Source organism: Heptranchias perlo, unplaced genomic scaffold, assembly GCF_035084215.1.
Source record: "Heptranchias perlo isolate sHepPer1 unplaced genomic scaffold, sHepPer1.hap1 HAP1_SCAFFOLD_298, whole genome shotgun sequence".
Classification (NCBI taxonomy): Eukaryota; Metazoa; Chordata; class Chondrichthyes; order Hexanchiformes; family Hexanchidae; genus Heptranchias; species Heptranchias perlo.
The window spans coordinates 178,132-250,220 of NW_027139310.1; the positions used below are offsets into that span (position 1 = coordinate 178,132).

General features: G+C 46.1%; 1 protein-coding gene across 1 annotated transcript; it reads left to right on the top strand.

The window, feature by feature from the left end:
• Positions 1-6,331: 6,331 nt before the first annotated feature.
• si:dkey-3k24.8 (lysophosphatidic acid receptor 6) lies at positions 6,332-57,531 on the top strand. The gene is made up of 2 exons (XM_067978487.1): positions 6,332-6,454; positions 56,477-57,531. The coding sequence occupies exon 2, from the start codon at positions 56,529-56,531 to the stop codon at positions 57,495-57,497; it is 969 nt and encodes a 322-aa protein (XP_067834588.1). The 5' UTR covers positions 6,332-6,454; positions 56,477-56,528; the 3' UTR covers positions 57,498-57,531.
• The last annotated feature ends 14,558 nt before the right edge of the window (positions 57,532-72,089 follow it).

Consider the following 72,089-nt stretch of genomic DNA (forward strand, 5'->3'; position numbering starts at 1 on the left):
GGACTCTCTATCTCTCAGGTACTGGGACTCTCTCTCTCAGGTACTGGGACTCTCACTCTCTGGGACTGGGACTCTCTCTTTCTGGTACTGGGACTCTCTCCCACTCTGGGACTGGGACTCACTCCCTCTCTGGGACTGGGACTCTCTCTCTGGGACTGGGACTCTCTCTCTTGATCTGGGACTCTCTCTCTGGGACTGTGTCTCTCTCTCTGGGACTGGGACTCTCTCTCTGCGACTGTGTCTCTCTCTCTGGGACTGTGTCTCTCTCTCTGGGACTGTGTCTGTCTCTCTGGGACTTTGTCTCTCTCTCTGGGAATCTGTCTCTCTCTCTGGGACTCTGACTCTCTCTCTGGGACTCTGACTCTCTCTCTGGCACTGGGACTCTCTCTCTTGATCTGGGACTTTCTCTCTGGGACTGCGTCTCTCTCTGGGACTGTGTCTCTCTCTCTGGGACTGGGACTCTCTCTCTGGGACTGTGTCTCTCTCTCTGGGACTTTGTCTCTCTCTCTGGGACTGTGTCTCTCTCTCTGGGACTGTGTCTCTCTCTCTGGGACTGTGTCTCTTTCTCTGGGACTCTCTCTCAGCGACTGGGACTCTCTCTCTCTGGGACTGGGACTCTCTCTCTGGGACTCTGTCTCTCTCTCTGGGACTGGGTCTCTCTCTCAGGGACTGGGACTCTCTCTCAGCCACTGGGACTCTCTCTCTCTCCGGGACTGGGACTCTCTCTCTCAGGGACTGGGACTCTCTCTCTCAGGGACTGGGACTCTCTCTCAGGGACTGGGACTCTCTCTCAGGGACCGGGACTCTCTCTCAGTGACTGGGACTCTGTCTCTCTGGGACTGGGACTCTCTCTCTGGGACTGGGACTCTCTCTCTCTCAGGGACCGGGACTCTCTCTCAGTGACTGGGACTCTCTCTCTCAGGTACTGGGACTCTCTCTCTCAGGTACTGGGAATCTCTCTGTGGGACTGGGACTCTCTCTCTCTCAGGTACTGGGACTCTCTCTCTCTGGGACTGGGACTCTCTCTCTCTCAGGGACCGGGACTCTCTCTCAGTGACTGGGACTCTCTCTCTCTGGGACTGGGACTCTCTCTCTCTCTGGGACTGGGACTCTCTCTCTCTCAGGTACTGGGACTCTCTCTCTCAGGGACTGGGACTCTCTCTCTCAGGGACTGGGACTCTCTCTCTCTGGGACTGTGTCTCTCTCTCAGGTACTGGGACTCTCTCTCTGGGACTGTGTCTCTCTCTGTGGGACTGTGACTCTCTCTCTGGGACTGTGTCACTCTCTCTCTGGGTCTGTGTGTGTCTCTCTCAGGGACTGTCTCTCGCTCTCTGGGACTGTGTCTCTCTCTCTCTGGGACTGTGTCTCTCTCTCTTGGACTGTGTCACTCTCTCTGGGACTGTCTCTCTCTCTCTGGGACTGTCTCTCTCTCTCTCTGGGATTGTGTCTCTCTCTCTGGGATTGTGTCTCTCTCTCTGGGACTGGGACTCTCTCTCTGGGACTGGGTCTCTCTCTCTAGGACTGGGTCTCTCTCTCTAGGACTGGGTCTCTCTCTCTGGGACTGGGTCTCTCTCTCTGGGACTCTCTCTCTGGAACTGGGTCTCTCTCTCAGGGACTGGGACTCTCTCTCAGCGACTGGGACTCTCTCTCTCTCACGGACTGGGACTCTCTCTCTCACGGACTGGGACTCTCTCTCTCACGGACTGGGACTCTCTCTCTCAGGTACTGGGACTCTCACTCTCTGGGACTGGGACTCTCTCTTTCTGGTACTGGGACTCTCTCCCACTCTGGGACTGGGACTCACTCCCTCTCTGGGACTGGGACTCTCTCTCTGGGACTGGGACTCTCTCTCTTGATCTGGGACTCTCTCTCTTGATCTGGGACTCTCTCTCTGGGACTGTGTCTCTCTCTCTGGGACTGGGACTCTCTCTCTGGGACTGTGTCTCTCTCTCTGGGACTGTGTCTCTCTCTCTGGGACTTTGTCTCTCTCTCTGGGACTCTGTCTCTCTCTCTGGGACTCTGACTCACTCTCTGGGACTTTGTCTCTCTCTCTGGGACTGGGACTCTCTCTCTTGATCTGGGACTCTCTCTCTGGGACTGCGTCTCTCTCTGGGACTGTGTCTCTCTCTCTGGGACTGGGACTCTCTCTCTGGGACTGTGTCTCTCTCTCTGGGACTGTGTCTCTCTCTCTGGGACTGTGTCTCTCTCTCTGGGACTTTGTCTCTCTCTCTGTGACTGTGTCTCTCTCTCTGGGACTTTGTCTCTCTCTCTGGGACTTTGTCTCTCTCTCTGGGACTGGGACTCTCTCTCTCTGGGACTGGGACTCTCTCTCTCTGGGATTGTGTCTCTCTCTCTCTGGGACTGGGTCTCTCTCTCCGGGACTGGGACTCTCTCTCTCTGGGACTGGGACGCTCTCTCTGGGACTGTGTCTCTCTCTCTGTGACTCTGACTCTCTCTCAGGGACTTTGTCTCTCTCTCTGGGACATTGTCTCTCTTTCTGTGACTCTGACTCTCTCTCTGGGACTGTGTCTCTTTCTCTGGGACTCTCTCTCAGGGACTGGGACTCTCTCTCAGGGACTGGGACTCTCTCTCTGGGACTGGGACTCTCTCTCTGGGACTCTGTCTCTCTCTCTGGGACTGGGTCTCTCTCTCAGGGACTGGGACTCTCTCTCAGCCACTGGGACTCTCTCTCTCTCCGGGACTGGGACTCTCTCTCTCAGGGACTGGGACTCTCTCTCTCAGGGACTGGGACTCTCTCTCAGGGACTGGGACTCTCTCTCAGGGACCGGGACTCTCTCTCAGTGACTGGGACTCTGTCTCTCTGGGACTGGGACTCTCTCTCTCTCTGGGACTGGGACTCTCTCTCTCTCAGGTACTGGGACTCTCTCCCTCAGGTCCTGGGAATCTCTCTCTGGGACTGGGACTCTCTCTCTCTCAGGTACTGGGACTCTCTCTCTCTGGGACTGGGACTCTCTCTCTCTCAGGGACCGGGACTCTCTCTCAGTGACTGGGACTCTCTCTCTCTGGGACTGGGAATCTCTCTCTCTCTGGGACTGGGACTCTCTCTCTCTCAGGTACTGGGACTCTCTCTCTCAGGGACTGGGACTCTCTCTCTCAGGGACTGGGACTCTCTCTCTCTGGGACTGTGTCTCTCTCTCAGGTACTGGGACTCTCTCTCTGGGACTGTGTCTCTCTCTCTTTTGACTGGGACTCTCAATCAGGGACTGTGTGTCTCTCTCTGGGACTGTGTCTCTCTCTCACGGACTGTCTCTCGCTCTCTGGGACTGTGTCTCTCTCTCTCTGGGACTGTGTCTCTCTCTCTTGGACTGTGTCACTCTCTCTGGGACTGTCTCTCTCTCTCTGGGACTGTCTCTCTCTCTCTCTCTGGGATTGTGTCTCTCTCTCTGGGATTGTGTCTCTCTCTCTGGGACTGTGTCTCTCTCTCACGGACTGTCTCTCGCTCTCTGGGACTGTGTCTCTCTCTCTCTGGGACTGTGTCTCTCTCTCTTGGACTGTGTCACTCTCTCTGGGACTGTCTCTCTCTCTCTGGGACTGTCTCTCTCTCTCTCTGGGATTGTGTCTCTCTCTCTGGGATTGTGTCTCTCTCTCTGGGACTGGGACTCTCTCTCTGGGACTGGGTCTCTCTCTCTAGGACTGGGTCTCTCTCTCTGGGACTGGGTCTCTCTCTCTGGGACTGGGTCTCTCTCTCTGGGACTCTCTCTCTGGAACTGGGTCTCTCTCTCAGTGACTGGGACTCTCTCTCAGCGACTGGGACTCTCTCTCTCTCTGGGACTGGGACTCTCTCTCTCACGGGCTGGCTCTCTCTCTCTCTGGGATTGGGACTCTCTGTCTCTGGGACTGGGACTCTCTATCTCTGGGACTGGGACTCTCTCCCACTCTGGGACTGGGACTCACTCCCTCTCTGGGACTGGGACTCTCTCTCTTGATCTGGGACTCTCTCTCTTGATCTGGGACTCTCTCTCTTGATCTGGGACTCTCTCTCTGGGACTGTGTCTCTCTCTCTGGGACTGGGACTCTCTCTCTGGGACTGTGTCTCTCTCTCTGGGACTGTGTCTCTCTCTCTGGGACTGTGTCTCTCTCTCTGGGACTTTGTCTCTCTCTCTGGGACTCTGTCTCTCTCTCTGGGACTCTGACTCTCTCTCTGGGACTTTGTCTCTCTCTCTGGGACTGGGACTCTCTCTCTTGATCTGGGACTCTCTCTCTGGGACTGCGTCTCTCTCTGGGACTGTGTCTCTCTCTCTGGGACTGGGACTCTCTCTCTGGGACTGTGTCTCTCTCTCTGGGACTGTGTCTCTCTCTCTGGGACTGTGTCTCTCTCTCTGGGACTTTGTCTCTCTCTCTGGGACCGTGTCTCTCTCTCTGGGACTTTGTCTCTCTCTCTGGGACTCTGACTCTCTCTCTGGGACTTTGTCTCTCTCTCTGGGACTGGGACTCTCTCTCTCTGGGACTGTGTCTCTCTTGCTGGGACTGTGTTTCTCTCTCTGGGACTGGGACTCTCTCTGGGACTGTCTCTCTCTCTCTGGGATTGTGTCTCTCTCTCTGGGACTGTCGCTCTCTCTCTCTCTGGGATTGTGTGTCTCTCTCAGGGACTGGGACTCTCTCTCTCTGGGACTGTGTCTCTCTCTCTGGGACTGGGTCTCTCTCTCCGGGAATGGGACTCTCCCTCTCAGGGACTGGGTCTCTCTCTCTCTGGGAATTGGAATCTTTCCCAGGAACTGGGACTCTCTCTCTGGGACTGTGTCTCTCTCTCTGGGACTGGGACTCTCTCCCAGGGACTGGGCCTCTCTCTCTTGGTCTGGGACTCTCTCTCTGGGACTGTGTCTCTCTCTCTGGGACTGTGTCTCTCTCTCTTGGTCCGTGTCTCTCTCTCTCTGGGTCCGTGTCTCTCTCTCTGGGACTGTGTCTCTTTCTCTGGGACTCTCTCTCAGGGACTGGGACTCTCTCTCTCTGGGACTGGGACTTTGTCTCTCTCTCTCAGGGACTGGGACTCTCTCTCTCTGGGACTGGGACTCTCTCACTCTCTGGGACTGGGACTCTCTCTCTCTGGGACTGGGACTTTGTCTCTCTCTCAGGTACTGGGAATCTCTCTCTGGGACTGGGACTCTCTCTCTCTCAGGCACTGGGACTCTCTCTCTCTGGGACTGGGACTCTCTCTCTCTCAGGTACTGGGAATCTCTCTCTGGGACTGGGACTCTCTCTCTCTCAGGTACTGGGACTCTCTCTCTCAGGGACTGGGACTCTCTCTCTCAGGTACTGGGACTCTCTCTCTGGGACTGGGACTCTCTCTCTCTGGGACTGGGACTCTCTCTCTCTCAGGGACCGGGACTCTCTCTCTCTGGGACTGGGACTCTCTCTCAGGGACTGGGACTCTCTCTCAGGGACTGTATCTCTCTCTCTTTTGACTGGGACTCTCTCTCAGGGACTGGGAGTCTCTCTCTCTGGGACTGTCTCTCTCTCTCTGGGACTGTGTCACTCTCTCTGGACTGTCTCTCTCTCTCTGGGATTGTGTCTCTCTCTCTGGGACTGTCTCTCTCTCTCTGGGATTGTGTCTCTCTCTCTGGGACTGGGTCTCTCTCTCCGGGACTGGGACTCTCTCTCTCTGGGAATTGAACTCTTTCCCAGGAACTGGCATTCTCTCTCTGGGACTGTGTCTCTCTCTCTGGGACTGTCTCTCTCTCTCTGGGATTGTGTCTCTCTCTCTGGGACTGTCTCTCTCCCTCTGGGATTGTGTCTCTCTCTCTGGGACTGGGTCTCTCTCTCAGGGACTGGGACTCTCTCTCTCTGGGAATTGGACTCTTTCCCAGGAACTGGGACTCTCTCTCTGGGACTGTGTCTCTCTCTCTGGGACTGGGACTCTCTCTCTGGGACTGGGACTCTCTCTCTTGGTCTGGGACTCTCTCTCTGGGACTGTGTCTCTCTCTCTGGGACTGTGTCTCTCTCTCTGGGACTGTGTCTCTCTCTCTGGGTCCGTGTCTCCCTCTCTGGGACTGTGTCTCTCTCTCTGGGACTTTGTCTCTCTCTCTGGGACTGTGTCTCTTTCTCTGGGACTCTCTCTCAGGGACTGGGACTCTCTCTCAGGGACTGGGACTCTCTCTCTCTGGGACTGGCTCTCTCTCTCTCTGGGACTGGGACTCTCTCTCCAGGACTGGCTCTCTCTCACTTTGGGCTCTGACTCTGTCCTTCACCGGTGGTGCCCGTCTTTTAACAGTGACTCGAGAGTCTGAACTCGCGAGTGAAGTAGTGATTTCCTGTCACCGTTACACTGCTCTGTGTTGTGATTCCGTGTTTCCTGTTGATAGACACATCAGCTCTGAGCTGCAGCTCCGAGCCCAGCTCCCGTCCACCGTCTGTCCAAAGCATCTTTCATCGATCGGATCGGTAGGACGCAGTGACCCAGTGGGGGGTGTCTGTGGAGAGGGGCCGGCTGAGACAGGTAAGAGAGGACCATTAAAGTAACAGTCTGGGACTCTGAGAGGGCTGTGTGTCAGTATTTGGTCCCAGGGAAGGGATTAATTGCTTACTTTGTGTCACAAATCCATGATTTTCAAAATTCCTTCGTGACATTTCAGGAATCTTTGACCATTTTCCAAAAGAAAGGATTTGGGGGAAAAATTGTTCCTTTTCGATGTTGTTTTTCTAAAGTTAATTGTACTCACACAAGTCACAAATAGTCCCCAGGACTGTCGACTTCTAAATATGTTCTCTCGGTCATCACTCATAAACGAAGGAGAAAGGCAAGCAAATCGCTGCCAAATCACAGCAAAATTTCCTGCCCGTAGGTACTTAAGATGCTAACGGACTAAAATTTGATGTTGTCTCCCCATAGACTGTAAATAATAAGCAATTTAATAGCCTGTCTTTGCAATCGATGAACTCCTCCCGTCCATTGTGTTGGGAAGTCTGTTCTGGCTGTCTGCAGAAGGAGATAAAAGATGGAGACAGAGACACAAGACAGGTGTCCAAAGGGATAACAGCCAGCACTAACTGATGAAGTTCTTTGAGGAGGCACTCGATACCGTTAATCGGGAAATGCAGTGGATGCGGTGTACATGGACTTTCAGAATATACCACACAGGAGACGACTGGCAAAGGTTAAGTTGTATGGAATTAGGACAAGGGCTGTAAAGTGGATTAGAAATTGGTTAGACGGGGCTGGTTGGAGAGGGAGTTAAGGGCAGATTCTCGGAGTAGTTAGAAGTGGGCGGTGTCCCAGAGAGTTCAGTTCCAGGAAGCCTTCTGTTCACTCTGCACATCAATGATTTGGATACAGGGCCAGAGCGAGTGGGGTCCAAATTTACAGAAAATACCAAAATCGGAGGCAGAGTAAATAATTCTGAGGAGCAAAGGAAACCGTGAGGGGAGCTCGAGAGGAGGGGGAACAGGTAAAAGAAATGGGCCAATGGAATTCACGGTCAGTGAGTGTGAGGTGGTACATTTCGGTCAATAATTATATTTAAACGGGGGAAAGCGGGGGTGATGTGGGAGAGCAGAGGGAATTGGGGGCTCAGATTCCCATTAAAAGCAGAACCTCAAGTGCAACAGGCCACAAAAGAGCGAATGGAATCCTGGCAAGAGGTGCAGAATATAAAAGTGGAGAGATAATGGTGAATCTTTATGAAACCTCAGTCGGACCACGGTTGGAGGAGTTTGCACTGTTTGGGGATCCACACTAGCGGAAGGTGCCTGAGGCAATAGTGGGGGGTCAGTCCAGGTTCACCAGCACACCGCCTGGTGTGAGGAACTCTAAATGTGAAGAAAGACTTGAACAATTGGAGCTGTTTCTGTTTGAACAGAGAAGTTGACGGAGTGATTAGCTAATCAAGTCCTGGAGACGCTGCTTTCTATTGGGAGAGGCTGGGGGTGAGGGTGTGCGTCTCGTTCCATGTCTCTTCCCACTGACGAGCTGGCACTGACCAGAGAGTCCCAGTGACGGGTGTGATTGGAGGGGTGGGAGGGGTTGTGTCCAGCTGACTCCCCGTGTGACTTATGAACTCAGTGACTGAGGGTCACAGAATCAGCTCATACAAAGAGGGACCAAGAGAACTGGGTCAGAAACCAGGCCAGGGGCAATCACAAATACACAAATAAACGCTGCGTTCACAGAGTGCCCACCTCCCTCATTACCCCTCCCTCATTAAACCCTCCCTCGTTACCCCTCCCTCATAACCCCTCCCTCGTTACCCCTCCCTCGTTACCCCTCCCTCGTTACCCCTCCCTCGTTACCCCTCCCTCGTTACCCCTCCCTCATTAACCCTCCCTCGTTACCCCTCCCTCATAACCCCTCCCTCGTTACCCCTCCCTTGTTACCCCTCCCTCGTTACCCCTCCCTCATTAACCCTCCCTCGTTACCCCTCCCTCATAACCCCTCCCTCATTAACCCTCCCTCATTACCCCTCCCTCATTACCCCTCCCTCATTACCCCTCTCTCATTACCCCTCCCTCGTTACCCCTCCCTCATAACCCCTCCCTCGTTACCCCTCCCTCATTAACCCTCCCTCATTACCCCTCCCTCATTAACCCTCCCTCATTATCCCTCCCTCATTACACCTCCCCATCTCCCTCATTAACCCTCTCTTGTTGCCCCTCCCCAACTCCCTCATTAACCCTCCCTCATTACCCCTCCCCATCTCCCTCATTAACCCTCCCTCATTACCCCTCCCCATCCCCCCTCATTGACCCTCCCTCATTAACCCTCCCCATCTCCCTCATTGACCCGCCCTCATTAACCCTCCCCATTTCCCTCATTAACCCTCCCTCATTAACCCTCCCCATCTCCCTCATTGACCCTCTCTCATTAACCCTCCCCCACCTCCCCCATTACCCCTCCACCAACTCCCCCATTACCCCTCCCCCAACTCCCCCATTATCCCTCACCCACAACCACCTTCCCCATTACCCCTCACCCAACAGCTGCATCCCCATTAGACCCACCAAATGCCCACCACCCAGTACCCAAACAGTCCAGGTCTCAGTCACCAACTCCGCCCACCACTGAATAACCAACACTGCCCATCAGTAAATACTCCAAATAGTAGGGTTGCCAACGCTCCAGGAATGCCCCCCTCCCCCAGCAGCTCCCCCCTCTCCTGATCCCCTCCCCCTCTCCCCTCCTGACCCCTTCCCCCTCCCGATCCCCTTCCCCTCTCCCTATCCCCTCTCCCTCCCCTCTCCTCTCCTCTCCCAGGACCTACCTGGGGGTCGCTTCCGGTGACACAATGGCCCAAAAATGGAAGCCCTCTTGCCAGTGAGGTGCCTGTGGAGGCCTAGCGGGCGCCTGCAGCTCGCCGTTCTGAGGTAAATAAGGCCTGAGGCCCAATATCGGGTGAGTCTTGGGGCCAACCTCAGCAAGCCTGCAGCAACCAATTTCTAGGCCCACAGTTTCGGCTACGGAAAATGACCCAACTATTCCGGGCCTGAACAGAAATATTTGGGGAATTCCCCCATCAATCACGCCCGGAGACCAGTCCGCCCTAAGTGACTGGGATTAATTTAACACGGATAATTTGCATTATGTAAATATCCCCATTATCTAAATTAGGCCACAGCTTGAATACTGTGTACAGTTCTGGTCACCACATTACAGGAAAGATGTGATTGCACTCGAGAGGGTACAGAGGAGATTTACAAGGATGTTGCCAGGACTGGAGAATTTTAGCGATGAGGAAAGATTGGATAGGCTGGGGTTGTTTTCTTTGGAACAGAGGAGGCTGAGGGGAGATTTAATTGAGGTGTATTATGAGGGGCCTCGATAGAGTGGACAGGAAGGACCTATTTCCCCTCAGCAGAGAGGACAATAACCAGGGGGCACAGATTTAAAGTAATTGGTAGAAGGATTAGAGGGGAGCTGAGGAGAAATGTTTTCACCCAGAGGGTGGTGGGAGTCTGGAACTCACTGCCTGAAAGGGTGGAAGAGGCAGAAACCCTCAACTCATTTAAAAGGTACTTGACGTGCCGTAAACTACAAGGCTACGGACCAAGAGCTGGAAAGTGGGATTAGGTTGGGTGACTCTTTATATCGATGGGCTGAATGGCCTCCTTCTGCCCCATACATTTCTATGATTCCATCAGCCCGACGCCCTGTAGTTTACTGGTGAAATAATCAATTTGGATTGTGTCATCTCTGTAGTTTCGGCCATGAGTGTTCCATTTCCTGTAGTTGACGGGGTCTCTTTTTAAATAGACTCTGCAGATAGACTCTGTTTGCTTCGCTGTTCGCTGAGTAAATAAGTTCAGATTGCTCGAAAATTGAGTGTTTGCTGTGAGCCCACCCCTGCCTCCAACTCATCACCTGCGCAGATTCTGAGCTGGGGTGATGCATAGGTCTGTGTCCCCTGGGGGGCAGTGTTGGGACCATTGCCCTCAATACATCAATGGTCAGACCTCAGGGAGAGAAGGCGATTTGGAGACAATAACATGTGGGCATGTGCGAAAGAGACTGCAAGAGTCTTCAGGAGGTCACGGAGACTTAGGGCATTGGACAGGGAGCTGTTTGTGGGATCTTGCTGTGCGCAAATCGGCTGCCGTGTTTCCTACATTACAACAGTGACGACATTTCAAAAATACTTCATTGGCTGTATAAATGTAAGCCTTTCTTCAGGACTGTTTCAGTAAGTTACCGGCCCCAGCTCTCCAATCATAACAGGAGGAGGCCATTCAGCCCCTCCAGCCTGTTCCGCCATTCAGTGAGACCATGACTGATCTGTATCCTAACTCCATCCATCCGCCTTGGTTCCATAATCCCTTAATACTCTTGGCTAGCAAAAATCTATCGACCTCAGATTTAAAATGATTCATTGAACGAGCATCTACTGCGTTTAGAGAGAGAGTGTTCCTCACTTCTCCACCCTTTCTGTGAAGAAGTGTTTCTAACTTCTCTCCTGAATGGCCGTGCTCTGATTTTAAGGTTATGTCCCCTTGTCCTCGACTCTCCCACCAGCGGATAAAGTTTCTCTCTATCTGCCCTATCCTTTCAAATCCTAAAACCCTCAATCACATCACCCCTTAACCTTCTATATTCCAGGGAATACAAGCCTAGTGTCTGTAATCTCTCCTCATAATGTAATCCTTGGAGCCCTGGTAACATTCTGGTGAATCTACGCTGCACCCCTTCCAAGGCCAATATATTCTTTCTGAGATGTGGTGCCCAGAACTGTGCACAGTGCTCCAGATGTGGTCTAACCAGGGCTTTTATAGCTGTAGCAAAACTTCCTCCCTTTTATATTCTAGCCATCCAGTTATAAAGGCTGACATTCCATTATCATTTATGATTTTTTTTTACCTGACCGCTACATTTTAGTGATCTGTGCACATGGACACCTAAATCTCTTTGAACCTCCACTGTTCCCAGCTTTTCACCTTTTTAAAAATACTCGGATCGATCCTTTCTTGGTCCAAAGTGGATGACCTCACATTTTACTGCATTGAAATCCATCTGCCACAGTTTTGCCCACTCACTTAATCAATCAATGTCTTTGTAATTTTAAGCTTCCCTCTACACTAATTACTATGCCACCAATCTTTGTGTCATCGGCAAACTTGGATGTATGGCTCTCTATTGTGTTATCCAAGTCATTAATAAAATAGTGAATATTTGAGGCCCTAGCACAGATCCTTGTGGGACACCACGAGTTACTTTCTTCCAATTCTAGTACATACCCATTATCCCTACACTCTGTCTTCGACTGCCGAACCAATCCCCTAACCAGGTCAATTATTTGCCTTCAATTCCATGAATTTTAATTTTAGCTAACAGTCTCTTATGTGGAACCTTATCAAATGCCTTCTGGAAGTCCATATAACCCACATCCATAGACATTCCCCTGTTTACTACTTCAGTTACTGCCTCAAAAAATTCAATTCGGTTCATTAGATATGAGCTACCCTTTACAAAGCCATGTTGTCTCTCTCTAATCAGCTCAAATTTCTCTCAGTGCTCAGTCACGCTGTCCTTATTATAGATTCCAATAACTTCCCCACAGCAGATATTAGACTAACAGGCCTATCATTTCCTGGTTTCTCGCTCACCTTTCTTAAATAATGGATCATGGCGGGGGGGGGGAGGGGGGAAGGGGGATCCTTGAGGTGGGGGACAATGGGGGGGGGAGGGGGTAATGGGAGGGGGATCCCAGCGAACTGTGAACCCCCAACTCTCTGATCAGGGGGCGGAGGGGGGCCGGGACGCTGGCCAAGGGTTGTGTTCGGGAGTGGGGGAAGGAGATTGGAAATTGGTGGGGGAGTGAATATTGGCCATCAACGATGTGGCCGCTTAATATGGAGCCACTTATTAGTGCAAGGGCCTAACGCCTGCTTTAGGTGGCCGCCCAGAGGTGCCTCTACGGCACCCGAACCAAGATGGCACCAGGCATGCTTCCAACGCTGTCCAGGCACTGGTGGTTCTCCCGCTAAATTGGACCCCTTCGCACCCATTTTCCACCCAGAAAACAAGGTCCAACTTCACCCCCAGAGATCTTTCAGTGGGAGGACACAATGATTAAACTGTCAAAACAAATTAGGACCTTGGTTTTACAAATAGAGGCACTGAGCACAAAAGCAGAGAGGGAATTCCAAACCTCTACAAATCATTGGTTCGACCACAGTTTGAAAATTGGGCCTAGTTTTGGGGCCTTACTTTAGGAAGGATGTCAAGGCCCCGGATAGGATGTCCAAGAGAGGCTCTCGTCAGGAGCAGAGACTAGAGAAACTGGGGCTCTTTTCATCAGAACAGAGAAAGTTCAGAGACGTTCTGATCGAGGGCTTCAACATTCTGAGGGGCTTTGATACAATAAAGAGGGAGAGACTGTTGCCATTGGTTGCCATGTCCGTAACTAAAGGGCTTTTAGGATCATCACCAAAAGAATGAAGGGAGGGATTAGGAGAATTTATTTTTACTCAGAAACAGAAATGGTAGGAAATGCAGAATCCAGAGTAGCTTTTAATGGAGAATTGGAGAAATATTTGCAAATAATACTGATCTGGGGAAAGGGCCGGGGAATGGGACTGAGGAGAGAGCTCTGTCAGAGAGAGTGCACAGGGGCGATGGGCCGAATGGGGAAAGGGCCGGGGAATGGGACTGAGGAGAGAGCTCTGTCAGAGAGAGGGCACAGGGGCGATGGGCCGAATGGGGAAAGGGTCTGGGAATGGGACTGAGGAGAGAGCTCTGTCAGAGAGAGAGCACAGAGGCGATGGGCCGAATGGGGAAAGGGCCGGGGAATGGGACTGAGGAGAGAGCTCTGTCAGAGAGAGAGCACAGAGGCGATGGGCCGAATGGGGAAAGGGCCGGGGAATGGGACTGAGGAGAGAGCTCTGTCAGAGAGAGGGCACAGGGGCGATGGGCCGAATGGGGAAAGGGTCTGGGAATGGGACTGAGGAGAGAGCTCTGTCAGAGAGAGGGCACAGAGGCGATGAGCCGAATGGGGGAATGGCTGGGGCCATTCAGCCCCTCGAATCTGTTCCACCACGGCTGATCTGGACCTCAACTCCACTTACCTGCCTTTGCTCCCTATTCCTTGATAACCTCACCCATCTATCAATCTCAGTCTTGAAAGCTCCAGCACCCACAGCCTTTTTGGGGGGAGAGAGTTCCAGATTTCCACTCCCCCTTTGTGTGAAGAAATGCTTCCTGGAACCACCCCTGAACGGCCGAGCTCTAATTTGTTCTTGGAAATAGTCTCTCTCTATCTACCCTATTGAACCGTTAATCATTCTCAAAATCTCGATAAGATCACCTCCTAATTTCTTCGATTCGAGGGAGTGCAAGCCGAGTCTGTGCAACCTGTCCTCATGATTTAACTCTTTTAGCCCCAGTATCATTCTGGTGAATCTGTGCTGCACGCCCTCCAAAGCCGATATATCCTTCCCGAGATGTGTTGCCCAGAACTGAAGGCAGTACAGTAAATGCGGTCAAACCAGAATCTTAAATAACTGAAACATCACTTCCTTATTTTTGAATTCTTGAAATAAGGATACTGCCTTATGTGCTATGAAATTCTCCAATGACAAGAAATGGGACAGATAGACACACAAACTCACCCATTACTGTCTTTCAGTTCAAATGATTTGTCTTTTTGGTTTAAAAAAAAGGAAATGAGTTCCAGTTTCAAGTAGTCGGCCGTGTCTCCGTGGGTAACACTCTCGCCTCTGAGTCAGTCGGTTGTGGGTTCCAGCCCCACTCCAGAGGCTTGAGCACCTAATCCAGGCCGGGGCTCCCAGCGCAGTACTGAGGGAGTGCCGCACTGTCAGTGTTGCTGTCTTTCAGATGACCCAAGGCCCCGTCTGCCCTCTCAGGTGGATGTAAACGATCCCACTCTTTCGAAGAAGAGAAGGGCAGCTCTGCCCGGTGTCCTGGGCCACTATGTACCCTTCAGCTAACGGCACGAAATCAGAATTATTATCTCATTGCTGTTTATGGGATCTTGCTGTGCACAAATTGGCTCTTGCGTTTCCTGCATTACGACAATGTCCACACTTCAAAAAGTACCTCATTGGCTGTAAAGTGCTTTGGGCATGAAAGGCCCTACAAAAATGCAAATCCTTTCTTACCCACAGCCTGTGTATAGAGAGTTACAGATTGTGTATAGAGAGTAATCAGGCCTGTGTATAGAGAGTTACAGATTGTGTATAGAGAGCAATCAGGCCTGTGTATAGAGAGTTACAGATTGTGTATAGGGAGTAATCAGGCCTGTGTAGAGAGAGTTACAGATTGTGTATAGAGAGTAATCAGGCCTGTGTATAGAGAGTTACAGATTGTGTATAGGGAGTAATCAGGCCTGTGTATAGAGAGTTACAGATTGTGTATAGAGAGTAATCAGGCCTGTGTATAGAGAGTTACAGATTGTGTATAGGGAGTAATCAGGCCTGTGTGTAGAGAGTTACAGATTGTGTATAGGGAGTAATCAGGCCTGTGTATAGAGAGTTACAGATTGTGTACAGAGAGTAATCAGGCCTGTGTAGAGAGAGTTACAGATTGTGTATAGAGAGTAATCTGGCCTGTGTATAGAGAGTTACAGATTGTGTACAGAGAGTAATCAGGCCTGTGTCGAGAGAGTTACAGATTGTGTATAGGGAGTAATTAGGCCTGTGTATACAGAGTTACTGATTGTGTATGGAGAGTAATCAGGCCTGTGTATAGAGAGTTACAGATTGTGTATAGGGAGTAATCAGGCCTGTGTATACAGAGTTACAGATTGTGTACAGAGAGTAATCAGGCCTGTGTAGAGAGAGTTACAGATTGTGTATAGAGAGTAATCAGGCCTGTGTATAGAGAGTTACAGATTGTGTATAGGGAGTAATCAGGCCTGTGTAGAGAGAGTTACAGATTGTGTATAGGGAGTAATCAGGCCTGTGTAGAGAGAGTTACAGATTGTGCATAGGGAGTAATCAGGCCTGTGTATAGAGAGTTACAGATTGTGTATAGGGAGTAATCAGGCCTGTGTATAGAGAGTTACAGATTGTGTATAGGGAGTAATCAGGCCTGTGCATACAGAGTTATAGATTGTGTACAGAGAGTAATCAGGCCTGTGTAGAGAGAGTTACAGATTGTGTATAGAGAGTAATCAGGCCTGTGTAGAGAGAGTTACAGATTGTGTATAGAGAGTAATCAGGCCTGTGTATAGAGAGTTACAGATTGTGTATAGGGAGTAATCAGGCCTGTGTATAGAGAGTTACAGATTGTGTATAGAGAGTAATCAGGCCTGTGTATAGAGAGTTACAGATTGTGTATAGGGAGTAATCAGGCCTGTGTGTAGAGAGTTACAGATTGTGTATAGGGAGTAATCAGGCCTGTGTATAGAGAGTTACAGATTGTGTACAGAGAGTAATCAGGCCTGTGTAGAGAGAGTTACAGATTGTGTATAGAGAGTAATCTGGCCTGTGTATAGAGAGTTACAGATTGTGTATAGAGAGTAATCAGGCCTGTGTCGAGAGAGTTACAGATTGTGTATAGGGAGTAATTAGGCCTGTGTATACAGAGTTACAGATTGTGTATGGAGAGTAATCAGGCCTGTGTATAGAGAGTTACAGATTGTGTATAGGGAGTAATCAGGCCTGTGTATACAGAGTTACAGATTGTGTACAGAGAGTAATCAGGCCTGTGTAGAGAGAGTTACAGATTGTGTATAGAGAGTAATCAGGCCTGTGTATAGAGAGTTACAGATTGTGTATAGGGAGTAATCAGGCCTGTGTAGAGAGAGTTACAGATTGTGTATAGGGAGTAATCAGGCCTGTGTAGAGAGAGTTACAGATTGTGCATAGGGAGTAATCAGGCCTGTGTATAGAGAGTTACAGATTGTGTATAGGGAGTAATCAGGCCTGTGTATAGAGAGTTACAGATTGTGTATAGGGAGTAATCAGGCCTGTGCATACAGAGTTATAGATTGTGTACAGAGAGTAATCAGGCCTGTGTAGAGAGAGTTACAGATTGTGTATAGAGAGTAATCAGGCCTGTGTATAGAGAGTTACAGATTGTGTATAGGGAATAATCAGGCCTGTGTATAGAGAGTTACAGATTGTGTATGGAGAGTAATCAGACCTGTGTATAGAGAGTTACAGATTGTGTATAGGGAGTAATCAGGCCTGTGTATAGAGAGTTACAGATTGTGTATAGGGAGTAATCAGGCCTGTGTATAGAGAGTTACAGATTGTGTATGGAGAGTAATCAGACCTGTGTATAGAGAGTTACAGGTTGTGTATAGGGAGTAATCAGGCCTGTGTATCGAGAGTTACAGATTGTGTATGGAGAGTAATCAGACCTGTGTATAGAGAGTTACAGATTGTGTATAGGGAGTAATCAGGCCTGTGTAGAGAGAGTTACAGATTGTGTATAGGGAGTAATCAGGCCTGTGTATAGAGAGTTACAGATTGTGTATGGAGAGTAATCAGACCTGTGTATAGAGAGTTACAGATTGTGTATAGGGACTAATCAGGCCTGTGTATAGAGAGTTACAGATTGTGTACAGAGAGTAATCAGGCCTGTGTATAGAGAGTTACAGATTGTGTATAGGGAGTAATCAGGCCTGTGTATAGAGAGTTACAGATTGTGTATAGGGAGTAATCAGGACTGTGTATAGAGAGTTACAGATTGTGTATGGAGAGTAATCAGGCCTGTATATAGAGAGTTACAGATTGTGTACAGAGAGAAATCAGGCCTGTGTATAGAGAGTTACAGATTGTGTATAGGGAGTAATCAGGCCTGTGTATAGAGAGTTACAGATTGTGTATAGGGAGTAATCAGGCCTGTGTGTAGAGAGTTACAGATTGTGTATAGGGAGTAATCAGGCCTGTGTATAGAGAGTTACAGATTGTGTACAGAGAGAAATCAGGCCTGTGTATAGAGAGTTACAGATTGTGTATAGGGAGTAATCAGGCCTGTGTATAGTGAGTTACAGATTGTGTATGGAGAGTAATCAGGCCTGTGTATAGAGAGTTACAGATTGTGTACAGACCAGTAATCAGGCCTCTGTATGAAGAGTAATCAGGCCTGTGTATAGAAAGTAATCAGGCCTATGTATAGTGAGTTACAGATTGTGTATAGAGAGTAATCAGGCCTGTGTATTGAGAGTAATCAGACCTGTGTATAGAGTGTTACAGATTGTGTATAGAGAGTAATCAGGCCTGTGTATAAAGAGTAATCAGGCCTGTGTATAGAGAGTTACAGATTGTGTATAGGGAGTAATCAGGCCTGTGTATAGAGAGTTACAGATTGTGCACAGAGTGTAATCAGGCCTGTGTATAGAGAGTTACAGATTGTGTATAGGGAGTAATCAGGCCTGTGTATGGAGAGTTACAGATTGTGTACAGAGAGTAATCAGGCCTGTGTAGAGAGAGTTACAGATTGTGTATGGAGAGTAATCAGGCCTGTGTCGAGAGAGTTACAGATTGTGCACAGAGAGTAATCAGGCCTGTGTCGAGAGAGTTACAGATTGTGCACAGAGAGTAATCAGGCCTGTGTATAGAGAGTTACAGATTGTGCACAGAGAGTAATCAGGCCTGTGTAGAGAGAGTTACAGATTGTGTACAGAGAGTAATCAGGCCTGTGTAGAGAGAGTTACAGATTGTGTATGGAGAGTAATCAGGCCTGTGTATAGAGAGTTACAGATTGTGTATAGGGAGTAATCAGGCCTGTGTCTGGAGAGTTACAGATTGTGTACAGAGAGTAATCAGGCCTGTGTAGAGAGAGTTACAGATTGTGTATAGAGAGTAATCAGGCCTGTGTATAGAGAGTTACAGATTGTGTATAGGGAGTAATCAGGCCTGTGTATCGAGAGTTAAAGATTGTGTATGGAGAGTAATCAGACCTGTGTATAGAGAGTTACAGATTGTGTATGGAGAGTAATCAGGCCTGTATATAGAGAGTTACAGATTGTGTACAAACAGTATTCAGGCCTGTGTATAGAGAGTTACAGATTGTGTATGGAGAGTAATCAGGCCTGTGTATAGAGAGTTACAGGTTGTGTACAGACCAGTAATCAGGTCTGTGTATAAAGAGTAATCAGGCCTGTGTATAGAGAGTTACAGATTTTGTATGGGGAGTAATCAGGCCTGTGTAGAGAGAGTTACAGATTGTGTATAGGGAGTAATCAGGCCTGTGTATACAGAGTTACAGATTGTGTACAGAGAGTAATCAGGCCTGTTTCGAGAGAGTTACAGATTGTGTATAGAGAGTAATCAGGCCTGTTTATAGAGAGTTACAGATTGTGTATAGAGAGTAATCAGGCCTGTGTAGAGAGAGTTACAGATTGTGTATAGGGAGTAATCAGGCCTGTGTATAGAGAGTTACAGATTGTGTATGGAGAGTAATCAGGCCTGTGCAGAGAGAGTTACAGATTGTGTACAGGGAGTAATCAGGCCTGTGTATACAGAGTTACAGATTGTGTACAGAGAGTAATCAGGCCTGTGTAGAGAGAGTTACAGATTGTGTATAGAGAGTAATCAGGCCTGTTTATAGAGAGTTACAGATTGTGTATAGAGAGTAATCAGGCCTGTGTCGAGAGAGTTACAGATTGTGTACAGAGAGTAATCAGGCCTGTGTATAGAGAGTTACAGATTGTGTATAGGGAGTAATCAGGCCTGTGTAGAGAGAGTTACAGATTGTGTACAGAGAGTAATCAGGCCTGCGTATAGAGAGTTACAGATTGTGCACAGAGATAATCAGGCCTGTGTAGAGAGAGTTACAGATTGTGTATAGAGATTAATCAGGCCTGTGTATAGAGAGTTACAGATTGTGTATAGGGAGTAATCAGGCCTGTGCAGAGAGAGTTACAGATTGTGTACAGGGAGTAATCAGGCCTGTGTTTTCAGAGTTACAGATTGTGTACAGAGAGTAATCAGGCCTGTGTAGAGAGAGTTACAGATTGTGTATAGAGAGTAATCAGGCCTGTTTATAGAGAGTTACAGATTGTGTATAGAGAGTAATCAGGCCTGTGTAGAGAGAGTTACAGATTGTGTATGGAGAGTAATCAGGCCTGTGTATAGAGAGTTACAGATTGTGTACAGACCAGTAATCAGGTCTGTGTATAAAGAGTAATCAGGCCTGTTTATACAGAGTTACAGATTGTGTACAGAGAGTAATCAGGCCTGTGTAGAGAGAGTTACAGATTGTGTATAGAGAGTAATCAGGCCTGTTTAAAGAGAGTTACAGATTGTGTATAGAGAGTAATCAGGCCTGTGTAGAGAGAGTTACAGATTGTGTACAGAGAGTAATCAGGCCTGTGTATAGAGAGTTACAGATTGTGTATAGGGAGTAATCAGGCCTGTGTATAGAGAGTTACAGATTGTGTATAGAGATTAATCAGGCCTGTGTATAGAGAGTTACAGATTGTGTATAGGGAGTAATCAGGCCTGTGCAGAGAGAGTTACAGATTGTGTACAGGGAGTAATCAGGCCTGTGTTTTCAGAGTTACAGATTGTGTACAGAGAGTAATCAGGCCTGTGTAGAGAGAGTTACAGATTGTGTATAGAGAGTAATCAGGCCTGTTTATAGAGATTTACAGATTGTGTATAGGGAGTAATCAGGCCTGTGTAGAGAGAGTTACAGATTGTGTATGGAGAGTAATCAGGCCTGTGTATAGAGAGTTACAGATTGTGTACAGACCAGTAATCAGGTCTGTGTATAAAGAGTAATCAGGCCTGTGTATACAGAGTTACAGATTGTGTACAGAGAGTAATCAGGCCTGTGTAGAGAGAGTTACAGATTGTGTATAGAGAGTAATCAGGCCTGTTTAAAGAGAGTTACAGATTGTGTATAGAGAGTAATCAGGCCTGTGTACAGAGAGTTACAGATTGTGTACAGAGAGTAATCAGGCCTGTGTATAGAGAGTTACAGATTGTGTATAGGGAGTAATCAGGCCTGTGTATAGAGAGTTACAGATTGTGCACAGAGATAATCAGCCCTGTGTGGAGAGAGTTACAGATTGTGTATAGAGAGTAATCAGGCCTGTGTATAGAGAGTTACAGATTGTGTATAGGGAGTAATCAGGCCTGTGTATAGAGAGTTACAGATTGTGTATAGGGAGTAATCAGGCCTGTGTATAGAGAGTTACAGATTGTGTATAGGGAGTAATCAGGCCTGTGTATAGAGAGTTACAGATTGTGTACAGACCAGTAATCAGGCCTGTGTATAAAGAGTAATCAGGCCTGTGTATAGAGAGTTAGAGATTGTGTATAGAGAGTAATCAGGTCTGTGTATAGAGAGTTATAGATTGTGTATAGAGAGTAATCAGGTCTGTGTATAGAGAGTTACAGATTGTGCATAGAGAGTAATCAGGCCTGTGTATAGAGAGTTACAGATTTTGCATAGAGAGTAATCAGGTCTGTGTATAGAGAGTTATAGATTGTGTATAGAGAGTAATCAGGTCTATGTATAGTGAGTTACAGATTGTGTATAGAGAGTAATCAGGCCTGTGTATAGATAGTAATCAGGCCTGTGTATAGAGAGTTACAGATTGTGTATAGAGAGTAATCAGGCCTGTGTATAGCGAGTATCACACCCTGTGTATAGAGAGTATTACAGCCTGTGTATAGAGAGTATCACACCTTGTGTATAGAGAGTATTACAGCCTGTGTATAGAGAGCATCACAGCCTGTGTATAGAGTATTATCGCCTGTGTAGAGTATTACAGCCTGTGTATAGATAGTATTACAGCCTGTGTATAGATAGTATTACAGCCTGTGTATAGACAGTATTACAGCCTATGTATACAGAGTATTACAGCCTCTGTCTTAAGAGTATTACAGCCTCTGTATAGAGAGTATTACAGCCTGTGTATAAAGTGTATTACACACTCAGTATAGAGAGTATTACAGCCTGTGTATACAGAGTATTACAGCCTGTGTATAGAGTGTATTACACACTCAGTATAGAGAGTATTACAGCCTGTGTATAGAGGGTATTACACACTCTGTATCGAGAGTATTACAGCCTTTGTATAGAGAGTATTACACACTCTGTATAGAAAATATTACTGCCTGTGTATAGAGAGTATTACACACTCTGTATAGAGAGTATTACAGCCTGTGTATAAAGAGTATTACACACTCAGTATAGAGAGTATTATAGCCTGTGTATAGAGAGAATTACAGCCTGTGTATAAAGAATATTACACACTCAGTATAGAGTATTATAGCCTGTGTATAGTGAGTATTACAGCCTGTGTATAAAGAGTATTACACATTCTGTATAGAGAGTATTACAGCCTGTGTATAGAGAGTATTACACACTCTGTATAGAGAGTATTACAGCCTGTGTATAAAGAGTATTACACACTCCGTATAAAGTGTATTACAGCCTGTGTATAAAGAGTATTACAGCTTGTGTATAAAGAGTATTACAGCCGGTGCATAAAGAATATTACACACTCAGTATAGAGTATTACAGCCTGTGTATAGAGAGTATTACACACTCTGTATAGCGAGTATTACACACTCTGTATAGAGAGTATTACACACACTGTATAGAGAGTGTTATACGCACTGTATAGAGAGTATTACACACACTGTATAGAGAGTATTACACACACTGTATAGAGAGTATTACACACTCTGTATAGAGAGTATTACACACTCTGTATGGAGAGTATTACACACGCTGTATGGAGAGTATTACACACTCTGTATAGAGAGTATTACGCATTCTGTATAGAGAGTATTACAACCTCTGTATAGAGAGTATTACACACACTGTATGGAGAGTATTACATACTCTGTATAGAGAGTATTACACACTCTGTATAGAGAGTATTACACACTCTGTATAGAGAGTATTACACACACTTTATGGAGAGTATTACACACTCTGTATAGAGTTTATTACACACACTGTATGGAGAGTATTACACACTCTGTATAGAGAGTATTACACACACTGTATAGAGGGTATTACACACTCTGTATAGAGAGTATTACACACACTGTATAGAGAGTATTACACACTCTGTATAGAGAGTATTACAACCTCTGTATAGAGAGTATTACACACACTGTATGGAGAGTATTACACACACTGTATAGAGAGTATTACACACACTGTATGGAGAGTATTACACACTCTGTATAGAGAGTATTACAACCTCTGTATAGAGAGTTTTACACACTCTGTATGGAGAGTATTACACACTCTGTATAGAGAGTATTACGCATTCTGTATAGAGAGTATTACAACCTCTGTATAGAGAGTATTACAAACACTGTATAGAGAGTATTACACACTCTGTATGGAGAGTATTACACACTCTGTATGGAGAGTATTACACACTCTGTATAGAGAGTATTACGCATTCTGTATAGAGAGTATTACACACTCTGTATAGAGAGTATTACACACACTGTATGGAGAGTATTACATACTCTGTATAGAGAGTATTACACACTCTGTATAGAGAGTATTACACACACTGTATGGAGAGTATTACACACTCTGTATAGAGAGTATTACACACTCTGTATAGAGAGTATTACACACACTTTATGGAGAGTATTACACACTCTGTATAGAGTTTATTACACACATTGTATGGAGAGTATTACACACTCTGTATAGAGAGTATTACACACACTGTATAGAGAGTATTACACACTCTGTATAGAGAGTATTACAACCTCTGTATAGAGAGTATTACACACACTGTATGGAGAGTATTACACACACTGTATAGAGAGTATTACACACTCTGTATAGAGAGTATTACACACACTGTATGGAGAGTATTACACACTCTGTATGGAGAGTATTACACACTCTGTATGGAGAGTATTACACACTCTGTATAGAGAGTATTATGCACTCTGTATAGAGAGTATTACAACCTCTGTATAGAGAGTATTACACACACTGTATGGAGAGTATTACACACACTGTATAGAGAGTATTACACACACTGTATAGAGAGTATTACACACACTGTATAGAGAGTATTACACACACTGTATACAGAGTATTACACACACTTTATGGAGATAATTACACACTCTGTATAGAGAGTATTACACACACTGTATGGAGAGTATTACACACTCTGTATAGAGAGTATTACACACACTGTATAGAGAGTATTACACACTCTGTATAGAGAGTATTACACACTCCGTATACAGAGTATTACACACACTGTATGGAGAGTATTACACACACTGTATGGAGAGTATTATACACTCTGTCTAGAGAGTATTACACACACTGTATAGAGAGTATTACACACTCTGTATAGAGAGTATTACACACACTGTATAGAGAGTATTACACACACTGTATAGAGAGTATTACACACTCTGTATAGAGAGTATTACACACACTGTATAGAGAGTATTACACACACTGTATATGAGTATTACACACACTGTATAGAGAGTATTACACACACTGTATAGAGAGTATTACAACCTCTGTATAGAGAGTATTACACACACTGTATAGAGAGTATTACACACACTGTATAGAGAGTATTACACACACTGTATGGAGAGTATTACACACTCTGTATAGAGAGTATTACACACACTGTATAGAGAGTATTACACACTCTGTATAGAGAGTATTACACACTCTGTATAGAGAGTATTACACACTCTGTATAGAGAGTATTACACACACTGTATAGAGAGTATTACACACACTGTATAGAGAGTATTACACACACTGTATAGAGAGTATTACACACACTGTATAGAGAGTATTACACACTCTGTATAGAGAGTATTACACACACTGTATAGAGAGTATTACACACTCTGTATAGAGAGTATTACACACTCTGTATAGAGAGTATTACACACTCTGTATAGAGATTATTACACACTCTGTATAGAGAGTATTACACACTCTGTATAGAGAGTATTACACACACTGTATATGAGTATTACACACACTGTATAGAGAGTATTACACATTCCGTATAGAGAGTATTACACACATTGTATAGAGAGTGTTACACACTCTGTATAGAGAGTATTACACACTCTGTATAGAGAGTATTACACATTCCGTATAGAGAGTATTACACACACTGTATAGAGAGTGTTACACACTCTGTATAGAGAGTATTACACACTCTGTATAGAGAGTATTACACACTCTGTATAGAGAGTATTACAACCTCTGTATAGAGAGTATTACACACACTGTATAGAGAGTATTACACACACTGTATAGAGAGTATTACACACACTGTATAGAGAGTATTACACACTCTGTATAGAGAGTATTACACACACTGTATAGAGAGTATTACACACTCTGTATAGAGAGTATTACAACCTCTGTATAGAGGGTATTACACACACTGTATGGAGAGTATTACACACACTGTATAGAGAGTATTACACACACTGTATGGAGAGTATTACACACTCTGTATAGAGAGTATTACAACCTCTGTATAGAGAGTTTTACACACTCTGTATGGAGAGTATTACACACTCTGTATAGAGAGTATTACGCATTCTGTATAGAGAGTATTACAACCTCTGTATAGAGAGTATTACAAACACTGTATAGAGAGTATTACACACTCTGTATGGAGAGTATTACACACTCTGTATGGAGAGTATTACACACTCTGTATAGAGAGTATTACGCATTCTGTATAGAGAGTATTACACACTCTGTATAGAGAGTATTACACACACTGTATGGAGAGTATTACATACTCTGTATAGAGAGTATTACACACTCTGTATAGAGAGTATTACACACACTGTATGGAGAGTATTACACACTCTGTATAGAGAGTATTACACACTCTGTATAGAGAGTATTACACACACTTTATGGAGAGTATTACACACTCTGTATAGAGTTTATTACACACATTGTATGGAGAGTATTACACACTCTGTATAGAGAGTATTACACACACTGTATAGAGAGTATTACACACTCTGTATAGAGAGTATTACAACCTCTGTATAGAGAGTATTACACACACCGTATGGAGAGTATTACACACACTGTATAGAGAGTATTACACACTCTGTATAGAGAGTATTACACACACTGTATGGAAAGTATTACACACTCTGTATGGAGAGTATTACACACTCTGTATGGAGAGTATTACACACTCTGTATAGAGAGTATTATGCACTCTGTATAGAGAGTATTACAACCTCTGTATAGAGAGTATTACACACACTGTATGGAGAGTATTACACACACTGTATAGAGAGTATTACACACACTGTATAGAGAGTATTACACACACTGTATAGAGAGTATTACACACACTGTATAGAGAGTATTACACACACTTTATGGAGATAATTACACACTCTGTATAGAGAGTATTACACACACTGTATGGAGAGTATTACACACTCTGTATAGAGAGTATTACACACACTGTATAGAGAGTATTACACACTCTGTATAGAGAGTATTACACACTCCGTATACAGAGTATTACACACACTGTATGGAGAGTATTACACACACTGTATGGAGAGTATTATACACTCTGTCTAGAGAGTATTACACACACTGTATAGAGAGTATTACACACTCTGTATAGAGAGTATTACACACACTGTATAGAGAGTATTACACACACTGTATAGAGAGTATTACACACTCTGTATAGAGAGTATTACACACACTGTATAGAGAGTATTACACACACTGTATATGAGTATTACACACACTGTATAGAGAGTATTACACACACTGTATAGAGAGTATTACAACCTCTGTATAGAGAGTATTACACACAATGTATAGAGAGTATTACACACACTGTATAGAGAGTATTACACACACAGTATAGAGAGTATTACACACACTGTATAGAGAGTATTACACACACTGTATAGAGAGTATTACACACACTGTATGGAGAGTATTACACACTCTGTATAGAGAGTATTACACACACTGTATAGAGAGTATTACACACTCTGTATAGAGAGTATTACACACTCTGTATAGAGAGTATTACACACTCTGTATAGAGAGTATTACACACACTGTATAGAGAGTATTACACACACTGTATATGAGTATTACACACACTGTATAGAGAGTATTACACACACTGTATGGAGAGTATTACACACACTGTATAGAGAGTATTACACACACTGTATAGAGAGTATTACGCACTCTGTATAGAGAGTGTTACAACCTCTGTATAGAGAGTATTACACACACTGTATAGAGAGTATTACACACACTGTATAGAGAGTATTACACACTGTATAGAGAGTATTACACACTCTGTATAGAGAGTATTACACACACTGTATAGAGAGTATTACACACTCTGTATAGAGAGTATTACACACTCTGTATAGAGAGTATTACACACTCTGTATAGAGATTATTACACACTCTGTATAGAGAGTATTACACACTCTGTATAGAGAGTATTACACACACTGTATATGAGTATTACACACACTGTATAGAGAGTATTACACATTCCGTATAGAGAGTATTACACACACTGTATAGAGAGTGTTACACACTCTGTATAGAGAGTATTACACACTCTGTATAGAGAGTATTAGACATTCCGTATAGAGAGTATTACACACACTGTATAGAGAGTGTTACACACTCTGTATAGAGAGTATTACACACTCTGTTTTGAGAGTATTACACACTCTGTATAGAGAGTATTACAACCTCTGTATAGAGAGTATTACACACACTGTATAGAGAGTATTACACACACTGTATAGAGAGTATTACACACACTGTATAGAGAGTATTACACACTCTGTATAGAGAGTATTACACACTCTGTATAGAGAGTATTACAACCTCTGTATAGAGAGTATTACACACACTGTATAGAGAGTATTACACACACTGTATAGAGAGTATTACACACACTGTATAGAGAGTATTACACACACTGTATAGAGAGTATTACACACACTGTATAGAGAGTATTACACACTCTGTATAGAGAGTATTACACACTCTGTATAGAGAGTATTACACACTCTGTATAGAGAGTATTACACACTCTGTATAGAGAGTATTACACACTCTGTATAGAGAGTATTACACACACTGTATAGAGAGTATTACACACACTGTATGGAGAGTATTACACACTCTGTATAGAGAGTATTACACACTCTGTATAGAGAGTATTACAACCTCTGTATAGAGAGTATTACACACACTGTATAGAGAGTATTACACACACTGTATAGAGAGTATTACACACACTGTATAGAGAGTGTTACACACACTGTAGAGAGAGTATTACACACTCTGTATAGAGAGTATTACACACTCTGTATAGAGAGTATTACACACTCTGTATAGAGAGTATTACACACACTGTATAGAGAGTATTACACACTCTGTATAGAGAGTATTACACACACTGTATAGAGAGTATTACACACACTGTATGGAGAGTATTACACACACTGTATAGAGAGTATTACACTCTCTGTATAGAGAGTATTACACACTCTGTATAGAGAGTATTACACACTCTGTATAGAGAGTATTACACACTCTGTATAGAGAGTATTACACACTCTGTATAGAGAGTATAACACACACTGTATAGAGAGTATTACACACACTGTATGGAGAGTATTACACACTCTGTATAGAGAGTATTACACACACTGTATGGAGAGTATTACACACACTGTATAGAGAGTATTACACACTCTGTATAGAGAGTATTACACACTCTGTATAGAGAGTATTACACACTCTGTATAGAGAGTATTACACACACTGTATAGAGAGTATTACACACACTGTATATGAGTATTACACACACTGTATAGAGAGTATTACACACACTGTATGGAGAGTATTACACACACTGTATAGAGAGTATTACACACACTGTATAGAGAGTATTACACACACTGTCTGGAGAGTATTACACACACTGTATAGAGAGTATTACACACTCTGTATAGAGAGTATTACACACTGTATAGAGAGTATTACACACACTGTATAGAGAGTATTACACACACTGTATAGAGAGTGTTACACACACTGTATAGAGAGTATTACACACTCTGTATAGAGAGTATTACACACTCTGTATAGAGAGTATTACACACTCTGTATAGAGAGTATTACACACTCTGTATAGAGAGTATTACAACCTCTGTATAGAGAGTATTACACACACTGTATAGAGAGTATTACACACACTGTATAGAGAGTATTACACACTCTGTATAGAGAGTATTACAACCTCTGTATAGAGAGTATTACACACACTGTATAGAGAGTATTACACACACTGTATAGAGAGTATTACACACTGTATAGAGAGTATTACACACACTGTATAGAGAGTATTACACACACTGTATAGAGAGTATTACACACACTGTATAGAGAGTATTACACACACTGTATAGAGAATATTACACACTCTGTATAGAGAGTATTACACACTCTGTATAGAGAGTATTACACACTCTGTATAGAGAGTATTACACACTCTGTATAGAGAGTATTACACACACTGTATAGAGAGTATTACACACACTGTATGGAGAGTATTACACACTCTGTATAGAGAGTATTACACACTCTGTATAGAGAGTATTACAACCTCTGTATAGAGAGTATTACACACACTGTATAGAGAGTATTACACACACTGTATAGAGAGTATTACACACACTGTATAGAGAGTATTACACACACTGTATAGAGAGTATTACACACACTGTATAGAGAGTGTTACACACACTGTATAGAGAGTATTACACACTCTGTATAGTGAGTATTACACACTCTGTATAGAGAGTATTACACACTCTGTATAGAGAGTATTACAACCTCTGTATAGAGAGTATTACACACACTGTATAGAGAGTATTACACACACTGTATAGAGAGTATTACACACTCTGTATAGAGAGTATTACACACTCTGTATAGAGAGTATTACAACCTCTGTATAGAGAGTATTACACACACTGTATAGAGAGTATTACACACACTGTATAGAGAGTATTACACACTGTATAGAGAGTATTACTCACACTGTATAGAGAGTATTACACACACTGTATAGAGAGTATTACACACACTGTATAGAGAGTATTACACACACTGTATAGAGAGTATTACACACTGTATAGAGAGTATTACACACACTGTATAAAGAGTATTACACACTCTGTATAGAGAGTATTACACACACTGTATAGAGAGTATTACAAACACTGTATAGAGAGTATTACACACACTGTATAAAGAGTATTACACACACTGTATAGAGAGTATTACACACACTGTATAGAGAGTATTACACACTCTGTATAGAGAGTATTACACACTCTGTATAGAGAGTATTACACACACTGTATAGAGAGTATTACACACACTGTATAGAGAGTATTACACACACTGTATAGAGAGTATTACACACACTGTATAGAGAGTGTTACACACACTGTATAGAGAGTATTACACACTCTCTATAGAGAGTATTACACACTCTGTATAGAGAGTATTACAACCTCTGTATAGAGAGTATTACACACACTGTATAGAGAGTATTACACACACTGTATAGAGAGTATTACACACTGTATAGAGAGTATTACTCACACTGTATAGAGAGTATTACACACACTGTATAGAGAGTATTACACACACTGTATAGAGAGTATTACACACACTGTATAGAGAGTATTACACACTGTATAGAGAGTATTACACACTCTGTATAGAGAGTATTACACACACTGTATAAAGAGTATTACACACTCTGTATAGAGAGTATTACACACACTGTATAGAGAGTATTACACACACTGTATAGAGAGTATTACACACACTGTATAAAGAGTATTACACACACTGTATAGAGAGTATTACACACACTGTATAGAGAGTATTACACACTCTGTATAGAGAGTATTACACACTCTGTATAGAGAGTATTACACACACTGTATAGAGAGTATTACACACACTGTATAAAGAGTATTACACACACTGTATAGAGAGTATTACACACACTGTATAGAGAGTATTACACACTCTGTATAGAGAGTATTACACACTCTGTATAGAGAGTATTACACACACTGTATAGAGAGTATTACACACACTGTATAGAGAGTATTACACACACTGTATAGAGAGTATTACACACACTGTATAGAGAGTATTACACACACTGTATAGAGAGTATTACACACACTGTATAGAGAGTATTACACACACTGTATAGAGAGTATTACACACACTGTATAGAGAGTATTACACATTCTGTATAGAGAGTATTACACACTCTGTATAGAGAGTATTACACACACTGTATAGAGAGTATTACACACACTGTATAGAGAGTATTACACACACTGTATAGAGAGTATTACACACACTGTATAGAGAGTATTACACACACTGTATAGAGAGTATTACACACACTGTATAGAGAGTATTACACACACTGTATAGAGAGTATTACACACACTGTATAGAGAGTATTACACACACTGTATAGAGAGTGTTACACACTCTGTATAGAGAGTATTACACACACTGTATGGAGAGTATTACACACACTGTATAGAGAGTATTACACACTCTGTATAGAGAGTATTACACACACTGTATAGAGAGTATTACACACTCTGTATAGAGAGTATTACACACTCTGTATAGAGAGTATTACACACTCTGTATAGAGAGTATTACACACACTGTATAGAGAGTATTACACACACTGTATATGAGTATTACACACACTGTATAGAGAGTATTACACACACTGTATGGAGAGTATTACACACACTGTATAGAGAGTATTACACACACTGTATAGAGAGTATTACACACACTGTCTGGAGAGTATTACACACACTGTATAGAGAGTATTACACACTCTGTATAGAGAGTATTACACACTGTATAGAGAGTATTACACACTCTGTATAGAGAGTATTACACACTCTGTATAGAGAGTATTACACACTCTGTATAGAGAGTATTACACACTCTGTATAGAGAGTATTACACACTCTGTATAGAGAGTATTACACACTCTGTATAGAGAGTATTACACACACTGTATAGAGAGTATTACACACACTGTATGGAGAGTATTACACACTCTGTATAGAGAGTATTACACACTCTGTATAGAGAGTATTACAACCTCTGTATAGAGAGTATTACACACACTGTATAGAGAGTATTACACACACTGTATAGAGAGTATTACACACACTGTATAGAGAGTGTTACACACACTGTATAGAGAGTATTACACACTCTGTATAGAGAGTATTACACACTCTGTATAGAGAGTATTACACACTCTGTATAGAGAGTATTACACACTCTGTATAGAGAGTATTACAACCTCTGTATAGAGAGTATTACACACACTGTATAGAGAGTATTACACACACTGTATAGAGAGTATTACACACTCTGTATAGAGAGTATTACACACTCTGTATAGAGAGTATTACAACCTCTGTATAGAGAGTATTACACACACTGTATAGAGAGTATTACACACACTGTATAGAGAGTATTACACACTGTATAGAGAGTATTACACACACTGTATAGAGAGTATTACACACACTGTATAGAGAGTATTACACACACTGTATAGAGAGTATTACACACACTGTATAGAGAGTATTACACACTCTGTATAGAGAGTATTACACACTCTGTATAGAGAGTATTACACACTCTGTATAGAGAGTATTACACACACTGTATAGAGAGTATTACACACACTGTATGGAGAGTATTACACACTCTGTATAGAGAGTATTACACACTCTGTATAGAGAGTATTACAACCTCTGTATAGAGAGTATTACACACACTGTATAGAGAGTATTACACACACTGTATAGAGAGTATTACACACACTGTATAGACAGTATTACACACACTGTATGGAGAGTATTACACACTCTGTATAGAGAGTATTACACACACTGTATGGAGAGTATTACACACACTGTATAGAGAGTATTACACACTCTGTATAGAGAGTATTACACACTCTGTATAGAGAGTATTACACACTCTGTATAGAGAGTATTACACACTCTGTATAGAGAGTATTACACACACTGTATAGAGAGTATTACACACACTGTATATGAGTATTACACACACTGTATAGAGAGTATTACACACACTGTATGGAGAGTATTACACACACTGTATAGAGAGTATTACACACACTGTATAGAGAGTATTACACACACTGTCTGGAGAGTATTACACACACTGTATAGAGAGTATTACACACTCTGTATAGAGAGTATTACACACTGTATAGAGAGTATTACACACACTGTATAGAGAGTATTACACACACTGTATAGAGAGTGTTACACACACTGTATAGAGAGTATTACACACTCTGTATAGAGAGTATTACACACTCTGTATAGAGAGTATTACACACTCTGTATAGAGAGTATTACACACTCTGTATAGAGAGTATTACAACCTCTGTATAGAGAGTATTACACACACTGTATAGAGAGTATTACACACACTGTATAGAGAGTATTACACACTCTGTATAGAGAGTATTACAACCTCTGTATAGAGAGTATTACACACACTGTATAGAGAGTATTACACACACTGTATAGAGAGTATTACACACTGTATAGAGAGTATTACACACACTGTATAGAGAGTATTACACACACTGTATAGAGAGTATTACACACACTGTATAGAGAGTATTACACACACTGTATAGAGAATATTACACACTCTGTATAGAGAGTATTACACACTCTGTATAGAGAGTATTACACACTCTGTATAGAGAGTATTACACACTCTGTATAGAGAGTATTACACACACTGTATAGAGAGTATTACACACACTGTATGGAGAGTATTACACACTCTGTATAGAGAGTATTACACACTCTGTATAGAGAGTATTACAACCTCTGTATAGAGAGTATTACACACACTGTATAGAGAGTATTACACACACTGTATAGAGAGTATTACACACACTGTATAGAGAGTATTACACACACTGTATAGAGAGTATTACACACACTGTATAGAGAGTGTTACACACACTGTATAGAGAGTATTACACACTCTGTATAGTGAGTATTACACACTCTGTATAGAGAGTATTACACACTCTGTATAGAGAGTATTACAACCTCTGTATAGAGAGTATTACACACACTGTATAGAGAGTATTACACACACTGTATAGAGAGTATTACACACACTGTATAGAGAGTATTACACACTCTGTATAGAGAGTATTACACACTCTGTATAGAGAGTATTACAACCTCTGTATAGAGAGTATTACACACACTGTATAGAGAGTATTACACACACTGTATAGAGAGTATTACACACTGTATAGAGAGTATTACTCACACTGTATAGAGAGTATTACACACACTGTATAGAGAGTATTACACACACTGTATAGAGAGTATTACACACACTGTATAGAGAGTATTACACACTGTATAGAGAGTATTACACACACTGTATAAAGAGTATTACACACTCTGTATAGAGAGTATTACACACACTGTATAGAGAGTATTACAAACACTGTATAGAGAGTATTACACACACTGTATAAAGAGTATTACACACACTGTATAGAGAGTATTACACACACTGTATAGAGAGTATTACACACTCTGTATAGAGAGTATTACACACTCTGTATAGAGAGTATTACACACACTGTATAGAGAGTATTACACACACTGTATAGAGAGTATTACACACACTGTATAGAGAGTATTACACACACTGTATAGAGAGTGTTACACACACTGTATAGAGAGTATTACACACTCTGTATAGAGAGTATTACACACTCTGTATAGAGAGTATTACAACCTCTGTATAGAGAGTATTACACACACTGTATAGAGAGTATTACACACACTGTATAGAGAGTATTACACACTGTATAGAGAGTATTACTCACACTGTATAGAGAGTATTACACACACTGTATAGAGAGTATTACACACACTGTATAGAGAGTATTACACACACTGTATAGAGAGTATTACACACTGTATAGAGAGTATTACACACTCTGTATAGAGAGTATTACACACACTGTATAAAGAGTATTACACACTCTGTATAGAGAGTATTACACACACTGTATAGAGAGTATTACACACACTGTATAGAGAGTATTACACACACTGTATAAAGAGTATTACACACACTGTATAGAGAGTATTACACACACTGTATAGAGAGTATTACACACTCTGTATAGAGAGTATTACACACTCTGTATAGAGAGTATTACACACACTGTATAGAGAGTATTACACACACTGTATAAAGAGTATTACACACACTGTATAGAGAGTATTACACACACTGTATAGAGAGTATTACACACTCTGTATAGAGAGTATTACACACTCTGTATAGAGAGTATTACACACACTGTATAGAGAGTATTACACACACTGTATAGAGAGTATTACACACACTGTATAGAGAGTATTACACACACTGTATAGAGAGTATTACACACACTGTATAGAGAGTATTACACACACTGTATAGAGAGTATTACACACACTGTATAGAGAGTATTACACACACTGTATAGAGAGTATTACACATTCTGTATAGAGAGTATTACACACTCTGTATAGAGAGTATTACACACACTGTATAGAGAGTATTACACACACTGTATAGAGAGTATTACACACACTGTATAGAGAGTATTACACACACTGTATAGAGAGTATTACACACACTGTATAGAGAGTATTACACACACTGTATAGAGAGTATTACACACACTGTATAGAGAGTATTACACACACTGTATAGAGAGTATTACACACACTGTATAGAGAGTGTTACACACTCTGTATAGAGAGTATTACACACACTGTATGGAGAGTATTACACACACTGTATAGAGAGTATTACACACTCTGTATAGAGAGTATTACACACACTGTATAGAGAGTATTACACACTCTGTATAGAGAGTATTACACACTCTGTATAGAGAGTATTACACACTCTGTATAGAGAGTATTACACACACTGTATAGAGAGTATTACACACACTGTATATGAGTATTACACACACTGTATAGAGAGTATTACACACACTGTATGGAGAGTATTACACACACTGTATAGAGAGTATTACACACACTGTATAGAGAGTATTACACACACTGTCTGGAGAGTATTACACACACTGTATAGAGAGTATTACACACTCTGTATAGAGAGTATTACACACTGTATAGAGAGTATTACACACTCTGTATAGAGAGTATTACACACTCTGTATAGAGAGTATTACACACTCTGTATAGAGAGTATTACACACTCTGTATAGAGAGTATTACACACTCTGTATAGAGAGTATTACACACTCTGTATAGAGAGTATTACACACACTGTATAGAGAGTATTACACACACTGTATGGAGAGTATTACACACTCTGTATAGAGAGTATTACACACTCTGTATAGAGAGTATTACAACCTCTGTATAGAGAGTATTACACACACTGTATAGAGAGTATTACACACACTGTATAGAGAGTATTACACACACTGTATAGAGAGTGTTACACACACTGTATAGAGAGTATTACACACTCTGTATAGAGAGTATTACACACTCTGTATAGAGAGTATTACACACTCTGTATAGAGAGTATTACACACTCTGTATAGAGAGTATTACAACCTCTGTATAGAGAGTATTACACACACTGTATAGAGAGTATTACACACACTGTATAGAGAGTATTACACACTCTGTATAGAGAGTATTACACACTCTGTATAGAGAGTATTACAACCTCTGTATAGAGAGTATTACACACACTGTATAGAGAGTATTACACACACTGTATAGAGAGTATTACACACTGTATAGAGAGTATTACACACACTGTATAGAGAGTATTACACACACTGTATAGAGAGTATTACACACACTGTATAGAGAGTATTACACACACTGTATAGAGAGTATTACACACTCTGTATAGAGAGTATTACACACTCTGTATAGAGAGTATTACACACTCTGTATAGAGAGTATTACACACACTGTATAGAGAGTATTACACACACTGTATGGAGAGTATTACACACTCTGTATAGAGAGTATTACACACTCTGTATAGAGAGTATTACAACCTCTGTATAGAGAGTATTACACACACTGTATAGAGAGTATTACACACACTGTATAGAGAGTATTACACACACTGTATAGAGAGTATTACACACACTGTATAGAGAGTATTACACACACTGTATAGAGAGTGTTACACACACTGTATAGAGAGTATTACACACTCTGTATAGTGAGTATTACACACTCTGTATAGAGAGTATTACACACTCTGTATAGAGAGTATTACAACCTCTGTATAGAGAGTATTACACACACTGTATAGAGAGTATTACACACACTGTATAGAGAGTATTACACACACTGTATAGAGAGTATTACACACTCTGTATAGAGAGTATTACACACTCTGTATAGAGAGTATTACAACCTCTGTATAGAGAGTATTACACACACTGTATAGAGAGTATTACACACACTGTATAGAGAGTATTACACACTGTATAGAGAGTATTACTCACACTGTATAGAGAGTATTACACACACTGTATAGAGAGTATTACACACACTGTATAGAGAGTATTACACACACTGTATAGAGAGTATTACACACTGTATAGAGAGTATTACACACACTGTATAAAGAGTATTACACACTCTGTATAGAGAGTATTACACACACTGTATAGAGAGTATTACACACACTGTATAGAGAGTATTACACACACTGTATAAAGAGTATTACACACACTGTATAGAGAGTATTACACACACTGTATAGAGAGTATTACACACTCTGTATAGAGAGTATTACACACTCTGTATAGAGAGTATTACACACACTGTATAGAGAGTATTACACACACTGTATAGAGAGTATTACACACACTGTATAGAGAGTATTACACACACTGTATAGAGAGTATTACACACACTGTATAGAGAGTATTACACACACTGTATAGAGAGTATTACACACACTGTATAGAGAGTATTACACACACTGTATAGAGAGTGTTACACACACTGTATAGAGAGTATTACACACTCTGTATAGAGAGTATTACACACTCTGTATAGAGAGTATTACACACTCTGTATAGAGAGTATTACAACCTCTGTATAGAGAGTATTACACACACTGTATAGAGAGTATTACACACACTGTATAGAGAGTATTACACACTGTATAGAGAGTATTACTCACACTGTATAGAGAGTATTACACACACTGTATAGAGAGTATTACACACACTGTATAGAGAGTATTACACACACTGTATAGAGAGTATTACACACTGTATAGAGAGTATTACACACTCTGTATAGAGAGTATTACACACACTGTATAAAGAGTATTACACACTCTGTATAGAGAGTATTACACACACTGTATAGAGAGTATTACACACACTGTATAGAGAGTATTACACACACTGTATAAAGAGTATTACACACACTGTATAGATAGTATTACACACACTGTATAGAGAGTATTACACACTCTGTATAGAGAGTATTACACACTCTGTATAGAGAGTATTACACACACTGTATAGAGAGTATTACACACACTGTATAAAGAGTATTACACACACTGTATAGAGAGTATTACACACACTGTATAGAGAGTATTACACATTCTGTATAGAGAGTATTACACACTCTGTATAGAGAGTATTACACACACTGTATAGAGAGTATTACACACACTGTATAGAGAGTATTACACACACTGTATAGAGAGTATTACACACACTGTATAGAGAGTATTACACACACTGTATAGAGAGTATTACACACACTGTATAGAGAGTATTACACATTCTGTATAGAGAGTATTACACACACTGTATAGAGAGTATTACACACACTGTATAGAGAGTATTACACACACTGTATAGAGAGTATTACACACACTGTATAGAGAGTATTACACACACTGTATAGAGAGTATTACACACACTGTATAGAGAGTATTACACACACTGTATAGAGAGTATTACACACACTGTATAGTGACATTTACAAGTTAAACATAATGTCTCTGCCTTTTAATTCTATTCCCCAAGCAATTGACAGCAGTGCCTTGTTTGCCTTTTTAAAGCCTTATTAACCTGTGTCACTACTTTTAGTGATTTGTGTATCTGAACCCCCAGATCCCCCTGCTCCTCTATCCCATTTATTATCCAAGCAGTATGCGGCCTCCTTATTCTTACTACCAAAATGTACCACCTCACATTTATCCATATTGAAATTCATTTGCCAATTACACGTTCATTCCACAAGTTTATTTATGTCTTCCTGTATTTTGTCACAGTCCTCCTCAATATTAACTACAACCCCTCCCCCCCCCAATTTGGTGTCATCCGCAAATTTTGAGATTGTATTCATGCACGGATGCAATCCATCCGGACCAGGGGTTTTATCCTCTGTAAGTTTGATTAGTTTATCAATTCTCTCCCTCTTTCTATCTTAAATGTCTTTATCTCTTTCTCAATCTCTTCTTCCAATGTCCTGCTCACCTTGTTAGTCTCCCTAGTAAACACTGACTCCTCACACTGACTACGTACTCAGTGTATGCTTTTTTCTTTAGTTTCAACTTTACTCTTATCTCTTTATTCATCCACGGTGTTTCATTATTGGCTAGCTTGCTCTTGCTTTTTAGTGGAATATATTTCTCGTGAACTCTACTGATCACCGTTTTTGTCAATTTTTTTTCCAGTTTACCTTCCCCAGTTCCACTCTCACCCTCTCAAAATTAGCTTTTTTTCCTAATCTATCACTTTGTCTTTGTTTTACTTTCTCAATCATTATTTTAAACCTCATCATGTTATGATCACTATTGCCTAGATGCTCCCCTACACTTACTTCTCTTATCTGCTCTGGTTCATTTCCCATTACTGGATCCAGCAGTGATTCCTCTCTTGGGCCTCTCACATACACTGTTATAATTCCATTCCCTTTTCTCCTTTCTCTGCCTCTTCCTGCCAATTTATTTGTGGATAGTTGAAATTTCCCATGATTATTATTTGATATTTTTTACTCATTTCATAGATTTGCCTCCATATTTCTTCCTCCACTTCCCTTCCGATATTGATCGATTAGGCGAATGGGCAAAACTGTGGCAAATGGAATTCAATGTAGACAAATGTGAGGTCATCCACTTTGGATCAAAAAAGGATAGAACAGGGTACTTTCTAAATGGTAAAAAGTTAAACAGTGGATGTCCAAAGGGACTTCGGGGTTCAGGTACATCGATCATTGAAGTGTCATGAACAGGTGCAGAAAATAATCAAGAAGGCTAATGGAATGCTGGCCTTTATATCTGGAGGACTAGAGTACAAGGGGGCAGAAGTTAAGCTGCAGCTATACAAAACCCTGGTTAGACCGCACCTGGAGTACTGTGAGCAGTTCTGGGCACCGCACCTTCGGAAGGACATATTGGCCTTGGAGGGAGTGCAGCGTAGGTTTACTGGAATGATACCCGGACTTCAAGGGTTAAGTTACGAGGAGAGATTACACAAAGTGGGGGTGTATTCTCTAGAGTTTCGAAGGTTAAGGGGTGATGTGATCGAAGTTTATAAGATATTAAGGGGAACAGATAGGGTGGATAGAGAGAAACTATTTCCACTGGTTGGGGATTCTAGGAGTAGGGGGAACAGTCTAAAAATTAGAGCCAGACCTTTCAGGAGTGAGATTAGAAAACATTTCTACACACAAAGGGTGGTAGAAGTTTGGAACTCTCTTCCGCAAACGGCAATTGATACTAGCTCAATTGCTAATTTTAAATGTGAGATAGATAGTTTTTTGGCAACCAAAGGTATTAAGGGATATGGGCCAAAGGCAGGTATATGGAGTTAGATCACAGATAAGCCATGATCTTATCAAATGGCGGAGCAGGTACGAGGGGCCGAATGGCCTACTCCTGTTCCTATGTTCCTATGTTCCACTATTAGGTGGTCTGTCGAATACCCCAATTATCGTGAGGGTTCTGTTTCTATCTTAATGTTACTTATGTCCCCTTTTTTCCTATTGGCACGACGTTGTCTCTAATTAATACAGCTACTCCACCCACCTTCTTCCTTCCCTATCCTTTTGAAATATGTTGCAGCCTGCAATATTTAACTGGTGCAGAGGAGCGAATGGGGTTTAGAGGTGCAGATTCACAAATCGTTAAAAGTAGCAACGCAGCCAAATGAAACCAGTAAAAATGCAAACAAAGCTCGGGGTTTATTTCTAGGAATTGAAGTGAAAAGCAGAGGAGTTATGTTAGCATTATATCGAACCTTGGTTAGACCACACTGAGAGTGACATACTCAGTTCTGATTTCCATTTTACAAAAAGGGTATCGAGGCATTGGAGAATGTCCAAAAAAGATTTGCTCGGATGATAGCAGAACTGAGAGGTTTTAACTATCAGGAAAGACTGAACAAGCTGGGGCTCTTTTCTCTACAAAACAACAGGCTAAGAGGTGACCTGATAGAGGTCTTTAAAATTATGAAGGGTTTCAATAAGATAGACAAAGAGAAAATATTTCCACTTTTGGGGGAGTCGTAAACGAGGGGTCAGAAATATAAGATAGTCACCAATAAATCTAATAAGGAATTCAGGAGAAATTTCTTTACTCAGAGAGTGGTGAGAATGTGGAATTCACTCCCACAAGGAATAGTTGAGGCAAATAGTATAGATGCTTTTAAGGGGAAGCTCGATAAACACATGAGGGAGAAAGGAATAGAAGGATATGCTGATAGGGTGAGATAGAGGAGGGTGGGAGGGGGCTCGTGTGGAGCATAAACACCGGCACGGACCAGTAGGACCGAGGGCCCTGTTTCTGTCCTGTAAATTCCATGTAATTCTATGATGTAGCACAGCCTGTGTATAGATAATACAGCCCGAATGTAAAGAGTATCACAGCCTGTGTATAGAGAGTATTACAGCCTGAGTATAGAGAGTATTACAGCCTGAGTATAGAGAGTATTACAGCCCCAATGTAAAGAGTATCACAGCCTGAGTATAGAGAGTATTACAGCCTGTGTATAGAGAGTATTACAGCCTGTGTATAGAGAGTATTATAGCCCGAATGTAAAGAGTATCACAGCCTGAGTATAGAGAGTATTACAGCCTGTGTATAGAGAGTATTACAGCCTGAGTATAGAGAGTATTACAGCCTGAGTATAGAGAGTATTACAGCCTGAGTATAGAGAGTATTACAGCCTGTGTATAGAGAGTATTATAGCCCCAATGTAAAGAGTATCACAGCCTGAGTATAGAGAGTATTACAGCCTGAGTATAGAGAGTATTACAGCCTGTGTATAGAGAGTATTACAGCCTGAGTATAGAGAGTATTACAGCCTGTGTATAGAGAGTATTACAGCCTGTGTATAGAGAGTATTACAGCCTGTGTATAGAGAGTTTTACAGCCTGTGTATAGAGAGTATCACAGCCTGAGTATAGAGAGTATTACAGCCTGTGTATAGAGAGTATTACAGCCTGAGTATAGAGAGTATTACAGCCTGAGTATAGAGAGTATTACAGCCTGTGTATAGAGAGTATTACAGCCTGAGTATAGAGAGTATTACAGCCTGAGTATAGAGAGTATTACAGCCTGTGTATAGAGAGTATTACAGCCTGAGTATAGATAATACAGCCCCAATGTAAAGAGTATCACAGCCTGAGTATAGAGAGTATTACAGCCTGAGTATAGAGAGTATTATAGCCCCAATGTAAAGAGTATCACAGCCTGAGTATAGAGAGTATTACAGCCTGTGTATAGAGAGTATTACAGCCTGTGTATAGAGAGTATTATAGCCCCAATGTAAAGAGTATCACAGCCTGAGTATAGAGAGTATTACAGCCTGAGTATAGAGAGTATTATAGCCCCAATGTAAAGAGTATCACAGCCTGAGTATAGAGAGTATTACAGCCTGTGTATAGAGAGTATTACAGCCTGAGTATAGAGAGTATTACAGCCTGTGTATAGAGAGTATTATAGCCCCAATGTAAAGAGTATCACAGCCTGTGTATAGAGAGTATTACAGCCTGTGTATAGAGAGTATTACAGCCTGTGTATAGAGAGTATTACAGCCTGTGTATAGAGAGTATTATAGCCCCAATGTAAAGAGTATCACAGCCTGTGTATAGAGAGTATTACAGACCGTATTAAAGCTCATGTATAGAGAGTATTACAGCCAGCCTAAGGAGAGTAATACAACCTGTCTACGGAGAGTATTACAGCCTGTCTACAGAGAGTAATACAGCCTGTCTACAGAGTGTAATACAGCCTGTCAACGGAGAGTAATACAGCCTGTCTACAGAGTGTAATACAGCCTGTCTACGGAGAGTATTACAGCCTGTCTACAGAGAGTAATACAGCCTGTCTACAGAGAGTAATACAGCCTGTCTACAGACAGTATTAAAGCCTGTGTATAGAGAGTATTACAGCCCGAATGTAAAGAATATCACAGCCTGTGTATAGAGAGTATTACAGCCTGTATATAGAGAGTATTACAGCCTGTGTATAGAGAGTAATACAGCCTGTGTATAGAGAGTAATACAGCCTGTCTACAGAGTGTAATACAGCCTGTCTATAGAGAGTATTACAGCCAGTCTACAGACAGTATTAAAGCCTGTGTATAGAGAGTATTACAGCCTTTCTACAGAGAGTACTAAAGCCTGTCTACAGAGGGTATTAAAGCCTGTGTATAGAGAGTATTACAGCCAGTCTATGGAGAGTATTACAGCCTCTCTACAGAGAGTAATACAGCCTGTCTACAGAGTGTAATACAGCCTGTCTATAGAGAGTATTACAGCCAGTCTACAGACAGTATTACAGCCTCTCTACAGAGAGTAATACAGCCTGTCTACAGAGAGTAATACAGCCTGTCTACAGAGAGTAATACAGCCTGTCTACAGACAGTATTAAAGCCTTTGTATAGAGAGTATTAAAGCTCATGTATAGAGAGTATTACAGCCAGCCTAAGGAGAGTAATACAACCTGTCTACAGACAGTATTAAAGTCTGTGTATAGAGAGTATTACAGCCTATCTATAGAGAGTATAACAGCCTGTGTACAGAGAGTAATATAGCCTGTGTACAGAGAGTATTACAGCCTGTGTACTGAGAGTATTATAGCCTGTGTACAGAGAGTAATACAGCCTGTGTATAGAGAGTATTACAGCCTGTGTATATAGAGTAATACAACCTTTTTTACAGAGAGTAATACAGCCTGTGTATAGAGAGTAATAGAGCCTGTTTATAGAGAGTAATACAGTCTGTGTATAGAGAGTATTACAGCCTGTGTATCGAGAGTAATACAGCCTGTGTATAGAGAGTAATACAGCCTGTGTATAGAGAGTAATACAGCCTGTGTATAGAGAGTAATACAGCCTGTTTATAGAGAGTAATACAGTCTGTGTATAGAGAGTATTACAGCCTGTGTATAGAGAGTAATACAGCCTGTGTATAGAGAGTAATACAGCCTGTGTATAGAGAGTAATACAGCCTGTGTATAGAGAGTAATACCTTTTTTACAGAGAGTAATAATGGTAAAGGAGAGAACAGGTCGATTGGAACGGACAGGCGGAGGCTGGAGGCTCAGAGTGAGAGAGGGAGCTCCTGTCTGAGGCTGGAGGCTCAGAGTGAGGGAGGGAGCTCCTGTCTGAGGCTGGAGGCCCAGAGTGAGGGAGGAAGCTCCAGTCTGAGGCTGGAGGCCCAGAGTGAGGGAGGGAGCTCCTGTCTGAGGCTGGAGGCTCAGAGTGAGGGAGGAAGCTCCAGTCTGAGGCTGGAGGCCCAGAGTGAGAGAGGAAGCTCCTGTCTGAGGCTGGAGGCCCAGAGTGAGGGAGGAAGCTCCAGTCTGAGGCTGGAGGCCCAGAGTGAGGGAGGAAGCTCCAGTCTGAGGCTGGAGGCCCAGAGTGAGGGAGGAAGCTCCAGTCTGAGGCTGGAGGCCCAGAGTGAGGGAGGAAGCTCCAGTCTGAGGATGATCTTCACCTTGTACCCTGTCCAGGGGTTTTTAAGAGAAGAGTTTGTCACAAAAGAGTAAACAAGCTTCTTGGAAGCCACTTTGGGAGTTCTATTTACAATGGATCTTGATGCGATGTGGGCAGTATTGGCAAGGCTGGCATCTCGCGCCCATCTCTGAGAACGTGGCATTGGAGCATCTTCTAATGTAGCAATGGGACAACTGAGGGGCTTCAACTGACATTAAGAGTCAACCACATAGTGTGAGACTGGAGTCACATGTAGACCGGTCTGGGGGAATGTTCCCTGAAGGACATTGGCAAACCAGTTTGGTGTTTACAACAACCTGACATATAACGATCTTTTCTTTCCTGTAGATTATCAGGCAATAGACCACCCAGACCGAGAGAGGGCTAACAAAGGGTTAATCAAATGGGAGCATCATTGGGTTCGCTGTATATTAATTTAACTCCATCGAGTATCTTGTCAATTGGAACTGATCCCAGTAGCAATTTGACATGGGCCGATCCTGTAACAAGACCCTAGGAGTTAGTAACAGGACCCTGGGAGTTAGTAACAGGACCCTGGGAGTTAGTAACAAGTCCCTGGGAGTTAGTAACAAGTCCCTGGGAGTTAGTAACAAGTCCCTGGGAGTTAGTAACAGGACCCTGGGAGTTAGTAACAAGGCCCTGGGAGTTAGTAACAGGACCCTGGGAGTTAGTAACAAGTCCCTGGGAGTTAGTAACAGGACCCTGGGAGTTAGTAACAAGTCCCTGGGAGTTAGTAACAGGACCCTGGGAGTTAGTAACAAGTCCCTGGGAGTTAGTAACAGGACCCTGGGAGTTAGTAACAAGGCCCTGGGAGTTAGTAACAGGGCCCTGGGAGTTAGTAACAGGGCCCTGGGAGTTAGTAACAAGTCCCTGGGAGTTAGTAACAAGACCCTGGGAGTTAGTAACAAGACCCTGGGAGTTAGTAACAAGTCCCTGGGAGTTAGTAACAAGACCCTGGGAGTTAGTAACAAGACCCTGGGAGTTAGTAACAAGACCCTGGGAGTTAGAAACAAGACCCTGGGAGTTAGTAACAAGACCCTGGGAGTTAGTAACAAGTCCCAGGGAGTTAGAAACAATACCCGGGAGTTAGTAACAGGACACTGGGAGTTAGTAACAAGTCCCTGGGAGTTAGTAACAAGTCCCTGGGAGTTAGTAACAAGTCCCTGAGAGTTAGTAACAGGACCCTGGGAGTTAGTAACAAGGCCCTGGGAGTTAGTAACAGGACCCTGGGAGTTAGTAACAAGTCCCTGGGAGTTAGTAACAGGACCCTGGGAGTTAGTAACAAGTCCCTGGGAGTTAGTAACAGGACCCTGGGAGTTAGTAACAAGTCCCTGGGAGTTCGTAACAGGACCCTGGGAGTTAGTAACAAGGCCCTGGGAGATAGTAACAGGGCCCTGGGAGTTAGTAACAAGTCCCTGGGAGTTAGTAACAAGACCCTGGGAGTTAGTAACAAGACCCTGGGAGTTAGTAACAAGTCCCTGGGAGTTAGTAACAAGACCCTGGGAGTTAGTAACAAGACCCTGGGAGTTAGAAACAAGACCCTGGGAGTTAGTAACAAGACCCTGGGAGTTAGTAACAAGTCCCAGGGAGTTAGTAACAATACCCGGGAGTTAGTAACAGGACCCTGGGAGTTAGTAACAAGTCCCTGGGAGTTAGTAACAAGACCCTGGGCGTGAGTAACAAGACCCTGGGAGTTAGTAACAAGACCCGGGAGATGGTAACAGGACCCGGGCGTTAGTAGGTCCAAGTTGAAGGAGGCACAGAATGGCATTGTGTCGGTTATTTGCCTTTTAACCTCACAGAGGCATTGGAGAGATCTGCCCATTTTCTGGTGGGTTGGTGCCCGTAGAGTTGAAGGAGGTTGTGTTGATACATAAACAGCTGTCTGCAAAGGCCACCCTGGAAGGCAACAGCTGTCGAAAGGAATACGGCCCAGTGTGATCGGAAAGTAATTAAAGTTGTTCAATTAAAGTGGGCAGGAGTGTCAGCAGGCCAGTGATAACTCTGTAACCACATCAATCAGGATGTGCCAAACTGAAGTCATTGACAGTAGACATGCAGGGAACAATTGGTAAGACTAAAACTTAACCAGATTTCGGGAAAAAAACGATACAAAAGAGCCTTAGTAAGAAGAGAGACCTGAGAATCCAATGGGGCCTGATCCGCTGACCAATTCATTGTCACCATGTGGATTCTCCAGGTTCAAAACCCAGAAGTGCTGTCGTTAAGTGAAGGTTTAATTATTGTCAATAATCGTGATGATCGTATGCTTAATAAATCTGTGAATATCCACAAGCAATGCTGTGAACCCAATTATTCTGTGGGAGTAACTTATAATGAAGACTCTCCGTCCTCTGACAAGATGGTGAGATGAAGAGATTAATGAGTGATCTATTAATGGGTAAGAGATGGGAGTGGGACTTGTGGCAGACGTGAGGAGCTGAGGTAACGTAGGTGGGAGTGGAGTGAGACTATGGTCTGTTAGTATTTGAAATAATGTTATGCTAAGCAACCCCTCAGAACAAGCATGGAGCTTTGAAACAAGCCCAATCTTCTCTCTCTCTCTCTCGGATGTGAAATCCATCTCTTCCCTTTGTATTTGCTCTGTTTCCCATCGGAGTGCAAATAGTTCCTCATTGCCCAGTTACAGCTGGGAGAGGATGATGTGCAGACTGAGAGAGTGGGCAGCCCGACTGGTGAATCAGGCACACTGCGGTTCCTTATGAGTGAAATTATCACAGTGTCGTTCTCGGCCTTTTTGAAGTTTGTTAAAACCGCAAAATTGTTTTGGTCTCAAAATGAATCAGTGCCCGGTCCCTCGCCCAAACAGCAGCCCAGGACAGCCAAGAAACTAAACCAACTTCATTCTGCTTCATACATCTCTGTTTATTGTCCCCATTTATTGCCCCTGTTTATTGTCCCCGTTTATTGTCCCTGTTTATTGTCCCCTGTTTATTGTCCCCTGTTTATTGTCCCCGTTTATTGTCCCTGTTTATTGTCCCCGTTTATTGTCCCCGTTTATTGTCCCTGTTTATTGCCCCTGTTTATTGTCCCCGTTTATTGTCCCTATTTATTGTCCCCGTTTATTGTCCCCGTTTATTGTCCCCGTTTATTGTCCCTGTTTATTGTCCCCGTTTATTGTCCCCGTTTATTGTCCCCGTTTATTGTCCCTGTTTATTGTCCCCATTTATTGTCCCCTGTTTATTGTCCCCTGTTTATTGTCCCTATTTATTGCCCCTGTTTATTGCCCCTGTTTATTGCCCCTGATTATTGCCCCTGTTTATTGCCCCTGTTTATTGTCCCTGTTTATTGCCCCTGATTATTGCCCCTGTTTATTGCCCCTGTTTATTGTCCCTGTTTATTGTCCCCATTTATTGTCCCCGTTTATTGTCCCCGTTTATTGTCCCTGTTTATTGTCCCCGTTTATTGTCCCCGTTTATTGCCCCTATTTATTGCCCCTGTTTATTGTCCCTATTTATTGCCCCTGTTTATTGTCCCTGTTTATTGCCCATGTTTATTTTCCCCGTTTATTGCTCCTGTTTATTGCCCCCTTTTATTGCCCCATTTTATTGCCCCTGTTTATTGCCCCTGTTTATTGTCCCCGTTTATTGTCCCCGTTTATTGTCCCTGTTTATTTTCCCCGTTTATTGCTCCTGTTTATTGCCCCTGTTTATTGCCCCTGTTTATTGTCCCCATTTATTGTCCCCGTTTATTGTCCCCGTTTATTGTCCCTGTTTATTGTCCCCGTTTATTGCCCCCGTTTATTGTCCCTGTTTATTGTCCCCGTTTATTGTCCCCGTTTATTGTCCCTGTTTATTGTCCCCGTTTATTGTCCCCATTTATTGTCCCCTGTTTATTGTCCCCTGTTTATTGTCCCTATTTATTGCCCCTGTTTATTGCCCCTGTTTATTGCCCCTGTTTATTGCCCCTGTTTATTGTCCCCGTTTATTGTCCCCATTTATTGTCCCCGTTTATTGTCCCCGTTTATTGTCCCTGTTTATTTTCCCCGTTTATTGCTCCTGTTTATTGCCCCTGTTTATTGCCCCTGTTTATTGTCCCCATTTATTGTCCCCGTTTATTGCCCCTGTTTATTTTCCCCGTTTATTGCCCCTGTTTATTGTCCCCATTTATTGTCCCCGTTTATTGCCCCTGTTTATTGTCCCCATTTATTGCCCCTGTTTATTGTCCCCGTTTATTGTCCCCAATTATTGCCCCTGTTTATTGTCCCCGTTTATTGCCCCTGTTTATTGTCCCCATTTATTGCCCCTGTTTATTGCCCCTGTTTATTGTCCCCATTTATTGTCCTCGTTTATTGACCCCATTTATTGTCCCCATTTATTGTCCCCATTTATTGCCCCCGTTTATTGCCCCCATTTATCGACCCCATTTATTTTCCCTGTTTATTGCCCCCGTTTATTGTCCCCTTTTATAAGAACATAAGAAATAGGAGCAGGAGTAGGCAAATCGGCCCCTCGAGCCTGCTCCGCCATTCAATAAGATCATGGCTGATCTGATCCCAACCACAAATCTAAATTCATGTCCAATTTCCTGCCCGCTCCCCGTAACCCCTAATTCCCTTTACTTCGAGGAAACTGTCTATTTCTGTTTTAAATTTATTTAATGATGTAGCTTCCACAGCTTCCTGGGGCAGCAAATTCCACAGACCTACTACCCTCTGAGTGAAGAAGTTTCTCCTCATCTCAGTTTTGAAAGAGCAGCCCCTTATTCTAAGATTATGCCCCCTAGTTCTAGTTTCACCCATCCTTGGGAACATCCTTACCGCATCCACCCGATCAAGCCCCTTCACAATCTTATATGTTTCAATAAGATAACCTCTCATTCTTCTGAACTCCAATGAGTAGAGTCCCAATCTACTCAACCTCTCCTCATATGTCCGCCCCCTCATCCCCGGGATTAACCGAGTGAACCTTCTTTGTACTGCCTCGAGAGCAAGAATGTCCTTTCTTAAGTATGGAGACCAAAACTGTATGCAGTATTCCAGGTGCGGTCTCACCAATACCTTATATAACTGCAGCAATACCTCCCTGTTTTTATATTCTATCCCCCAGCAATAAAAGCCAACATTCTGTTGGCCTTCTTGATCACCTGCTGCACCTGAAAACTAACTTTTTGATTTTCTTGCACTAGGACCCCCAGATCCCTTTGTACTGCAGTACTTTCCAGTTTCTCGCCATTAAGATAATAACTTGCTCTCTGATTTTTCCTGCCAAAGTGCATAACCTCACATTTTCCAATATTGTATTGCATCTGCCAAATCTCCGCCCACTCACCCAGCCTGTCTATAACCCCTTGTAGGTTTTTTATGTCCTCCTCACTCTCTACTTTCCCTCCCATCTTTGTATCATCTGCAAACTTTGATATGTTACACTCGGTCCCCTCCTCCAAATCGTTAATATAGATTGTAAAGAGTTGGGGACCCAGCACCGACCCCTGCGGAACACCACTGGCTACAGGATGCCAGTCCGAGAATGAACCATTTATCCCAACTCTCTGCTTCCTGTTAGATAACCAATCCTCCACCCATGCCAGAATATGACCCCCAATCCAGTGATTGTTTATCTTGAGCAATAATCTTTTATGTGGCACCTTGTTGAATGCCTTCTGGAAGTCTAAATACACTACGTCCACTGGTTCCCCTTTATTCCACCCTGTACGTTATGTCCTCAAAGAACTCAAGCAAATTTGTCAGACACGACTTCCCCTTCGTAAAGCCATGCTGACTTTGTCCTATTAAATTATGTTTATCCAAATGTTCTGCTACTGTCTCCTTAATAATAGATTCCAAAATTTTACCCACCACTTGTCCCCATTTATTGTCCCCATTTATTTTCCCTGTTTATTGGCCCTGTTTATTGTCCCCATTTATCGTCCCTGTTTATTGGCCCTGTTTATTGTCCCCATTTATCGTCCCCGTTTATTGCCCCCATTTATTGCTCCCATTTATTGCCCCCGTTTATTGCCCCTGTTTATTGTCCCCATTTATTGTCCCGATTTATTGTCCTTGTTTATTGCCCCCGTTTATTGCCCTCTTTTATTGCCCCCGTTTATTGACCCCATTTATTGCCCCTGTTTATTGACCCCATTTATTTTCCCCGTTTATTGCCCCTGTTTATTGTCCCCATTTATTGCCCCTGTTTATTGTCCCCATTTATCGTCCCCGTTTATTGCCCCCATTTATTGCTCCCATTTATTGCCCCCGTTTATTGCCCCTGTTTATTGTCCCCATTTATTGTCCCGATTTATTGTCCTTGTTTATTGCCCCCGTTTATTGCCCTCTTTTATTGCCCCCGTTTATTGCCCCCATTTATTGACCCCATTTATTGCCCCTGTTTATTGACCCCATTTATTTTCCCCGTTTATTGCCCCTGTTTATTGTCCCCATTTATTGCCCCTGTTTATTGTCCCCATTCATTGTCCCCATTTATTGCCCCTGTTTATTGGCCCTGTTTATTGTCCCCATTTATCGTCCCTGTTTATTGTCCCCATTTATTTTCCCTGTTTATTGGCCCTGTTTATTGTCCCCATTTATCGTCCCTGTTTATTGCCCCCATTTATTGCTCCCATTTATTGCCCCCGTTTATTGCCCCTGTTTATTGTCCCCATTTATCGTCCCCGTTTATTGCCCCCATTTATTGCTCCCATTTATTGCCCCCGTTTATTGCCCCTGTTTATTATCCCCATTTATTGTCCCGATTTATTGTCCTTGTTTATTGCCCCCGTTTATTGCCCTCTTTTATTGCCCCCGTTTATTGCCCCCATTTATTGCCCTCATTTATTGCCCCTGTTTATTGACCCCATTTATTGCCCCTGTTTATTGACCCCATTTATTTTCCCCGTTTATTGCCCCTGTTTATTGTCCCCATTTATTGCCCCTGTTTATTGTCCCCATTCATTGTCCCCATTTATTGCCCCTGTTTATTGTCCCCATTTATTGCCCCTGTTTATTGCCCCTGTTTATTGTCCCCATTTATTGCCCCTGTTTATTGCTCCCGTTTATTGCTCCCATTTATTGCCCCCGTTTATTGTCCTTGTTTATTGCTCCCGTTTATTGCTCCCATTTATTGCCCCCGTTTATTGCCCCTGTTTATTGTCCTCATTTATTGTCCCCGTTTATTGCCCCTGTTTATTGTCCCCGTTTATTGCCCCTGTTTATTGTCCCCATTTATTGTCCCTGTTTATTGCCCCTGTTTATTGCCCCCGTTTATTGCCCCTGTTAATTGTCCCCGTTTATTGTCCCCATTTATTGTCCCCGTTTGTTGCCCCTGTTTATTGTCCCTGTTTATTGCCCCTGTTTATTGTCCCCGTTTGTTGCCCCTGTTTATTGTCCCTGTTTATTGCCCCTGTTTATTGTCCCCGTTTATTGCCCCTGTTTATTGTCCCCATTTATTGTCCCTGTTTATTGCCCCTGTTTATTGCCCCCGTTTATTGCCCCTGTTAATTGTCCCCGTTTATTGTCCCCATTTATTGTCCCCGTTTGTTGCCCCTGTTTATTGTCCCCGTTTATTGTCCCCATTTATTGTCCCTGTTTATTGCCCCTGTTTATTGTCCCCATTTATTGCCCCGTTTATTGCCCCTGTTAATTGTCCCCGTTTATTGTCCCCATTTATTGTCCCCGTTTATTGCCCCTGTTTATTGTCCCCATTTATTGCCCCTGTTTATTGTCCCCGTTTATTGCCCTCATTTATTTTCCCCTTTTATTGTCCCTGTTTATTGTCCCCAATTATTGTCCCCTGTTTATTGCCCAGTTTATTGCCCCTGTTTATTGCCTCATTTATTGCCCCTGTTTATTGCCTCATTTATTGCCCCTGTTTATTGCCCCCTTTTATTGCTCCTATTTAATGAAGTGACGTGGAATGGAGTGATGAGGCGTGATGTGGCGTCATGAGGCGTGGTGTGGTGTGTTGTGGCATGGTACGAAGTGATGAGGAGTGATGAGGTTGTGGTACGAAGTGATGAGGCATGGTACAGAGTGATGAGGAGTGATGAGGAGTGGTATGGAGTGATGAGGCATGGAACGGAGTGATGAGGAGTGATGAGGAGTGGTATGGAGTGATGAGGCATGGAACGGAGTGATGAGGAGTGATGAGGAGTGGTATGGAGTGATGAGGCATGGAACGGAGTGATGAGGAGTGATGAGGAGTGATGAGGAGTGGTATGGAGTGATGAGGAGTGATGAGGCGTGGTACGAAGTGATGAGGAGTGATGAGGTTGTGGTACGGAGTGATGAGGCATGGTACAGAGTGATGAGGAGTGATGAGGAGTGGTATGGAGTGATGAGGCATGGAACGGAGTGATGAGGAGTGATGAGGAGTGGTATGGAGTGATGAGGCATGGAACGGAGTGATGAGGAGTGATGAGGAGTGGTATGGAGTGATGAGGCATGGAACGGAGTGATGAGGAGTGATGAGGAGTGGTATGGAGTGATGAGGAGTGATGAGGCGTGGTACGAAGTGATGAGGAGTGATGAGGTTGTGGTACGGAGTGATGAGGCATGGTACAGAGTGATGAGGAGTGATGAGGAGTGGTATGGAGTGATGAGGCATGGAACGGAGTGATGAGGAGTGATGAGGAGTGGTATGGAGTGATGAGGCATGGAACGGAGTGATGAGGAGTGATGAGGAGTGGTATGGAGTGATGAGGAGTGATGAGGCGTGGTACGGAGTGATGAGGCGTGGTACGGTGTGATGAGGTGTGGTACGGAGTGACGAGGAGTGATGAGGCATGGTACGGAGTGATAAGGAGTGGTATGGAGTGATGAGGAGTGATGAGGTTGTGGTACGGAGTGATGAGGTTGTGGTACGGAATGATGAGGAGTGATGAGGTTGTGGTACGGAGTGATGAGGTTGTGGTACGGAGTGATGAGGCGTGGTACGGAGTGACGAGGAGTGATGAGGCCTGGTACAGAGTGATGAGGCATGGTACGGAGTGATGAGGAGTGATGAGGTTGTGGTACGGAGTGATGAGGTTGTGGTACGGAGTGATGAGGCGTGGTACGGAGTGACGAGGAGTGATGAGGCGTAGTACCGAGTGATGAGGCGTGGTAAGGAGTGATGAGGAGTGATGAGGTTGTGGTGCGGAGTGATGAGGCGTGGAACGGAGTGACGAAGAGTGATGAGGCGTGGTACAGAGTGATGAGGCGTGGTAAGGAGTGATGAGGAGTGATGAGGTTGTGGTATGGAGTGATGAGGAGTGGTAAGGAGTGATGAGAAGTGATGAGGTTGTGGTATGGAGTGATGAGGCGTGGTACGGAGTGACGAGGTGTGATGAGGCCTGGTACAGAGTGATGAGGCATGGTACGGAGTGATGAGGAGTGATGAGGTTGTGGTACGGAGTGATGAGGTTGTGGTACGGAGTGATGAGGCGTGGTACGGAGTGACGAGGAGTGATGAGGTTGTGGTACAGAGTGATGAGGCGTGGTAAGGAGTGATGAGGAGTGATGAGGTTGTGGTATGGAGTGATGAGGCGTGGTAAGGAGTGATGAGAAGTGATGAGGTTGTGGTATGGAGTGATGAGAAGTGATGAGGTTGTGGTATGGAGTGATGAGGCGTGGTAAGGAGTGATAAGGAGTGATGAGGCATGGAATGAAGTGCTAATCTGCTTTAAGATGTCGAATAACAGAATCGTGACGTTGCATTGACATGTGGAAATATCTCCCAAGGGTCTTCACAGAGGTCAAGTGCAAGGATTTTAAATTCAACGGGGGCGATTTCGAACGCACCATGTCCGGCACAGTTAAAGCCGCCTCTGAAAACATGGCGTCCACATCCTTCTCCAGTTCCGCCCACCTTTATTTAAAGCGGCCCAGGCACTCGCCTGTCTCATTACTGCATGTAAATCGGGGTCTCCAATGGCATTTTAACCTCCCCCTGACCGACCCGTTTGCTGAAACCCGTCGGAGGCCGGGTACATGTTAACCACGGTGAGTGTTAAACTTTGCGGGCTCGGGGGACCAGGAATGCACACCCGAGCCCCACGGGGGGACGAATGGGCCTCTTTGCCCTGATGTCCCCCCTCGCACATCTGCAAGAGCCCCTGCCAGAAACCCCTGGTCCCCGTCCGTAACTTACCTGAGGACCACCTGCTCTTCACCTGGTCGGAGAGATGTAAACGAGGGTAGGGAGTTACAATAATCCAAACCTCAAATTGATGCCATTGAGAGACGGGGGGGGGGTCTACACTCGCCCTACACCCCCTCCCCCACCCTCGCGAATCCCGCTGCAAGTCAACACGTTGAGGGATTGGGAGCCAATGTAGGCCATCACCTGACCGGGGAGAGGGGACAGGGTTTTGGACAAATTCCAGCTTGTAATTCTGGGACCCAAGATTTATCAAAGGCAAGGGACATCCCATTATTCTCTTAAAACTTCCAGAGGATGTTGTGGAACGGGTGGTGAACTTTCTATGGGAGGGGAGGGGAACAGCCAGAAGTTGGAGCCAAAGACACAGGAAAGAAAAAGGTTGAGGTCCTACAGAGAGAGTTTCAGGAGCTCGGGAGGAGATGGAAGAGCAGGAACTCAATGGTGGCAATCTCTGGATTACTCCCAGTGCCACTCACCAGTGAGTATAGGAATAGCAATAAAGCAGGTTAATGTGTGACTGGAGAAAAGGTGCAGGAGGGAGGGCTTCATATTCCTGGGGCTTTAGGACCAGTTCTGGGGCTGGAGGAACCTGTACAATGGGCGGGTTACACCTGAACAGAGCTGGGACCAATGTCCTCGCAGAGAGGGTAACTAGTGCTCTGGGGGAAGGGAATTAGGATGAAGCATCAGAGAGGAGACACAAGATGCACAGAGGACTGGGAGAGACAAACAGCATTGGAATAAAGAGTAGTTCAGAAAGAGGAGGGATCAGAGAGAGGGGGAATGTGAGGCAGAGTATGATGGGTTTGGAGTGTATGGTAAATAAGGTTGGTGAGCTGCAGGATCAAGTCGCCACATTGGACAATGATGTTGTGGCAATAACACAGAAGGGGGAGGATTGGGTAATTAATCTTCCTGGTTACAATGTCTTCGGGAAAGAAAGAAAGGAGGGGACGGGGAGAATGGCAGTATTGATTAATGAAAGTTATAGCACCTGGAAGGTATGTAGTTGAGAGTCAAAGACAGAATGTATTTGGTTCGGATTAAGGAACTATAGAGAGCCTGTACGCTACTGGGTGTATACTATAGACCACCAAATAGTGGGAAGGAGATAGAGGAGAACATTTGCAGGCAAATTACAGAAAGATGCAGGAACTATAGAGTAGTGATAATGGGGGACTTCAATTATCCTAATATAGACTGGGATAGTAACAGTGTGAAGGGCAGAGAGGGGGAGGAATTCCTGACATGTTCAAGAGAACTTTCTTGACCAATATGTTTCCAGCCCAACGAGGAAGGAAGCAGTGCTGGATCTAACTCTGGGGCATGAAGTGGGGGAAGAGGAGCACGTTTCAATGGGGGAGCATTTGGGAAACAGTGATCACAATATTAGGTTTAGAGTAATTATGGAAAACGACATGGAACAATCAAATGTGAGAATACTCAACTGGAGGAGGGCTAATTTCGGTGAATTGAAAGGGGATGTGGCCCAGGTGGATTGGAATCAAAGATTGGCAAGTAAATGAGCAATGGGAAATCTTCAAAGGTGAGATAGTTCGGGTACAGAGTAGACACATTCCCACGAGGGGGAAAGGAAGGGCATTCAAAGCTGGAGCTCTCTGGTTGACTAAAGATATAGAGATTAAAATGAAACAGAGAAAAGAGGCTTACGATAAATGCCAGGCTCAATACGGTGGAGAAACAAGCTGAATGCAGAAAGTGCAGAAAGAGCAATTCACCAAAACTCATCACCTTGCTTCCTACCCTCAGGTTCCGACTGGTGATCACCGAACTCAGGGACCGCCGGCAAATCCCGGCCGGAATGGATGATCCAAATCAAAGCCAAAACTGCTCCGAAGCAAATCAGCCGTTAGATGCCTTCTACGTGAGTGCTTTTTCCTTCATCTTCCTCTTCGGGCTCGTCTTCAACATCCTCGCCCTGATCTTCTTCTTCCGTTTCACCAAGATTCGCTCTCAGACCACCATCTACATGAAAAACCTGGCCTGTGCGGACCTGCTGTTGGTGGTCTCCCTGCCCCTGAGGATCTCCTACTACATCAGCCGCCAGCCCTTCGCCCTGCTGGTCTGCGAGCTCAACGGCCTTATCTTCCTGGTCAACATGTACGGCAGCATCTTCTTCCTCACCTGCATCAGCCTGGACCGCTGCGTGGCCATCTGCTTCCCCATGAAGTCACGGTTGAACGAGCTGCGCAAGAGAGCCTCGTGGATCAGTGCCGGGGTCTGGGCGCTGGTGGTGGGGGCGAGCATCCCTCCCTACGTGTTGGTCAAAATCCGCAAGTCTGCCTCCAACGACTCCTGCAATCTCTGCTTCGACAAGAGCCCGGACTACGTCACCAATCCTCTGACCGTGGCCACCACCCTGCTGGTCGGCTACGGTATCCCGTTGGTCACCATTGTGATCTGCTCGCTCGCCCTCCTGCGTGGGGTCCGGAGAAGCTCAGCCACCCGCATGGACTTGGTGGATTGGCACAAGATACGCAACATGGTGGCCACCAACATTGTAATCTTTGTCATCTGCTTCCTGCCCTACCACACGGTGCTGCTGCTCTACACCGTGTGCGGTGCCAGCTCCAGGGACGTGCTGCACAAGGCCTACCGCTTAACGATGGCCATCGCCTGCTGCAACGCCATGCTTGACCCTGCTGCCTACTACTTCACCACTGAGACCTTTCAGAAGAGCGTGGGCATCAAGGCCTTGAAGAACGCCCTGACGTCCAACACCGAGAGCGGCGAGCTGAACAACCGTTCCGTCTCCCCCGTCAACACTTAAAGTCAGAGCGTGAGCTCGGCAGGATGGCAGGAGGAAGGGAAATGGGGGTAGGGTAGGGTGGGGGGGGAATGGAGACGGGGGCCGGGGAGTGGGGAGGGGGGGGGCGACTGTAATCCTCAGTGGAGAAGGAACAGGCTGAGATCGTGGTCAGCAGCAGGGAGATCCAGTGAAGTACGTCAAGGGGAGTGAATGTGGACTCAACAAGGAGTGAATGTGGGCTCAACAAGGAGTGAATGTGGACTCAACAAGGAGTGAATGTGGGCTCAACAAGGAGTGAATGTGGACTCAACAAGGAGTGAATGTGGGCTCAACAAGGAGTGAATGTGGGCTCAACAAGGAGTGAATGTGGACCCGACAGGGAGTGAATGTGGACCTGACAGGGAGTGAATGTGGGCTCAACAAGGAGTGAATGGGGACCTGACAGGAAGTGAATGTGGACCCGACAAGGAGTGAATGTGGATTCAACAAGGAGTGAATGTGGACCCAACAAGGAGTGAATGTGGGCTCAACAAGGAGTGAATGGGGACCTGACAGGAAGTGAATGTGGACCCGACAAGGAGTGAATGGGGACCCGACAAGGAGTGAATGTGGATTCAACAAGGAGTGAATGTGGACCCAACAAGGAGTGAATGTGGATCCAACAAGGAGTGAATGTGGACTCAATAAGGAGTGAATGTGGACTCAACAAGGAGTGAATGTGGGCTCAACAAGGAGTGAATGTGGACCTGACAGGGAGTGAATATGGACCTGACAGGGAGTGAATGGGGATCCAACAAGGAGTGAATGGGGACCCAACAAGGAGTGAATGTGGATTAAACAAGGAGTGAATGGGGACCCAACAAGGAGTGAATGTGGATTAAACAAGGAGTGAATGTGGATTAAACAAGGAGTGAATGTGGATTAAACAAGGAGTGAATGTGGATTCGACAAGGAGTGAATGTGGATTAAACAAGGAGTGAATGTGGACCCAACAAGGAGTGAATGTGGATTAAACAAGGAGTGAATGTGGATTAAACAAGGAGTGAATGTGGATTAAACAAGGAGTGAATGTGGATTCGACAAGGAGTGAATGTGGATTAAACAAGGAGTGAATGGGGACCCAACAAGGAGTGAATGTGAATTAAACAAGGAGTGAATGTGGATTAAACAAGGAGTGAATGTGGATTAAACAAGGAGTGAATGTGGATTAAACAAGGAGTGAATGTGGATTAAACAAGGAGTGAATGGGGATTAAACAAGGAGTGAATGGGGACTCCAGATTGCGCTCCTGGGAGTGCAGACTGTGGACCTTCAGATTACAATCGATGCAGTGACATTATCTCCAGATGTAATTTTATTGTTAATGAGGAACTAACAGTGGGCGGGGGAGTGAATCATCTCCCCATTGTCCACGGTCAGTAGCCCAGGAACCCTGGGTTGTAGCAATTGTGAATGCACTTTAAGTACACATCGAGCTCCTTGTAAATATTGAAGCTTTTTCTCTTGAGGTAACTTGCCGATTTATTCATCGCCTCCAACAGTCGCAAACTCCCAGAGGCGATGGTTTGGGTGATGTTGACAGGGAGCTTACCCACTGAGAGGACTCCTTTCTCCCAAATACATTCACATCTGACTCAGTGATTGGGATCCTCGAACTGCTGGGTGCAGCCCCTTCCCTGCACCGCCTGAAACTCAGCCTCTCGGCCACCGCCCCGTGTTCTTTTCTTCATTCGTTCATGGGATGTGGGCGTCGCTGGCGAGGCCGGCATTTATTGCCCATCCCTAATTGCCCTTGAGAAGGTGGTGGTGAGCCGCCTTCTTGAACCGCTGCAGTCCGTGTGGTGAAGGTTCTCCCACAGTGTTGTTAGGAAGGGAGTTCCAGGATTTTGACCCAGTGACGATGAAGGAACGGCGATATATTTCCAAGTCGGGATGGTGTGTGACTTGGAGGGGAACGTGCAGGTGGTGTTGTTCCCATGTGCCTGCTGCTCTTGTCCTTCTAGGTGGTAGAGGTCGCGGGTTTGGGAGGTGCTGTCGAAGAAGCCTTGGCGAGTGTCCTTACATCAAGCCAGATTTGGGGTTTGGGGTTCGGGGGTCAGGGGTCAAGGGTTGGGGCAGCATCATGGCTTCAACGACGCACAGGACATTTTCTTCACCTTTATTTAACTCTATTTCTGAGTCAAACTCGAAGCCCAACACCAACTGAGATGTTGTCAGCTCGTGAACTTCCTACGAGACCCGGGGCCTGAGCCTGGGCGTGGGCCTGGGTCTGGGGCTGAGTCTGGACCTGGGCCTAGATCTGGGGCTGGCCTTGGGGCTGAGCCTAGGGCTGAGTCTGGGCCTGGGTCTGCATCTGGGGCTCGCCCTGGGGATGGGCCTAGGGCTGAGTCTGGGGCTAGGGCTGGGCTCACGCAAAAAAAGGCTTCAGAATTTAGCACTAAAGAGACCACAGGATGGGAAAGTGAAATAACAGTCACACTGATACAGCAGGTATGATACTACTGAGAGTAGAGCTGAAACACATTGTTGAGACAGTGTCGAGGGAGCTTTACTCTGTATTTAACCCTGTACCTGCCCTGGCAGTGTTTGATGGGACAGTGTAGAGGGAGCTTTACTCTGTATCTAACCCTGTCCCTGCCCTGGGAGTGTTTGATGGGACAGTGTGGAGGGAGCTTTACTCTGTATCTAACCCGTGCTGTACCTGCCCTGGGAGTGTTTGATGGGACAGTGTGGAGGGAGCTTTACTCTGTATCTAACCCTGTCCCTGCCCTGGGAGTGTTTGATGGGACAGTGTGGAGGGAGCTTTACTCTGTATCTAACCTGTGCTGTACCTGCCCTGGGAGTGTTTGATGGGACAGTGGAGAGGGAGCTTTACTCTGTATCTAACCCGTGCTGTACCTGCCCTGGGAGTGTTTGGTGGGACAGTGTAGAGGGAGCTTTACTCTGTATCTAACCCGTGCTGCACCTGCCCTGGGAGTGTTTGATGGGACAGTGTGGAGGGAGCATTAATCTGTATCTAACCCGTGCTGTACCTGCCCTGGGAGTGTTTGATGGGACAGTGTAGATGGAGCTTTACTCTGTATCTAACCCGTGCTGTACCTGCCTTGGGAGTGTTTGACAGGACAGTGTAGAGGGAGCTTTACTCTGTATCTAACCCTGTACCTGCCCTGGGAGTGTTTGATGCGACAGTGTAGAGGGAGCTTTACTCTGTATCTAACCCTGTACCTGCCCTGGGAGTGTTTGACGGGACAGTGCAGAGGGAGCTTTACTCTGTATCTAACCCTGTACCTGCCCTGGGAGTGTTTGACGGGACAGTGTCGAGGGAGCTTTACTCTGTATCTAACCCTGTACCTGCCCTGGGAGTGTTTGACGGGACAGTGTCGAGGGAGCTTTACTCTGTATCTATTGACGGGACAGTGTAGAGGGAGCTTTGCTCTGTATCTATTGATGGGACAGTGTCGAGGGAGCTTTACTCTGTATCTATTGATGGGACAGTGTAGAGGGAGCTTTGCTCTGTATCTATTGATGGGACAGTGTCGAGGGAGCTTTGCTCTGTATCTATTGATGGGACAGTGTCGAGTGAGCTTTACTCTGTATCTATTGATGGGACAGTGTCGAATGAGCTTTACTCTGTATCTATTGATGGGACAGTGTCGAGTGAGCTTTACTCTGTATCTATTGATGGGACAGTGTCGAGTGAGCTTTACTCTGTATCTATTGATGGGACAGTGTCGAGTGAGCTTTACTCTGTATCTATTGATGGGACAGTGTCGAGGGAGCTTTACTCTGTATCTATTGATGGGACAGTGTCGAGTGAGCTTTACTCTGTATCTATTGATGGGACAGTGTAGAGGGAGCTTTACTCTGTATCTATTGATGGGACAGTGTCGAGGGAGCTTTACTCTGTATCTATTGATGGGACAGTGTCGAGTGAGCTTTACTCTGTATCTATTGATGGGACAGTGTCGAGTGAGCTTTACTCTGTATCTAACCCTGTACCTGCCCTGGGAGTGTTTGACAGGACAGTGTAGAGGGAGCTTTACTCTGTATCTATTGATGGGACAGTGTCGAGGGAGCTTTACTCTGTATCTATTGATGGGACAGTGTCGAGGGAGCTTTACTCTGTATCTATTGATGGGACAGTGTCGAGGGAGCTTTACTCTGTATCTATTGATGGGACAGTGTCGAGGGAGCTTTACTCTGTATCTATTGATGGGACAGTGGTTGCAGAAAATGGATTGAGTTCTCATTCGAGGACTCACCTCCCTCATCTCCACAAACACGTGACCTGCCAAAACAGACTTTTATAATAACCAAAATGAAATGACTTCAGGTGGAAGTGAGTGAGGCTCTGTTGGTGTATCTGAGACATTCAGCCCCGTATCATCATTATCAATCGAGATCTTATCTCGAAGAACTTACTCAGAATGTTTCCATGAAAGGAGGCTTGAGAAATCACCTCCTCGGATCTCGTTGTAACTCCCGCAGGGATCTGTTTATTTATAAGTCTGGCAGTTGTTCTCTGACTTCAGACTGTGGTTTTTAAAGTGAATAAATAATTCCGTACATTTGTCTGTGAGACAGATTCAGAAATATCGTTTCGATCTTTTGATGCAAGATAAGGCTGCAAAAACCAGCTGCTTTTTTCCGTCACACTGATGTCTGAGCAAGTTAAAAAAAAGGCCTCCATTTATATAGCACCTTTCATGACCTCAGGACGTCCCAAAGCACTTTGCAAACAATGAAGTATTTTTGAAGTAAACTCACTGTTGTAATTTAGGAAACATGGCAGCCAATTTACACACAGCAAGATCCCACACACAGAGACTGGTTACTGATAGGGCAATCTGTATTTTAGTGATGTTGGTTGAGGGATAAAAATTGGCCCCCGGACACCGGGGAGAACTACCCCCCTGCTCCTCTTCGAAAAAGTGGCCGTGGGATTTTTACGTCCGCATGAGAGGGGCAGACAGGGCCTCGGTTTAACGTCTCATCTGGAAAACGGCACCTCCGACAGTGCAGCACTCCCTCAGTGCTGACGCTCCGACAGTGCAGCATTCCCTCAGTACTGACCCTCCGACAGTGCGGCGCTCCCTCAGTGCTGACCCTCCGACAGTGCAGCGCTCCCTCAGTACTGACCCTCCGACAGTGCAGCGCTCCCTCAGCACTGACCCTCCGACAGTGCAGCGCTCCCTCGGTACTGACCCTCCGACAGTGCAGCGCTCCCTCAGTACTGACCCTCCGACAGTGCAGCGCTCCCTCAGTACTGACCCTCCGACAGTGCAGCGCTCCCTCAGTGCTGACCCTCCGACAGTGCAGCACTCCCTCAGTACTGACCCTCCGACAGTGCAGCGCTCCCTCAGTACTGACCCTCCGACAGTGCAGCGCTCCCTCAGTACTGACCCTCCGATAGTGCGGCGCTCCCTCAGTACTGACCCTCCGACAGTGCAGCGCTCCCTCAGTGCTGACCCTCCGACAGTGCAGCGCTCCCTCAGTACTGACCCTCCGACAGTGCAGCACTCCCTCAGTACTGACCCTCCGACAGTGCAGCGCTCCCTCAGTACTGACCCTCCGACAGTGCAGCACTCCCTCAGTGCTGACCCTCCGACAGTGCAGCACTCCCTCAGTACTGACCCTCCGACAGTGCAGCACTCCCTCAGTACTGACCCTCCGACAGTGCAGCACTCCCTCAGTACTGACCCTCCGACAGTGCGGCGCTCCCTCAGTACTGACCCTCCAACAGTGCGGCGCTCCCTCAGTACTGACCCTCCGACAGTGCGGCGCTCCCTCAGTACTGACCCTCCAACAGTGCGGCGCTCCCTCAGTACTGACCCTCCGACAGTGCAGCACTCCCTCAGTACTGACCCTCCGACAGTGCAGCTCTCCCTCAGTACTGACCCTCCGACAGTGCAGCACTCCCTCAGTACTGACCCTCCGACAGTGCAGCACTCCCTCAGTACTGACCCTCCGACAGTGCGGCGCTCCCTCAGTACTGACCCTCCGACAGTGCAGTGTGGGGTGTTTCGGGGTTGTCCTCACCCTATTGATCGGTGCAGATATCTGGTCCCCGGTCTAGCCAAGGAACACCGACACCTCACGGACCGGGGGTTCAGGAAAATGGGACTAACGATAACGCACCCGGTGATGGATCACGTAGCCGAATAGCACAGAGAACACACAAACTCGGTGTTTGAATTGAATTGGAATGTTGGTTTTATTATACCGTCAACACGAAGAAAATAACGATAAAAACAGTCCTACACAGCACACTGAGTTACACACACCCACGACAGTACTTTATCCCGCTGATCGAAGAGGTTGGTGGGGACCCTGGAGACTCCTGTCTCACACACACACACACACACACGTGTATGGTCGAGGCTCACCAATCCTTTGCACTTGCAGGTCTGGCCGACCGGTTCTCTCACGTAGGGTTCGTTGGTTTTGCTGGAAGCTGCTCTCCTACCTGGAGAGTTCGGGTGAAAAAAAAGAGCTCGCAGGAACGAAGAGTAAGAGAGAGAGAGAGAGAGCTGGAAAAGAGATAAGAGGTCGAGCAAGACCTGAGACCAAAAGCAGGAGAGCAGAACAAGAGAGAGAGGGGTTTTCGAGTCTCCACTTACATATCCCTCTCTCACAACAGTCTTCGTCCTTAAATGAGGCACTTTGTGTCTGTTTAAACAATTCTTACAAAGTCCTTGATGGTTTTTGATGGTCTCTCATCGTGTTGGGATTGCTTCTCTCGATGGGCCATTGTTCATTCTGATCGTCGAACACTTGTCCATCAAGGCCCCCCTTTTCATCCAACGTCCAAGGTGTTGATCGGTTTTGCATCAGAACCGAGGCATGGCCCCGCCATGTCTGGAGCAGCTGCCTCCCTCAATGGCCGACTGCCCCTCGAATTAGTGCTGAGTGTTGACCACCTGCTGTAGGTTTTGCATTAAAACAGAGACATGTCTGAAGCAGGAATTCTCCCACATTCCACCGTGTGTGTTCTTGATTCGTCTGGTGACCTCTCACCTCTCCTTCCATCTTCGGATTTTGGTCAATGGCCAAAGTTTGACATCCACAGGGAAAAGGTGGAATTCCCAGAATTCATACAGCAGCACTCCCTCAGGACTGACCATCCGACAGTGCAGCGCTCCCTCAGGACTGACCCTCCGACAGTGCAGCGCTCCCTCAGTACTGACCCTCCGACAGTGCAGCCGTCCCTCAGTACTGACCCTCCGACAGTGCAGCGCTCCCTCAGTACCGACCCTCCGACAGTGCAGCGCTCCCTCAGTACTGACCCTCCGACAGTGCAGCCGTCCCTCAGTACTGACCCTCCGACACTGCAGCACTCCCTCAGGACTGACCCTCCGACAGTGCAGCAGTCCCTCAGTACTGACCCTCCGACAGTGCAGCGCTCCCTCAGTACTGACCCTCCGACAGTGCAGCACTCCCTCAGGACTGACCCTCCAACAGTGCAGCGCTCCCTCAGTACTGACCCTTCGACAGTGCAGCGCTCCCTCAGTACCGACCCTCCGACAGTGCAGCGCTCCCTCAGTACTGACCCTCCGACAGTGCGGCGCTCCCTCAGTACTGACCCTCCGACAGTGCAGCGCTCCCTCAGTACCGACCCTCCGACAGTGCAGCGCTCCCTCAGTACTGACCCTCCGACAGTGCAGCGCTCCCTCAGTACTGACCCTCCGACAGTGCAGCGCTCCCTCAGTACTGACCCTCCGACAGTGCAGCGCTCCCTCAGTACTGACCCTCCCTCAGTTCAGTGCTCCCTCAGTACTGACCCTCCGACAGTGCAGCGCTCCCTCAGTACTGACCCTCCCTCAGTTCAGTGCTCCCTCAGTACTGACCCTCCGACAGTGCAGCCCTCCCTCAGTACTGACCCTCCCTCAGTTCAGTGCTCCCTCAGTACCGACCCTCCGACAGTGCAGCGCTCCCTCAGTACTGACCCTCTGACAGTGCAGCGTTCCCTCAGTACTGACCCTCCGACAGTGCAGCGCTCCCTCAGTACTGACCCTCCGACAGTGCAGTCCTCCCTCAGTACTGACCCTCCGACAGTGCAGCGCTCCCTCAGTACTGACCCTCCGACAGTGCAGCGCTCCCTCAGTACTGACCCTCCGACAGTGCAGCGCTCCCTCAGTACTGACCCTCCCTCAGTTCAGTGCTCCCTCAGTACTGACCCTCCGACAGTGCAGCCCTCCCTCAGTACTGACCCTCCCTCAGTTCAGTGCTCCCTCAGTACCGACCCTCCGACAGTGCAGCTCTCCCTCAGGACTGACCCTCCGACATTACTGCCCCAGGATTGTCGGCCTGTATTTTGTGCTGGACTCTCTGGAGGGGGAGTGGACTCCACGACCTTTGGACTCCGAGTCGAGAATGCCGTCCACTGAGCCATGGCTGTCAAGAGATTTGCTCGATGGGAAAGAGGACGGAGTTTTTTCATGCAGGAGGCTGCAGTGAACGGAAATCAGCTGTGAGGAGTTGGGACAGGGCCGATTGAATAATTTACAAAAAGCTCACAGTCGGGCTGGTCATGAACTTGGTTTGGCTCCACCCACAACTCCGCCCCTGTCACACCGCCCCCTGTCACACCGCCCCCTGTCACACCTCTCCCTGTCACACCTCTCCCTGTCACACCACCCCCTGTCACACCGCCCCCTGTCACACCAACCCCTGTCACACCTCCCCCTGTCACACCTCTCCCTGTCACACGGCCCCCTGTCACACCTCTCCCTGTCACACCACCCCCTGTCACACCTCCCCCTGTCACACCTCTCCCTGTCACACCACCCCCTGTCACACCTCCCCCTGTCACACCGCCCCCTGTCACACCGCCCCCTGTCACACCGCCCCCTGTCACACCAACCCCTGTCACATCTCCCCCTGTCACACCTCTCCCTGTCACACCACCCCCTGTCACACCTCCCCCTGTCACACCTCTCCCTGTCACACCACCCCCTGTCACACCTCCCCCTGTCACACCGCCCCCTGTCACACCGCCCCCTGTCACACCGCCCCCTGTCACACCAACCCCTGTCACATCTCCCCCTGTCACACCTCTCCCTGTCACACCTCTCCCTGTCACACCTCTCCCTGTCACACCACCCCGTGTCACACCACCCCCTGTCACACCTCTCCCTGTCACACCGCCCCCTGTCACACCTCTCCCTGTCACACCACCCACTGTCACACCACCCCCTGTCACACCTCTCCCTGTCACACCTCTCCCTGTCACACCTCTCCCTGTCACACGGCCCCCTGTCACACCTCTCCCTGTCACACCACCCCCTGTCACACCTCCCCCTGTCACACCTCTCCCTGTCACACCACCCCCTGTCACACCTCCCCGTGTCACACCGCCCCCTGTCACACCGCCCCCTGTCACACCGCCCCCTGTCACACCTCTCCCTGTCACACCTCTCCCTGTCACACCTCTCCCTGTCACACCTCTCCCTGTCACACCACCCCCTGTCACACCACCCCCTGTCACACCTCTCCCTGTCACACCGCCCCCTGTCACACCTCTCCCTGTCACACCACCCCCTGTCACACCACCCCCTGTCACACCTCTCCCTGTCACACCTCTCCCTGTCACACCTCTCCCTGTCACACCGCCCCCTGTCTCACCTCTCCCTGTCACACCACCCCCTGTCACACCTCTCCCTGTCACACCTCTCCCTGTCACACCTCTCCCTGTCACACCTCTCCCTGTCACACCTCTCCCTGTCACACCGCCCCCTGTCACACCTCTCCCTGTCACACCGTCCCCTGTCACATCTCCCCCTGTCACACCGCCCCCTGTCACACCTCTCCCTGTCACACCTCTCCATGTCACACCGCCCCCTGTCACACCGCCCCCTGTCACACCTCTCCCTGTCACACCGCCCCCTGTCACACCTCTCACTGTCACACCTCTCCCTGTCACACCTCTCCCTGTCACACCTCTCCCTGTCACACCGCCCCCTGTCACACCGCCCCCTGTCACACCGCCCCCTGTCACACCGCCCCCTGTCACACCGCCCCCTTTCACACCTCTCCCTGTCACACCTCTCCCTGTCACACCTCCCCCTGTCACACCGCCCCCTGTCACACCTCTCCCTGTCACACCTCCCCCTGTCACACCACTCCCTGTCACACCTCTCCCTGTCACACCGCCCCCTGTCACACCACTCCCTGTCACACCTCTTCCAGTCAAACCTCTCCCTGTCACACCTCTCCCAGTCACACCTCTCCCTGTCACACCTCTCCCTGTCACACCTCTCCCTGTCACACGGCCCTCTGTCACACCGCCCCCTGTCACACCTCTCCCTGTCACACCTCTCCCTGTCACACCTCTCCCTGTCACACGGCCCTCTGTCACACCGCCCCCTGTCACACCTCTCCCTGTCACTCCGCCCCATGTCACACCGCCCCCTGTCACACCTCTCCCTGTCACACCTCTCCCTGTCACAGCTCTCCCTGTCACACCTCTCCCTGTCACACCGCCCCCGGTCACACCTCTCCCTGTCACACCTCTCCCTGTCACTCCGCCCCCTGTCACACCGCCCCCTGTCACACCTCTCCCTGTGACACCTCTCCCTGTCACACGGCCCTCTGTCACACCTCTCCCTGTCACACCGCCCCCTGTCACACCGCCCTCTGTCACACCGCTCCTGGTCACACCTCTCCCTGTCACACCTCTCTCCGTCACAACATCCCGTCACACCTCTCCCTGTCACATCTCCCCCTGTCACACCTCTCCCCGTCACACCTCTCCCTGTCACACCTCTCCCTGTCACACCGCCACCCTGTCACACCTCTCCCCATCACACCTCTCCCTGTCACACCTCTCTCCGTCACAACATCCCGTCACACCTCTCCCTGTCACATCTCCCCCTGTCACACCTCTCCCTGTCACACCTCTCCCTGTCACACCTCTCCCTGTCACACCGCCCCCTGTCACACCTCTCCCTGTCACACCGTCCCCTGTCACATCTCCCCCTGTCACACCGCCCCCTGTCACACCTCTCCCTGTCACACCGTCCCCTGTCACACCGCCCCCTGTCACACCGCCCCCTGTCACACCGCCCCCTGTCACACCTCTCCCTGTCACACCGCCCCCTGTCACACCGCCCCCTGTCACACCTCTCCCTGTCACACCTCTCCCCGTCACACCTCTCCCTCTCACACCTCTCCCCGTCACACCTCTCCCTGTCACACCGCCCTCTGTCACACCTCTCCCTGTCACACCTCTCCCCGTCACACCTCTCCCTGTCACACCTCTCCCCGTCACACCGCCCCATGTCACACCTCTCCCCGTCACACCTCTCCCTGTCACACCTCTCCCCGTCACACCTCTCCCTGTCACACCTCTCCCCGTCACACCGCCCCATGTCACACCTCTCCCTGTCACACCTCTCCCCGTTACATCTCCCCCTGTCACACCACCCCCTTTCACACCTCTCCCTGTCACACCTCTCCCCGTCACACCTCTCCCCGTCACACCTCTCCCCATCACACCGCCCTCTGTCACACCTCTCCCTGTCACACCTCTCCCTGTCACATCTCCCCCTGTCACACCGACCCCGTCACACCTCTCCCCGTTATATCTCCCCCTGTCACACCTCTCCCCGTCACACCACCCCCTGTCACAACACCCCCTGTCACACCTCTCCCCATCACATCTCCCCCTGTCTCACCTCTCCCTGTCACACCTCTCCCCGTCACACCTCCCCCTGTCGCACCTCCCCCATCACACCACTCCCTGTCACACCTCTCCCTGTCACACCACTCCCTGTCACACCTCCCCCTGTCACACCTCCCCATCACACCACTCCCTGTCACACCACTCCTTGTCACACCTCCCCATCACACCACTCCCTGTCACACCTCCCCCTGTCACACCTCCACATCACACCACTCCCTGTCACACCTCTCCCCGTCACACCGCTCCCTGTCACACCTCTCCCCGTCGCGCCTCCCCATCACACCTCCCTCTGTCACACCGTATTCGGTAACACCTCCTCCTGTCACACCACCTCCTGTCACACCGCCTCCTGTCACACCACCTCCTGTCACACCGCCTCCTGTCACACCACCTCCTGTCACACCGCCTCCTGTCACACCGCCTCCTGTCACACCACCTCCTGTCACACCATATCATGTCACACCATATCCTGTCACAAAGTGTCCTGTCACACCGCCTCCTGTCACACCACCTCCTGTCACACCGCCTCCTGTCACACCGCCTCCTGTCACACCACCTCCTGTCACACTATATCATGTCACACCATATCCTGTCACAAAGTGTCCTTTCACACCATATCCTGTCACACCATATCCTGTCACACCATGTCGTGTCACACCGCTTCCTGTCACACCGTGTCCTGTCACACCGCCTCCTGTCACACCGCCTCCTGTCACACCGTGTCCTGTCACACCACCTCCTGTCACACCACCTCCTGTCACACCGTGTCCTGTCACACCGCCTCCTGTCACACCATATCCTGTCACACCGTGTCCTGTCACACCGCCTCCTGTCACACCACCTCCTGTCACACCGTGTCCTGTCACACCGCCTCCTGTCACACCACCTCCTGTCACACCGTGTCCTGTCACACCGCCTCCTGTCACACCATATCCTGTCACACTGTATCCTGTCACACCGTGTCCTGTCACACCATATCCTGTCACACTGTATCCTGTCACACCGTTTCCTGTCACACCATATCCTGTCACACCGTGTCCTGTCACACCGTGTCCTGTCACACTGTATCCTGTCACACCGTATCCTGTCACACCGTGTCCTGTCACACCGTGTCCTGTCACACTGTATCCTGTCACACCGTGTCCTGTCACACCATATCCTGTCACACCGTGTCCTGTCACACCGTATCCTGTCACTCTGTGTCCTGTCACACTGTATCCTGTCAAACTGCCTCCTGCAACACCACCTCCTGTCACACCAACTCCTGTCACACCACCTCCTGTCACACCACCTCCTGTCACACCAACTCCTGTCACACCATATCCTGCCACACCATGTCCTGTCACACCGTGTCCTGTCACATTGCCTCCTGTCACGCCTCCCCCTGTCACGCCACATCCTGTCACATCTCCTCCTGTCACACAGTATCCTGTCACACTGCCTCCTGTCACACCACCTCCTGTCACACCAACTGTATCCGGACGCACCGTATCCTGTCACAGCGTGTCCTGTCACACCACCTCCTGTCACACTTCCTCCTGTCACAATGCCTCCTGTCACACCACCTCCTGTCACACCACCTCCTGTCACACCGTGTTGAGTCACGCCGCCTCCTGTCACACCACCTCCTGTCACACCACCTCCTGTCACACCGTGTTGAGTCACGCCGCCTCCTGTCACACCACCTCCTGTCACACCGTATCCTGTCACACCGTGCCCTGTCACACCACCTCCTGTCACACCGCCTCCTGTCACACCACCTCTTGTCACACCGCCTCCTGTCACACCGTATCCTGTCACAACGTATCCTGTCACACCGTGCCCTGTCACACCACCTCCTGTCACACCGTATCCTGTCACACCGTATCCTGTCACACCACCTCCTGTCACACCATATCCTGTCACACCACCTCCTGTCACACCGTATCCTGTCACACCGTATCCTGTCACACCGTGCCCTGTCACACCACCTCCTGTCACACCGTATCCTGTCACACCGTATCCTGTCACACCACCTCCTGTCACACCATATCCTGTCACACCACCTCCTGTCACACCGTATCCTGTCACACCGTGCCCTGTCACACCACCTCCTGTCACACCGCCGCCTGTCACAACGCCTCCTGTCACACCGTGACCTGTCACACTGTATCCTGTCACACTGCCTCCTGTCACACCACCTCCTGTCACACCGCCGCCTGTCACAATGCCTCCTGTCACATCGTGTCCTGTCACACCGTCTCCTGTCACACCGTGCCCTGTCACACCACCTCATGTCACACCGCCGCCTGTCACAACGCCTCCTGTCACACCGTGACCTGTCACATCGTGTCCTGTCACACCGCCTCCTGTCACCCGGTATCCTGTCACATCGCCTGCTGTTACACCATAGCCTGTCACACCGTGTCTGTCACACCGTGTCCTGTCACACCGTATCCTATCACACTATATCCTGTCTCACCATGTCGTGTCACACCATAACCTGTCACAGCATGCCCAATCACACCGTATCCTGTCACAACGTGTCCTGTCACACCATATCCTGTCACAAAGTGTCCTGTCACACCGCCTCCTGTCACACCGTGTCCTGTCACACCATATCCTGTCACACCATATCCTGTCACACCGTGTCGTGTCACACCGCCTCCTGTCACACCGTGTCCTGTCACACCATATCCTGTCACACCATATCCTGTCACACCGCCCCCTGTCACACCACCCCCTGTCACACCTCTCCCTGTCACACCATCCCCTGTCACACCACCCCCTCTCACACCTCTCCGTCACACCACCCCCTGTCAGACCACCCCCTGTCACACCTCTCCCTGTGACATCTCCCCCTGTCACACCGACCCCTGTCACACCTCTCCCTGTGACATCTCCCCCTGTCACACCGACCCCTGTCACACCTCTCCCGATCACATCTCCCC

Bases quoted from the DNA above. Each gene is read 5' to 3' on its own strand.
- si:dkey-3k24.8 (XM_067978487.1), top strand. From the start codon at position 56,529: ATGGATGATCCAAATCAAAGCCAAAACTGCTCCGAAGCAAATCAGCCG.